Source organism: Coffea arabica, chromosome 10e (genome assembly GCF_036785885.1).
Source record: "Coffea arabica cultivar ET-39 chromosome 10e, Coffea Arabica ET-39 HiFi, whole genome shotgun sequence".
Lineage (NCBI taxonomy): Eukaryota > Viridiplantae > Streptophyta > Magnoliopsida > Gentianales > Rubiaceae > Coffea > Coffea arabica.
This window is the reverse complement of record NC_092328.1, coordinates 25,952,537-26,024,625: the sequence shown is the minus strand read 5'-3', so window position 1 is coordinate 26,024,625 and position 72,089 is coordinate 25,952,537. Positions and strand designations below refer to the sequence as shown.

Sequence of the window (72,089 nt, the reverse complement as noted above, 5' to 3'; positions counted from 1 at the left end):
AGGAATTGTTGTACCTGTTGTTTTGACAAATTTTCTTCTGGAAAATTTTTAACAGATTGTCCAACATGTTGTTCAGGTGTACAAGTTCTATTTGAAATTCTCATTCCTGGAAATGAAATTTCTTTTGTTGCCAAAATCATTTTCTTTTCAGAAATCATTATACCATATTGCTTTACAAGACTATGAAATTGATTAAGCAATCTGATACGTTCATCCAGAGAATGACTGAAAAGAAGAATGTCATCAATATAGATGAGTGCAGTGTGTAAGATAGGTTGGAAAATCTTTATCATGGCTTTTTGAAAAAGTGATGGTGCCGTTTTGAGACCAAAAGGCATCACCTTCCATTGGTAATGATGATTTGGAATACAAAAGCCAGTTTTATGCCTATCTTCAGGATAAATTCCTAGTTGCCAAAATCCAGATTTCAAATCAAAATTTGAAAACCATTTTGCTTTCACAATCTGAGAGAAAAGTGTAAATCTGTTTGGAATAGGAAATTTATCATCAAGTAGGAAAATGTTAAGGGGTTGATAATTGATTACCAACCTCATTTTCCCTCTTACCTGTTCCTTCTAAACTTCGAATTTTGGTCTGAAATTTTATACACAAGCCCTACACATATAGGCCCGTAACATATAAAAATTTCATAAAAAACCACAGCCTCTAAGGCCACGAACAAATTCCATATTTTTGCCACTACAATCTATCAAAACCTGTCGGCTATTCCTTTCTAGTTTAAACACTCAAACCCTTTCAATTTAACTCCTTACGACCACGTATTAAATCACAAGTCATGATAGCTAGAATGAGACTCATAGTCCACACATTTTCTTCCTCCAACAAAGTACTCCAATCACGTAACTATTTACTAAGTTCATGAGACAAGTGTTTTACCTCTTCAGCACTCGCGTAACCTCCGAGTATGTGCACCTCCTTTGTTCACAAGTTTTCTTGAGCTCCAGCCGTCTCTCTCACTCCCTTTTCCTCTCTATTGGTTGCTGAAAAATGCAAGAAGGATGGCTTCTCATTACCCTATGTGTACTTATATAGGCAAACCCTAATCACAATCCCCTTTGAACTAGGTTTCCTTCCCCCCCCTTTTTTTTCCTTTCCCTTACCCGAACTGATGTTATGGTACTAGTCCTGATTCATTCCTAGTATTGACCCATATCCTTGGTTATTATACCCATACGTATATCTCGGATGCCTACCCATATTTGGACTAGGAGTAAGGTAGGTATATTATTATTATTATTATTATTATTATTATTATTATATATACATACATATGTGCACATGGCTGCTATTGCAACATAGGTACCTATTTGGTTTTTGGACTATCTACCTCTTTTTTTTTTTGCACAGAATTATTTATATGAAATACTTCCTTCCTACCTATTCCAAATTATCCTGTTCATAAATAAATTTCCAAATAGTCACAAAATATCGTAACTAATAAGGTTCGGATTCCCTTCCTATGAATTTCAAAAGAAATCAGTTGAGTCCCAGACTTTACAGTTTGATGGACTTTAATTCAATTAAACAAAATTTTCCCTTAATTTCAAGATTTACTTTAAGAAAGGAAAAAATTACGGGATATTATACCTGTCCACCTTGAAAACAGATGTGATCGCGGAAGCAAAAACCTAGACCGTAGAGGAACACGTTGCGAATTGACGAAATCGAACCCAAACTTGGACCACTCAAAAACGGATTCAACGGTAGAGGACGCCACAATCAAGTGTGTGTGCTTGATTGATAAGTCAATAAACAACCTAGGAACCACTCTAGGATGTTCAACTTAACTTTCACAAGCTAAAGGAATTTTGTCTCAAGAAAGACGAAATTCTGAAAATTTTATTATAATTCACCAAAAACTAAATGTAACATCAGCTTTAGGGCTATTTATAGCCTTGACTAAACCTAATAAAGCTTGGAAAATATTAAGGGAAAATCGGCCAGCCCATTGGGTCTCTCTTGGCCGAAAGCTAACCTACTAATTAACTAACTTAATGACTAACTAAAGTACTATTGGACCTAAGGCCCACATGGCCGAAGCTAAACTCAACAAGAGCTACTTAATCGAGGCCCAATCCTCTCTTTGAGGCTTGATCACTTGCACCTTCAATTGTAAGCAATATCTTGGTAGTCTTGCAAGGATCTTCCATGTTGAATCCCTCAATGGGCGGTTTCTCTTGGGCTTGGATGGCACGAACTAAGGCTTGAAGCGACTCCTTGAATCTCTTAGCTCGTGCTCGTGTCACTGGGCCTTGGGGCACCTTCACAGGGTCTACCGCATCAAAAACCTTATTGAGCAACTCACTAATGTCTAGGTAGTGTTGGAGCTCAACCACCTCAGCTATTTCTGGTCGCCATGGTTGCTTCTAAATCCTCTTGCATATCAGCTCTTGTCATGACCATTTCCATCTCCTTGAAATAATCCTCCATGGACATATTGCCTTAGAGTTTGTAATTGATTGTGCAAGTCTCGATGATAATAATTAGGCACAAATCTCTTTCTCATCAATCCTCGCAACTCCTCCCAAGTCTCTACAGCCCTTTCACAATTCCTTCTACGACTGAAGCATAGTTGATCCCACCATACCGATGCATAGTCAATGAACTCCACGACTGCAAGTTTTACTTTTTGCTCATCCGTGTAGCTATTGCATTCAAAAACCATCTCAATCTTCCTCTCCCACTCCAAATAAGCTTTGGGATCAGATTTCCCTTGGAAGGTAGGAATTTTGAGTTTCACACCCCTAACAACATCATCTTCACGCTTAGGGGTACACCAGTCAGCTTTAGAACGCCTCTCAAACTCGTCTTCTTCCTCATTAGAATCACCCAACTCCGAGAGAGTAAGTCTACGACGGCTGGATTTTGTTGGAGTATGAGATTTTTCTATTCAGTCCATCTACTATTGAATAGGTACCAACTCCTCCCTCATCAACCTTGGCATTTGAGCGGTCATGGCCTCCATGAAGTGGTTATGTCAAATGGTGAACTTCCTTCTCCGTTAGACATTTTATTAGTGACCTGCAAAAAGGTTTGTAAAACACAAAAATAGATCCTCACAGCACTCCCTCATGTGTTTCACTCACCCTCATGTATCACTCAAGTGTCTATTCCCTCTAATAAGCTCACAAAAATAAATTCTCAACGCTGTTAATTGCCCCTATTGAATAATTTAGAGCTTTCTCACGAGTTACCAATCGACTGATTCAAACAACAATAAAATTGCAGTGGTGAAAGAATCAAAGAGACAATTACATCAAGCTGAATTTAAGGAACAAAATGGACGAAAAATCATACTTAAATGTACTATGAAAGGCATGAAACAAGCTGGAACTTTGAAGAGATATGTGAGACTAAAAATTACTAGAATTAAACTGGTAATTAATAGATCGAACAACTAGCAAAGTTGCGACTCAAGATTATTCAAAAATTTGGAAATTTTGGTTGAACATTAGGACCTAAACCACTGGAAATTTGGTCATGATTTCTAGACTTCTAAGGACAAATTTTATGGCTGGAACTACTGGAAAAGAAAGCTAATTAATGACACAAAGAAAGGCTAAAGATTCGATGCAAGACAATCAAAAACAAAGTGACTCGATCCTAACTCTTGACTGTTCGTGACTAGTGTGCAATCTGGAAATTTATTTGGACTGTGATATCTTGAAACAAGTCTGGTTCAATCCCCTTTGCCTAATGGTATAAGGTTTTCCAAGGCTAGTTTCACGGTTTAGATAAACAAGAATGGTTCGAACATGCTTTGGATTCAAGTAACTGGTAATCCAAATTGGATTTGGATTTTTTTTTAACTACTGCAGTTCTTGGTTGTTTCCTGTTCAGCTGTATGAACACCTATTAAAGCATGAATCTGGTGTGATTTCTAATGTTAAATGGACTAATTTTCGTGGCTGGAACAATTGGGTTGTGGTTCAAGTTCGAATAAAGAATTGTAGCCAAGAATGAGTTGGGTAAAGCTAGTTTTAGCGGCTAGAAAATTATAGATGTTGTTCGGACAGGTTTTAGCCCCCAAACTCCCAGAAAATTTTTGGAATTTTCACTCAAGAATGTATGAAAATGTTCCAGAATTCAAGAATGAAGAAAGGTTGAGGTGAATTCCCCAAATCAGTCCACAGTTTCTCAGGTTTGAGCAAGACAGATTTCAGGTTCTCACTCCAACTTTGACATCCAACTAAGACTCAAGAAAATCCAACATTCTGTCTTCAAACTATTAAGAATTTCAAGAATTCTAAAGTTTCAAGAAACTTTAGCACAATTAGTCCAATTTCTTCCCAACTCAACACAAAACAATCAAGAATTTCCTAGAACAAGTTCGGTTTCATCCAAAACAATCACGACCAGAAATTTTGTCCAAGAACTAATGACTGGTGTGTAGTTTTCTTGACTCAAACTTCGATGAAACCTGTGAGGACCCGAAAATTATTTTACATTTTATTTTATTTCTCTGAATACATTTTTTTTCACTTTACTTTATTGCCTTAATTTCCTAAATATTTTTATAAGTGAATCAAGATTTTTATCATTTTTCTTCTATATATTAGTGCATGCTAAGTTCGTAGTGCGTTTTGGAAGTGGGACCCACTAGTGAGGTGTGTGTGCTAAATTTGATGGATGTGACAGCCCCACCTCCCCCTAAGGCGAACCAAAGGGTTCAGTGGACCGCCTGCCCAACTCTCGCCGGGACTCACTCACTCACTACAGAGTTCAAATAACTTACAAGTTACATCTCAAATAATACATCAAATCATCCACGAATTTACATATCAAAAGCAAAGCGAAAACTAGTTCCCAAACGTGGAACGTACACCTACATTTGTTCAATTCCAAACGTTCATACAATCCTAACTATTACACAAAATGAATCTAAAACTCAATCTATACAGGAGCTAATCCATCCAGCCACACGAAGAACTTAATACAAGCGCTTCCTTTGCCTTAAGCCCTGTGGGGAGAAAAATATTTTTGGGGTGAGCTAGAAGCTCAGCAAGTGACCAGTAAAATCAGTAATCAAATAAGCTTCACAATAGTGCATTTAAATGATGTCATAACTCAGTGATCAAATGTATATATATTGCTCTTGTGAGCCAGTGAAGTCATTGTACTTAGAACTCCAACACTCAAACAGATCCAGTAAGTCAAACAGTATAAGGGAGCCATCGGTGCTCCAAATAAACAGCGGAGAGACGTTGGTTCTAAGCACAAGATTCCCAAAAACTCAATGGAGCCAAATCATGTCATGGCACACACACAAACACAAATGATATGCAATCGAGTAAAAAATGCAAGAAATAGTTCGAAAAGTAACTTTGTAAATAGTTATGGAATCACTCACCAACCACAGCTCAGGAACCATCCATCATAACTCATTGCCTTGCTCAAGTCCAAACCCTAAATTACAAATATCATGTCAAACAAAAGGAATTCTACAAGCATCAAGTTCCTATCACCTTTTGGCATTTTAATCACAATTGAAGTTATACTTATCCGATTGAAAAGAATCTTATGGCATTACGAAGCTAAGACATATACCAACATTTCTTATGAAGACCTCCAAAGCCAAATCATACATTTTTATGGTAAAAAACCGAGATCTTAGAGAAAAATGGAAACTGTCCGCGAAACAGGGTTTAAGGGCAGTCAAGGGTATTTCGGTCATTTCACATGCTACAGTACTCCAATCGATCTGAAATTTTGCAAGTAGATAGCTAACTCATATATCTACAACTTTCATGTTTTGGACAAGGGCTGATACAGCCTTTAACATGATCGAATATACTGTGCAAAAACAGGGCAGATTAGTAACCCTAAGCTGGAATTTCCGTAGGCAAGTGAAACTAGCACATAACCTCAATATTTCACATAACAAAACTATCAAATGTTCTCAAAGATTGGACAGCATTTCCCCTTAATTTCCTTATTTTCCATCCTATAAACAACACTAATACCATCTCAATTCAACCACATATTCACATAAAAATCATAAGCTATAAAACACACCAAATTAGGGTCACAACACCCTTAAATCTTAACCAATTAAGAGCTCAATAACCAACCATAAGAAAGTCCCAAATTTGAAACCCTAAAACTGAAATTTTCTGCACAAATCTGAAATTTTTTGCAAACAACCACAATTAACACACAAAGTGATGTGTGCACGGACCCATGCCCACGCAATGACCCAGTACGAGTACCATTGGGCCCAGTCATACGTGCACGGGCTAAGCAATTCAAGGAATCACTCCAAGGTCTTGTCCGAACTGTCCAAGACCAACATGGAGTGTATAGAGATATTGAAGGCCTAGAAGGGGACAACTGAGTTATCTACACCATGATCCAAGCCCATGAAGAGCCAAGTGGACTTCCAAGAGAGTTGGCCGAGTAGGGTATTAGGCCTTAGTAGCTAATAGAGTTGGATTAATTAGTTAGTTGAGCATGGGCCGGCCCATCTTGACCCCAAGATGGCCGACTGTCTTTTCCTTGTTTTCTTAGGGTTTTTAGTAACTCTTAGCCTATAAATAGGCTTGCTTTGTAAGGTTTTAGGTAGACGTTTTATCAATAAAGTTTGTTATTTTTCGATTCTTCTTCTTGAGAGAGAATTCGAGCCTTTCACTTGCTTTGGCAAGGGTGTTGAGCAATCTTGCGTCTTGTCCCTGATTGTTCTACCGACCTATTCCCCTGGAGTATTCACCTTCATCGGAGTGTCGTCTATCGCCTTTAATCAAATCGTGTCGTCCGTTTGATTCTAGGTTCCGCAACCCAAGTGTTGGATAACCTTGCTAGATCCTTGGGCAAACGTTCTACGTGTCTCGAAACAAGTTGATCGAGGAACGTATCAGTTGGCTTCAGAGCTTTGGTAGAGGTATCTTCCATTATATCCGTAGCTTTTGTCTTTGTTTTCTTTGTTCCGCTGCCTTTGTTTTACAAAAAAAAAAAAAAATTATGTCCGTGTCGTGTTTGTTCTTGTCGTTTGAGCCTTGCCCTAATCTGTCCGAAATTCATTTGTTGCGTCATTGCTAACCAGTTCGTGTGTCATTTGTATTCTTTTCCGTCAAAAAAAAAAAAAACCAAACAAGCAAATTTGTCCGCGCTTTTCTTTCCTTGTCGTGTGAATCACTTTGTGTCAAATCTGTCCATGCATGCTTGATTATTGCCTAGACAAATCTGACCATATCTTGTGGCATTTGTTGCACCAAAGTTTTGTCCAAGTAGTGCGTGTAGTATAAGCCCAACCGCCCGTGAACAAACAAAAAAGGAGCAAGTTCAAGGGGGCGGCGGCTAGGGTTTCTTTTGGTTGTCAAATCTGTCCAAGTGTTAATTGTTTTATCCAAGTTGTTTGCGTAGTTTTTCTAAACTGATCTTGGGTTAAGAACTTGTTGGGATTGTGAATCTTGAAGAGAAACTACAAGATTTTAAGGTTCTTGAAGTTCTTGGTTTCTACCTTGAAGTTCTTGAAACCTTGATACGTGTCTTGATAGTTCTTGGAAGATTGAAAGGGTGCATTGGAGAGCCGACCAAAATTTCTGGAATTTTACTCATTCGGCCAAATATTTGTGTTGTCTTTCAGTCAAAAAAAAAAAAAACAAACCAGAAACGCAAGTTGAAGTTCTTGAAACTTGCATGGGGAATTCTTGGAGGCTTGTGGTCGATACGTGTGCATTGAGGGCCGAATCAATTCTAGAATTTAACCCCAAGTTCGGTCAAGTTGTTGTGTTAGTCGTTTGATAAGCCAAAAAAAAATAATAAAAACAAGAGAAAAAAAAACAAAAAGGAGGAGTCGAGTAGAGCAATAATAGAAGGAAAGTCGAAGTTTTATTGCTAGACGGATTCTTTCTTGAATTGTTATCCCCAAAATAGAAAATTACAACTAGAAGAAGCACTCAAAAATTCTGACCAACCTCTTCTTGAAATTCTTGATCACCTTGAGCCTTGATCACTTGTACCACCCTTTGCGATTCTTGAGGTTCTTGATCATCTTGAGCCTTGAACACTTGCACCTCCCTTCGAATAAAGAGTTTCTTATACGCTCTCGCATCCATACGAGGCTTTCTTGGCTTGGGAATAAATTTCTTGGGAGCTTCTTGAGCAGCCCGTGGGGATCCTTAGTGACATTGCTCACGTTATCTTGGGAGGCCATTGTCTTGAAACAAGAACCAAAGCTGCCTTGCCTTGCGAAGAGAAGGGGAGAGCCGAATTGCTTTGTCCCTTGAAGTGTAAAAGGGCCGAATTTCTTGGAGAAAGGTGTGGCTGTGAAGAGAGGGATTTTATAGGGAATTAGCCGACTTTGGGAAGGATTTAAGGAGGAGAAAATCTGGAAATTTCAGAGGTTAACTTCGGTTGGAATAAGGAGCTATCGAATCTGATTTGCAAGTTGACGTAGAGAGGAATTTGGAAGTTGTCAAAGGTTGTTCAAAGGAGGTTTCCTAAGGAGTTCCAAGACTAACTTGTTTTCCAAATTAATTTAGAAAACTAAGTAAATACTTGGATAACTCTTGGTTTCACTTGGACACTTTCCTATTTTCTCTCCTTGCTTTAGGGAACCACTCCTACATTCACTCCTACGTCTTAGGAACCACTCCTACATCTTAGGAAACCTAGGGTTTTCTTTCTTAGCGTTATTTCCAAGTCTGCCCGCCGCAAATAACCTTTCAAATTTCGTCCATCCCACCGCAAAATCTCACCCAATTGTGTCCTACACTCTTGCTTACTCTTGTGGGAAAAAGTTGGTGACGATTATTGGACTCGAGCAGCATTTCTCATCCACCTCAACCGACAGGTAAAGGCATTGGGTAAGATTGCTTAAAGAGTGTCTTGAGTGATAAACACAAGCGAGAGTGATACACTAAGGGAGTGAAGTGAGGATATATTTGCACTATTTCTTGTTACTAACCTTTTGCAGGGCCTCAAGAGAGACATGGAGCAACAACAACCACCCACTGACTATTCCTTGATGTTCACCGCCATGAAGAACGAGCTCAGGCGAGTTAGTGAGCAACAAATGGAGGAATTTCACACTCGCTTTGATGAACTCTCCAAGAGTCTCACATGAGGCTCTCGTTCTCAATCTCACAACCGGAGTAACCGTGCCACCAAGGACGTAAATAGTGAAGGCTACTCAGGTAGTGAGGATGATGAACATGCCGAGAGGCCTAAGAGGGACACGTCTAAGAGCGAACTCAAGGGGCTTAAAATTCAAGTTCCCGCGTTCAAAGGCAAGAGTGACCCTGAGGCTTACTTGGAATGGGAAGGCCGCATCGAGATGGTCTTCGACTGCTACGACTATAGTGAGGAACAAAAGGTGAAAGTTGCCACCGTTGAGTTCACCAACTACGCCCTAGTCTAGTGGGACCAAGTAAGGACACATAGAAGGAGAATGGGAGAACCACAGGTCCGAACTTGGCGAGAACTCAAGGCATTGATGCGCAAGCGATTCGTTCCAAGCTACTACAATCAAGATCTCCACTCCAAACTGCAAACCCTCAATCAAGGCAACATGAGTGTAAAGGATTATTACAAGGAGATCGAAATGGCCATGATGAGGGCAAACATTCAAGAGGATAGCGAAGCGACCATTGCCAGGTTTCTTAGAGGTCTCAATCCGGACCTTCAGGAAGCCTTGGAGCTCCAACATTATGTGGACATCCATGACCTTCTTGAGTTAGCCATCAAGGCCAAGAGAGGAAAGAAATTGAGGCGTGGGGCCCGTACCTACCAAACTTCCAACTCGCCTTCCTGGAAGGGAAACCTCCCACGGCGAACAACCCACGAAGCTGAAAATTCGGTTGCACCAACTTCTTCTAGCCGAATTCAAGGTAATGTCTCTGGCCATAATACCAATTTTACCCCTAACAAAGCTCTTGATGCATCCAGGTCTACCTCTAAGGCATCACATGAGACTCCTAAGACTAGGAGTAGGGACATCAAGTGTTTTAAATGCCAAGGGTTTGGACATATTCAGTCTCAATGTCCAAACCAACGGGTCATGTTAATTACTCACAATGGCAAGATCGTGTCCGATGATGACGATTGTGAGGAGGTGCCCGAATTGGTCAACAACGACTGCCTGGAAGATGATTCAGCTGTGGATGCTTGCTCGCCTACACAAGGGGAAGTAGGTTGCTTGGTGGCACGGCGAGTGCTAACCGCCCGAGTCAAGGAGGACGAGCAACTACAAAGAGAGAACCTATTTTACACTCGTTGTAAAATAGGTGACAAAATGTGTAGCCTCATCATCGATGGTGGGAGTTGCACGAATGTGGCGAGTTTGCTCATGGTTGAGAGTTTAGGGCTCCCAACTACTCGACATCCACATCCTCACCGCCTCCAATGGCAAAGTGAGGATGGCGAGGTACGTGTCTTCAAATAGGTACGCGTTCCCTTCTCCATTGGTAGTTACACCGATGAAGTCGTATGTGACGTAGTGCCTATGCATGCTACACATGTCATTTTGGGGAGACCCTGGCAATTTGACAAACACGTCATAATCGATGGAAGGGCAAATAAGTACACACTTTTGCACGATGGAAAACGTAAGGTCCTCACACCACTCACACCTGCACAAGTTTATGAGGACCAGTTAAAATTGCAAAGGGAGTGTGACATAGACCGTCAAAAGCGAAAGCGAAAGACGGCTGACCCTGGCAAGAGCTCCACTTCTACAAGTGAGCAATCGACCAAGGGTCAAATGAGCACACCTGGTGTTCCGCATGACAAACCACCCACTAGGAAGCAAAACATGATCATTAAGGCTAAGGACGTTAGAAAAGTTGTGAATTCTGATCAGCCTGTACTTCTCATGATTTGCAAACATGTGCTCTTAGATGTTGCTGAGTCGATAAGGCATTGCCTTCGAGTATGGTTGCTCTTTTACAGGAATTGGAGGATGTTTTCCCTGATGAGGTCCCGATGACTTATACCACCCATTCGGGGAATCAAACACCAAATCGACCTCATTCTTGGAGCGCCACTACCCAACAAACCTGCTTACCGCAGGGTCCTGAGGAGACAAAGGAGCTTCAACGGCAAGTTGACGGCCTATTAGGTAAGGGTTGGGTAAAAGAAAGTCTAAGTCCTTGTGTTGTGCTTGTGGTACTTGTCCCCAAAAAGGATGGTACTTGGCGCATGTGCACTGACTGTAGGGCCGTTAATGCCATTACTGTGAAATATCGTCATCCCATTTCTAGATTAGATGATATGCTTGATGAACTCGATGGAGCTATAATCTTTACCAAAATTGATTTGAGGAGTGGCTATCATCAAATTAGGATGAAAGAAGGCGATGAATGGAAAACGGCCTTCAAAACCAAAAATGGTCTCTACAAGTGGCTAGTCATGCCTTTTGGGTTGACTAACGCCCCTAGTACATTCATGCGACTAATGAACCATGTTTTGAGGAATTTCATTGGAAAATTTGTTATTGTTTACTTTGACGATATTCTGATATATAGTCGCAGTGAACAAGAGCACATGGAGCATGTGATATTAGTTCTCGAGGTATTTCGACAGGCGCGTCTATACGCTAACCTTAAAAAGTGCAACTTTTGTACTAACGAGCTTGTGTTCTTAGGATATGTAGTGAGCTCACAGGGAATCAAAGTGGACGAGTCCAAGATTGAGGCCATCAAGCAATGGCCGACTCCAACATCCGTCCATGAGGTGCGCAATTTCCAAGGATTGGCGGGCTTCTACCGGCGATTTGTCAAAGATTTCAGCACCATTGCCGCCCCACTGACGGCCGAGACCAAGAAGAATGACAAGTTCCATTGGGGAAAGGCCCAAGAACAAGCATTTCTCACCCTCAAGGACTCACACATGCACCTGTTCTAGCATTACCTAACTTTAACAAGACTTTTGAAATTGAATGTGATGCTTCGGGCGCTGTTCTTATGCAAGACAGGAGGCCTTGTGCATTCTTCAGTGAGAAGCTGAGAGGTGCTGCCCTGAACTACCCCACGTATGACAAAGAGCTTTATGCACTTGTAGGAGCATTGGAGACCTGGCAACACTACCTCCGCCCAAGGGAGTTCGTGATACACACTGATCACGAATCCTTGAAATTTCTCAAGGGCCAACCAAAGTTAAGCAAGCGCCATGCCAAATGGGTAAGTTTTATCGACACCTTCTCCTATGTCATTAAGTACAAAACTGGCAAAACGAATGTGGTAGCTGATGCTTTATCTCGTAGACATTCTTTGCTTGCTGTTCTTGATGCCAAGTTGTTAGGGTTTGAGATGCTCAAGGAGATATATACCCATGACCATGACTTTGGGGAAATCTATGCATCTTGTGTAAAGAGTCCACATAGGAAGTATTTCGTGCACAATGGATTTTTATTTTTTGTGGATAAATTGTGTGTCCCTAACTCTTCCATTCGTGATCTTTTGGTTAGAGAGGCACACAGTTGTGGTCTCATGGGACACTTTGGCATTGTTAAGACTCTCGCCACGTTACAAGAGCACTTTTTCTGGCCGCACATGCGTAGGGATGTTGAACGCGTGGTTGGTAGATGTGTCACTTGTCATAAGGCAAAGTCTAAAAGAAATCCATATGGCCTGTATACCCCATTGCCTAATCCGCACTATCCTTGGATAGACTTGTCTATGGACTTTGTCTTAGGACTACCTCGGTCATCAAGAGGTAATGATTCCATCTTTGTCGTAGTTGATAGATTCTCTAAGATGGCACATTTCATTCCCTGTCACAAAACTGACGATGCATCTCATATTGCTAACTTGTTCTTCAAAGAAATTATCCCTTTGCATGGCATGCCTAAGACCATTGTTTGTGATAGAGATGTCAAGTTCTTGAGTTATTTTTGGAAGATTTTGTGGTCTAAACTTGGCACTAGATTGTTATTCTCCACCACCAGTCATCCACAAAGCGATGGACAAACTAAAGTTGTCAATCGCATACTCTACTTCGGGCTTTGATTAAGAAGAATCTTAAATCATGGGAAGAGTGTTTGCCTCACGTTGAATTTGCTTACAATCGCACTGTTCATAGTGCAACACACTACTCACCGTTTGAGGCTGTCTATGGTTTTAACCCCCTGACCCCCCTGGATTTGGTACCCTTACCTTTCTCTGAGCACACAAGCTTAGATGGAAAAAGGAAAGCTGATTTTGTGCTCAGGTTACATGAGGCCGTTCGAGCAAACATTGAGAGACGTACTCAGCAATACATCCAGCAAGCAAACAAGCACCGTCGTAAGATGGTTTTTGAGCCTGAAGACTGGGTTTGGCTACACCTGCGCAAAGAGAGATTTCCCAAGCAGCGTCAAAGCAAGTTGTCCCCAAGAGGTGATGGCCCCTTTCGAGTGCTCCAACGAATCAATGACAACGCTTACAAATTGGAGCTCCCTGGGGAATACAATGTTAGCGCGACCTTCAATGTCGCCGATTTGAGCCCGTTTCTTGACGAGGAGGATTCAGATTTGAGGGCAAATCCTTCTCAAGAGGAGGGGACTGATGTGTGCAAAGACCCAGGCCCACGCAATGACCCAGTACGAGTCCCATTGGGCCCAGTCACACGTGCACGGGCAAGCAATTCAAGGAATCACTCCAAGGTCTTGTCCGAACTGTCCAAGACCAACATGGAGTGCATAGAGATATTGAAGGCCTAGAAGGGGACAACCGAGTTATCTACACCATGAACCAAACCCATGAAGAGCCAAGTGGACTTCCAAGAGAGTTGGTCGAGTAGGGCATTAGGCCTTAGTAGCTAATAGAGTTGGATTAATTAGTTAGTTGAGCATGGGCCGGCCCATCTTGACCCCAAGATGGCCGATTGCCTTTTCCTTGTTTTCTTAAGGTTTTTAGTATCTCTTAGCCTATAAATAGGCTTGCTTTGTAAGGTTTTAGGTAGACGTTTTATCAATAAAGTTTGTTATTTTTTGATTCTTCTTCTTGAGAGAGAATTCGAGCCTTTCACTTGCTTTGGCAAGGGTGTTGAGCAATCTTGCGTCTTGTCCCTGATTGTTCTACCGACCTATTCCCCTGGAGTATTCACCTTCATCGGAGTGTCGTCTACCGCCTTTAATCAAATCATGCCGTCCGTTTGATTCTATGTTCCGCAACCCAAGCGTTGGACAACCTCGCTAGATCCTTGGGCAAACGTGCTACGTGTCTCGAAACAAGTTGATCGAGGAACGTATCACAAAGGCTCCATTTGACACCATATCAAGCTATCATGCTATGGCCAACCAACCATTATCATATAAAATCAGAAAATTCACTAATAAATCAGAAATTTATCAAACTCTACTTTAAATTATGAAATCTTCCACAAAACCACATATTTAGCTACTATAAGTCACTAATTTACCATTATTATAACAAAAAGGGAATTTTCCAAGTAAGGTACCTTATAAACTCAAGAAAGATAATAGTTTAGAGCTTCTTCTCCACAAATCACTCCACCACAGCCTTTATTCCTCCTTAGTGTACACTTGTATGGAGTAGTTTATGATTTCACCGGTTAAAACTCAAGATTTGAGCAAAGATTGAAGCTAGAAAATGAAGAACTTTCTCTCTTGTTTTCTCTCTCAATACAGCCGGTCAAGCAAGGAGAAAAATGAAGATATTTCAGCCAAGAAACAAGATAAGAATGAAGAAAAATAAGCCAATCAAAGCTGGCTGCCGAATTGCCACGTCACAATCCGGCCGGAATCTGGCCGGATTCAAGGCAGTGGCAAAATCCAATTTTTTTTTCCAAAACCCCTTCCTATCCGGCCGATAATCCGGCCAAGAACTGGCCGAGTTTCCGGCCGGATTCCCACTGTTCACCAGAAATTCTTTTTCTTCTTCTTTCGGGGCTTCACAATGGACAAGAAGGGGTGTTGTGCAAGGGAAATTGTGTGACTAGAAGTGCTAAGAGTTGATTGGAGAAACCCTAGATATCTTGGTGTTTGGAGACAAAAGAGAGACAAAAAGATAGACTTGAGTTACCTTCTTGACTAGTGTCAATCATCTATCCAACTTTGGACCAAGACTTTGACTAAGATTAGTCTTGTATTTATCTTGGATTAAACTTCCATTTCACCACAAAACCCAAGCTTCCTAAGTACGAAAAGAGAGAAAACTTCCATTTTTCTAGCCTTGATTTCTTGCTCAATCCATGAGAAATCCAAACACCAACCCTAATCCACACCAACCAATCTTGAGTTAAGCTTGGAGGGAAGTTTTTGGTGGAGTTATTTGAGGAAGAAAGCTCTTGTCTTGCCACTTATCTTGGGGGTTTGAGGTATTATACTAAGAATCTCTCTTTTTCTTTCTTATTTTGCCATTTAAGCAACATACGCCTTGATTATGATGGATTTTCAAGAAGAATTCATGGTTTTGTTGAGTAAGTTGCAATTTTCAGCTTTGGAATGTATTGGTCAGCCTTGATATGAATGGTTTAGCTTTGATATGAAGTTGGATATGAAATATGAGGTTATCTACCTTCTATATTCGAATTTTCCAGCTTTGATTTAGAAATTTCAGCTTTGAATTGTTAATTCCAATTGTGTTATGTCTTTTTAGTCTTGCTATGGGGATTTCCAGCTTTAGATGCATTTTGGCTTCATTAAATAAAGTTCCAGGCTGTGCTTGTAAATTCCAGCTTAAGATGCAATTTTCCAGTTTTGGTATGGTGGTATGTATATGATCAATTTGATTAGATTTGTGGCCTAGAACAAGTACCTTTTAACTTGGGGATTTGATTAAGGATGTTTTGCCATGAAGTTAAGCTTTAAATGTGGAGGAGAAACTTAAGGAAATTAGGGGAGGTTTGCTATTTTTCTACCTTGCTTGCTAGCCGAATGGAAACCAGCTTGGTTTCCTTTAATTGTGAGGTAATTTTGTGGTAAACTTGTCTAGGATACTTGGTAAACTGCTAAGATTTACTTGTGTGTTGAATTTTGGTTGAAATGAAGAGGTTTCATTGGTGTTTCCCTCTAATTTTGTTGGCTGCGAATTGTTTGTTGGTCGAACTGATGGTGATGCATTTCACTTTGTTTTCCAACCTTTTCATGTTGAGTTTTGGCCAAATCTTGTTCCAAACACCAGTAAGACTCTTATGGGTTGAACTTGAGCGAAAACCATGAGTTTTGGGAGGTGAAAACCTTATGTTTTGCTTGTTTCATTTCAAAAATTCTGGTAGGCTTGCAGCTTAGTTACCCTGCTATCTTTTAGCCTTAAATTCCTTTGGTTTGGTGGTCTTTTGGACTCAATCTTGCTCATTTTACTGACTAAAACCTTAAACTACAATGGGGGGGTCGAATTGGAGCAAATATCATAACTTAAAGAGGTGAACTACCTTGTTTTTCTTCACTGTTCAGTTGCTAGAATTTTCTAGCCATGACATAAAATGAGGAACTCTTTGGTTACTCTATTTCTTGGGTCCAAATGCTCTCTTTTCACTCCAAAACCATATTTCAATCATTGCCCTAGTATGTACTTGGATTTTTCCTTGATTTGTACTTTCAAATTTGTTTTTGAACCCTTGTGATTTAGGAGGTCAACTTGGATAGGTGTATGGCCCATAGTTGAGTCTAAAATGTGAACTTCGTTCACCTAAGTTTTGGATGGTTGGACCATAATCTCTTAGGGTTTGACGGTGAATACACAAATAACCTGGAGATGAACATTTAACATTGCTCTGTTTTGAACTGGTGAGTGTTCCAACTGCATATTCCATGCTACTTGTTCCTAAAATTGCTAGGCACTTGATTTGTCATTTCTTAGGCGAGTGTGTACTTTATCACACTTGACTTAACTTGACTAAACTTTTGATATCTTATTTATGCATGTACAAGTAACTTGATTTACGTGACCTGTATCTTGACTAGAAATACTTGAAATGCTTGAAAAACGTGACATGTTGAGCTTACTTGTGACTTGATTTTGACTAGGTGAGTGTGTCCTTATGTGTGCTCGACCTCCGTGAACTTGAAATACTTGATCTTGCATGTGGACTTGCATGTATATGTGCATGAATGTCGGCCAGCTGTATCTCTTCTTGCAACGACTGAACTAGGCCCTTGGACCCTTATCTGACACGTCGGGTAAGTGGGAACTTGGGTTACTCATGCGTATGCGTGAATGTAGGTTGGTAACGGTTGAATTGAACCCTCGTTGAACCTCTTGCTTGAGACCAGCCTTAGAGCTGCAACTATCAGAGTTGCCAGCATCCTCCAAGATATTCCCGATCAACATAGCCATCCTCTCGGCTTTTCAACGATCAAGGGACTTTTATGAAGCGATTTTGGATACCCATCTAGCCATGTATCATTGCCGTGTTCAAAGGAAATAAAAGAAAACTTAGGCTTTCATGATTATGGAAACACTCTAGGATTTATTGATATGAGCTTTTGATACAAAGTCTGATGATCCCTTAGGTAAGATTCATCTATTTATAATACATACAAACGACCTTTTGAAATTCTAAAAGACAAACGACTCTTGGACAAATGACCTTTGGAGCCCAAAGGACAAACGACTCTTAGGTAAACAAGACAAACATAGTGACCTAACTTTTTGTAAAAGCAAATAAAGTGACAAACCAAAAGAAAGAATCTTTTGGTCTTTTATAAACAAGTGGCAGACAACTGACCGACAACTAGTAGTGTCTTGGTCCTACTTATCCTTCCATCATGTTGTCTATGTTCATTGCCTCTTCTTCTGTCATGCTGGAAAAATAATGAGATGGATCATATAATTCTTCAGAGGATGTTTCATCTTTTTCTTTGTGATGTAAGCTTTCTGGTTCATTCGGGTACTGAGAATCTTGCATATCAGATGAATTCATTTTGTCCTTCCATTTTTTCTTGGCTTGTTGGATTTTTATCCATTGAGGATGTTTATTTTCAAAATTCCATGAGCCATAGGGTCCTGGCCAAATTTCAGGAGGAATACATCTGTTTTCTTGGAATATGTATCTCTAAGCCTCCCCATATTCAACATCTTGATCTAAAATGGTATGAAAACTTTCCTCATAAATAACCGCATTGGCACAAGCTTGGATCTGGTTATTTATCAAGTGACAAGGCCGATGGAAATGGAAAATAACATGATTGGGGTTTGATGAAAACAGTTGAGACCAATAGGACAAAGGTTTAAACCATTGAAGAAATATTTTCAAATTTTTTGTCAATGGTCTATTAAAGAAAGAACACTGAAATTCCATTAAAATATGATGATGGTGGCATAAACACCAGAAATACCATAACAATTCTTTTGAAAAATCAGTTGGATTGGCTATGAAGATTTGACAGTAAGGATACTGAGGATTTGTTCCAAAGGGACTTAATATTGAACCACCATATGAACTAAAAAGTTCTAGTTCATATCTGTTTCTGATTCTTTCAATGTTTTCTTTTTCCCATGGGTATGGTATATCAGGAATATCAGGAGGTACTGGTTGAACTGTTGTAAACATTAAACAGGATGAGACTTGTTGAGGTATGAGTTCTTTTCTGGAAAAGAAATCAGCAACAACATTTTTCTTACCCTTAATGTGTTTAACATCAAAGGAATATTGTGAGAACCATGCTGACCATCTGAGAAGTTGTGGGTGAGGAATGGTTTTTTGTTTGAAATGCAGCATCTTAGGAAATGATCCCATATCCATTTCTACCAAAAAATGATGAGATATAAGAAAGAAAGAGAATTTTTTAATTCCATTTCTTACTGCAAGAATCTCCTTGAAAGTGGAATGATAATGTTGTTTAGAAACTTTGAATTTTCCACTTGCGAATGCACAACAATGTCTGGTTCCTTGTTTGTCTTCTTCAAGGAGTACAGCTCCCCAATACTTGTCGCTAGCATTTGTTTGTAATATCTTCTTTCCCTCAGCTGGGATGTGTAGGGTAGGAAGATTTACCAGTTCTTGTTTGAGCTTTTGGATTGCTTGGGTCTGAGAAGATCCCCATAGGGGTGGAGTCTGTCTGAGCATTTTAGTCAAAGGACTAATATGCTTTGCTGTCTTGGGAATAAATTCCCGGACATAGTTAACAACTCCAAGAAATTGTTGCACCTGGGTTTTTGTCAAATTTTCTTCTGAAAATCTTTAACAGATTGTCCAACATGTTGCTCAGGTGTACAAGTACCATTGGAAATTTTCATTCCAAGGAATGAAATTTCTTGTTTTGCCAAAATCATTTTCTTTTCAAAAATCATAATTCCATATTGCTTAACAATGTTGTGAAAGGTATTAAGCAATTGAAAATGTTCTTCCCAAGAATTACTGAAAAGAAGAATGTCATCAATGTATATCAGGGCTGAATGTAGAATAGCCTGAAAAATCTTTGTCATGGTTTTTTGGAAAAGTGAAGGTGCCGTTTTGAGACCAAAAGGCATGACCTTCCATTGAAAATGATGATTTGGAATACAAAAGCCAGTTTTATGCCTATCATCAGGATGAATTCCCAACTGCCAGAAACCTGATTTTAAATCAAACTTTGAAAACCATTTTGCTTTGGAAATCTGGGCAAAAAGCGTAAATCTGTTGGGAATAGGAAATTTGTCATCAAGAATAAAAATATTGAGAGGCTGGTAATTAATTACCAATCTCATCTTACCTCTTACCTGTTCAGATCTCTTGTTGACATAGAATGCTTGACATGCCCATTGAGAATCAGAAAGTTTAATTAATCCGAACTTTAGGAGTTCCTTGCATTCTTGCTCTGCAAGCTTAGTATCTTCAGGATTCATCCCTGAATGACTAGCTTTTGTGGGATTTATATCCTCATTCTTTTTTAAAGGAAGTTGGATATAAAAATCAGTGTTTTCCCAGAGAGGGTGATCACACTTGCCCAAAAACTCTTGATGATTGGAAGCACATGATTCCTTAATTATTTTCTCTTGAAAATCTTTGAGTTGGGCTTCTATCAACGGAAGTTGTTCTTCTTGGATTAAATACAACTTTGGGATATCAATATAGAGTTTAAAATTTTTTTTTGATCTTATCCCTTTCCTGTAGCAAGATATTTATCCTCCTGATAAACATCAAATCCAAGCAAAAGATCTTTAGAAACAAAAGTTGCTCCAAGGAATTTGGAACTCACACAACAGTCTGGTAGAAGTTTAAGAGTAATGGGAGTTTTAGTGATGCGGATACGGGTGCGCAACAACTTCAACCTTGGGTCAAGGATCCTTTGGTCAACATTGGTGGTCCGATGATAAGATCAAGATCCAAGAGGGTGAAGGAAGCTTTACAAGCCTTGATCATTCACCATACAAGTAAGGAGCAAGCTAAGTTTGAAGATTTGGTGGACCATGAAGTTACCTTGTTCACTTGTACGTTTGAAGTGAAAGAATGATCTCATACTTGTTAGCTTAGTTAGTAGTTGTTTTAAAGCTGCCTAGTTTAGTAATCGCACAAAGGACATGTTGTCCTCTAGTTTTAATCCTTAAAGTAGCTTAACTAGTTGGTCATAAGCTTGCTTTAGTCAAGGACCAACGTTATTTGTTCGTATTAAGTTGATTAGGGTTTTCCTAGTTGCACTTGGGCTTGGGCCGAGTTTAGCAAGAGAAATTCCAAGTCGGATTAGGTTTTTGTTGGCAGCTTAGTTTAGGTCTTTTACACGCCTATATAAGACTTCTTGTCTTTCAAAATAAGGGACGGAATATTACAACCAGAAATCGTGAGGAATTTTCCTTCAAGGTCTTAATCGAACTTACTCTTGAATTCTTGAGTTCATAGCTTAGGATTCAAATCAGACTTTATCGATTAGTTTGTTCCCTAATCGTGGTGTCTCTTCATCCATCTTTATTTGCTTAAGGTTGCTGATTACCTTCGTGTGTCAGAGGCCTTGAGTTCATGAGAACAATCGAGTTCAATTTCCATTGGGAGAAAAGGTCCAACTCTGATATTACAAAGTTGGGAGGTTCTAGGAGGGTCTTCCCCTAGGATTGCTTATCAGTTGGTATCAGGAGCATCAAGTTGATTCTCTTTCAATTGAAGTTGCTCATATCTTGTTAGTTTGTGTCTTTTGTCCAAAAAAAAAAAACTGTAGCGAATACTGTTCATCATACTGTAGCGAATCACTGTTCATCGTACTGTAGCATACTGTTTACGTTACTGTTCATCCGAGTCAAAAAAAAATCTGATTTGTCTCTGTTTTCTTGGTGTCGAACTTAGGGTTTATTAACAAAACAAAAAAAAAAAGTCACATACCTTATTTGTTTTAGTGTCCATGTTGCTGGAATTTTTTTTGAGTATTGCTGAAATTCTGTTTTGCCTATTTCTTGAGTATTGGTTGTTGTTCTTGCAAACCTTGGACACCACAACATAATTTGGGGAAGTTCTTGAGCTTCTTGAACAAAATTCTTGAAGTTCTTGGACCACCAAGTCTTGTTTTGAAAGTTCTTGGACAATAAATCAAGAACTAGGGTTTTCTTGGAATTTGCATAACCTTTTATCCGTTTCTTGAAATTGTTGGTGTGACCTGAATTTGTGTTCCTTGAAGAGCCAAAGCAAAAAAAAAAAAAAAAACAAAAGAAAAAAAATGAAAAAAAAAGAAGAAGAGAAGGAATCAGCTCTCACACAAAGGAAATTAGGTTTCCAAATCTTGAGTTTCCAATTCTTGATTGGTTTCCCAAAACCTTGAGTTTCTAAATCTTGTTTAGTTTCCCAAAACCTTGAGTTTCCAATTCTTGATTGGTTTCCAATCTTGAGTGAATTCCAACAACCCCAAACGACCTAACCAGCCCCAAAACACACCCAAATCAGTTTCCAAAACCAAACCTAAACTACCACAAACACCTTAGCCAAACCGCCTTTGAATTCTTGAGTTTCTAAAATCGGTTGAGCTAGTTTTTGTGAACCGATTTGATTGAAATTTGAGGACTGGTTCTTGCATTATTTCAGCACCCCAAAAGCACCACTTACCCTCCAAAATACTGACCAGAAACTCAGCAAAAATAGCAGCTCAAAAAAAAGTTCTAGCTTCGGGTAGAGTTTTCTAAGATTTGCAAAAATTCTGCTTTGTGTCATAAGGTAATTAATTCTAGAATTTTTGAGAGTTTGAGTTGTTTTAAGAACTTCGAGAAGGAAAGTTGAGAGTGAGTGTGTTTTTCCTTGAGTGATACACAAGTGTTTTGCAAGGTAGACTAGGACACATTTGTTTTGCAGGTTTGACAATATGTCTCAAGAAGGGAACATATCCGAGTAGTCTGAGGCCGACGTGTCACTCAAACTGGTGCTCCAAGCTCTTCGAAAACAAGCGGCGAGACATGAATTTGTGATGACACAATTATTCGACAGGTTGGCTGCCATTGAGATGTAAGGTACCGGAGATACACACAATAGGGTTTCGAGTGTTCAGAATGCTGATCATGATGCAGATGATGAGGGATATCATTCTAACACCTCACTTTGATCAAGGAAAAACCAAAGGGGGGCAAGAGAAGGTCTAGATAGACCTAGGAGAACCGATGACAATCTTGGTTCCATCAAGACCAAGATGCAGGGGCGAAGCCAGAAAAAAATCTTAGTGGGGGCAAAAATAACACTAAAATTTTTTATCTACTTTTTATCTAATTTTTTAAGCAAAAAAAAAAAGTCTCATGCATAAAATCACCATTTCACAAGTTAAAATATTAATCAAATAACCCATTTATTAGTTATTACATTAACTAATCAATTTTCAAATTTCTTTAAAATAGTAATAGTCTCATGCTCTAGAAATATATTTGCAAACAAATTTAAAATAATAATAATAAGAAGTAATTGTTTAGAACCTGATTTTGATGGTCTCCTAAAGTTGGTGAAAAGAGCTGCAAAATGTGGCGGACCCAAGTCCTAGAAGATCAATTGATTCTGGTGCAATATCTAAATAGGATGAAGTCATCAAAAGAAAGAGTAACAAGCTTTGGTTGTGGAAAAAAATGGCTCTCGTATGTATGTTGGGGAGTGGGGACAACCGAGAGTCAGATGAGGAAAGGGAAATTGGGGAGTGGGGACAAAGGAAGTAAATGATAATTAGATGAAGTGATAAAAAGAAAAAGTAGTTGGCTTGGGTGTGGAAGAAGAGGAGCCGGTTGTGAAGGGAAATGGGGGACCACAGGAGTAAAGGGAACTTGGGGAGTGGGGACCAAAAGAAATGACTGATATAATTGGTACTTGGCCCTGTTGGTGGGAAAATGGGAACTAGAGGAGGAAAGTGAATGATATAAATTTTGTGACCCATTCTTTCACATTTTTTCTAAAACAAATTCTGGGGCACCTTTAAAATTATGTCAAAATTGTAGATGTATTATAGGAATTTAAAGGGGACAGTGGGGGCCCGTGCCCCCACTTTAAATCCGCCCCTGTCAAGATGCCTACCTTTCATGGAAAAACTTGGATTGGGTTAGGCGAGTTGAGCAAGTGTTTGAAGTTCACAATTACTCTGAAGAGAAAAGGGTGAAACTTGCTGCTATTGAATTTCAAGATTATGCATCTATTTGGTGGGAGCAAGTATGTGCCACAAGGAGAAGAAATAGGGAACAACCGATTGACACTTGGATTGAAATGAAGCAAGTGATGAGGAAACGATTTGTACCCTTCCATTATACCACGGACTTGTACAATCGACTCCAACGACTTACTCAAGGATCTAATTCGGTTGATGAGTACCACAAACAAATGGAGGTAGCGATGATAAGGGCCAATGTACAAGAGGATCCGGAAGCAACCATGGCGAGGTTCCTTAATGGATTAAATCCTGACATTAGGAAGAAGGTTGAGCTTCAAGACCACTTTGAGCTTCAACAAATGGTGTCTTATGCAGAGAAGGTGGAAAAGCAAGCCTTACCTATGAAAACACCTAGTGGCCGATCCACTACATCCTCTTCCACTCCTTGGAGAAGAAATCAATTGCCAACAACCAATGCGTGGCCAAGGCAAGGTAATAGAGAGAGGGAAAACAAGCGGATGGAACAACCTTCCCATCCGAGTGCAAATTCTTCTAAACCAGGCCCGCGGCCGACTCTTCCAGGGGCAAATACACTACCAACCAGCCAAAGGCATGCTTCAAATGCAAGGGAATTGGCCACCTCATGGCTCAATGCCCTAACCGAAGCATCATGTACATGAATGAAGAGGGAGTGTGGCAAAGTGAAGGAGAGGAGGAATATGCAGACATGCCACCGCTTGAAGAAGAAGGGAAGGATGATGACATGGTTGAGATAGAGGAGGACCCCGTAGCTCGAACTATGGTGACCATGAGAGTGCTCAATGCACAAACTCAAGAAGATGATCTCCAACGAACCAACATCTTTCATACGAGATGCAAAATTGGAGATGAGGTATGTCTTATGATCATTGATAGTGGCTCTCGTACTAATTGTGTAGCTGCTAATTTTGTTGAACAAAAACACATTCCATGGACTTACCACCCTAAACCATATAGATTGTCTTGGTTAAATGATGGGGGGGAATTCAAGGTGACCAAACAGGCTTTAATTGCTTTTTCTATTGGTTAATACAAGGATCAAGTTTTATGTGATGTAATTCCTATGCATGCTAGTCATGTTTTGTTGGGGCGTCCTTGGGAGTATGATAGACAGGCTGATCATATTGGACTTACTAATAAGTATAAGTTCATTATGGACAATCTCAAAATCACTCTTTCACCCTTGACGCCTATACAAGTGTATGAAGAACAATTGCATCTAAGAAAAGAGAGAGAGAAAAGGCAGCCGAGAGAGGCAAAGAAAAAGTCGAATGTGAGAGAGAATGAGGGATAAAAGAAAATAGAGGTCGAGTTGAGTGAAAAAGAAAATTCGAGTGGAAAAACCTTCAGTGAGGCTAAGAGCTTAAAGGTGAAAAAAAAGAGCTTCTATGCAAGTGTGCGTGAGGTAGATAGGGCTTTGAATGCACAAAGTCTTCTCATAGTACTTATGTACAGGGAAGCTGATTATTCTTTTTTTTTTACACACTAGGCATAACCGATTCTCTTCCTAGTGCAATCTACTCTCTTTTGCAGGAATTCAAGGGTGTGTTCCCAGAGGAACTACCGAAAGGATTACCTCCAATTCGAGGCATTGAACATCAAATCGACTTTGTTCCTGGAGCAATTCTACCAAATCGACCAGCCTATAGAGCAAATCCGGAGGAAACAAAGGAAATTCAAAGGCAAGTCGATTCCCTCCTTGAAAAAGAACAGGTTCGTGAATCTCTTAGTCCTTGTGCAGTTCCAGTTATTTTAGTGCCTAAGAAAGAAGGGACTTGGAGAATGTGTACAGATTGTCGTGCAATTAATAATATTACTGTTAAGTATCGTCATCCTATTCCTAGGTTAGATGATATGTTAGAAGACTTGCATGGGGCAATTATTTTCACTAAAATTGATTTAAGATCTGGTTATCATCAAATAAGGATAAAGGAAGGAGATGAATGGAAAACTGCCTTCAAAACAAAGTATGGCCTTTATGAGTGGCTTGTGATGCCTTTTGGCTTAACAAACGCTCCAAGTACTTTCATGCGATTAATGAACCATGTTTTACGGCATTTTCTTGGAAAATTTGTTGTTATTTATTTTGATGATATATTGATCTTTAGCAAGTCTTTAGATGAGCATGTTGAGCATTTGAAACTTGCTTTAAGTGCCTTGCGTGAAAATAAACTATTTGCTAACATGGAAAAATGTGTCTTTTGCACTCCTGAAGTTAACTTTCTTGGATATATTGTTGGTGCAAATGGCATAAGTGTTGATCCAGCCAAGGTAAAGGCCATCTTGGAGTGGCCGACTCCAACCAATGTGTCTCAGGTAAGGTCTTTTCATGGTCTTGCAAGTTTCTATAGGAGATTTGTTAAAGACTTTAGTACTATTGCAGCACCTTTGAATGAGATTATTAAAAAGAATGTGGGGTTTCAATGGGGAAAAGAGCAAGAAGAGTCATTTAATAAGCTTAAGAATTTGTTAACTTCAGCACCTATTCTTGCTTTGCCTAATTTTGATTTGACTTTTGAAGTTGAATGTGATGCTAGTGGAATAGGCATAAGGGCTATCCTACATCAAAACAATAGACCCTTGGCATATTTCAGTGAGAAGTTGAGTGGGGGAGCTCTTAATTACCCTACTTATGATAAAGAATTGTATGCTGTTGTGCGTGCTCTTGAAGTGTGGCAGCATTATCTTATGCCTAAGGAATTTGTGATACATACTAATCATGAATCAATTAAATTCCTTAAGGGTCAAGGTAAGTTGCATAAAAGACATGCTAAATGGATTGCATTTATTGATTCCTTTCCATATATCATTAAGTATAAGAAGGGGAAAGATAATGTCGTTGCAGATGCATTGGCTAGGAGGTATACCTTGATCACTACCATGAGCACTAAGTTACTTGGTTTTGAGCACATTAAAGACTTGTATACACATGATGACGATTTTTCTAATGTGTTTCAAGCTTGTGCACATGCTGCATTTCAAAAGTTTGATAGGCATGAAGGTTTCTTGTTCAAAGAAAATTGCCTATGTACTGTTACTTGTTAGAGAAGCCCATGGCGAAGGGTTGATGGGACATTTTGGCATTGATAAAACTCTTAACATTTTGCATGAACACTTCTATTGGCCTAAAATGAGGCGTGATGTTGCTAACATCTGTGATAAGTGTTTGAAGTGTAAGTAAGCAAAGTCAAGGAGTAATCCTCATGGATTGTACACTCCTTTACCCGTACCTCATGCTCCTTGGACAGACTTATCCATGGATTTTGTGCTTGGTTTACCAAGATCTTCTAGAGGTATGGATAGTATCTTTGTTGTAGTTGATAGATTTTCTAAAATGGCTCACTTTATCCCTTGTAGGAAAACAAATGATGCGCGACATGTTGCTGATTTATTCTTCAAGGACGTGGTTGGATTACATGGGGTACCGCGTATTATTGTAAGTGATAGGGATGTGAAATTCTTAAGCTATCTCTGGAAATCTCTTTGGGGAAAGTTGGGAACTAAGTTGTTATTTTTTACTTCTAGTCATCCTCAAACGGATGGTCAAACTGAGGTAACCAATCAAACCCTTGGTGCTTTATTTCGAGCCATTGTTGAAAAGAATTTGAAGAAGTGGGAAGAATGTTTGCCTATTGTCGAGTTTATATATAACCGAACCACTCATTCTACTACTAATCATTCTCCTTTTGAAATTGTTTATGGGTTTCAGCCGCTAACTCCTCTAGATTTATCACCTATTCCTGTTGATGAGTGTTTAAGCGCAGATAGTGTCAAAAAGGCAGAGGCTGTTCGGACCTTGCATGAGAGAGTTCGAGCTCAAATTAAGAAGAAAAATGCGCAATATGCAAAACATGCGAATAAGGGTAGGAAGCATGTTGTATTTGAACCTAGTGATTGGGTTTGGGTGCACATGAGGAAAGAAAGGTTTCCAGCATCTCGACGGACCAAATTACATCCAAGAGGAGATGGACCGTTTCGTGTCCTGGAGAGGATAAATGACAATACCTACAAATTGGAACTTCCAAGTGATGGCATAAGTGCATCTTTTAATGTGTCTGACCTATCTCCTTTTGACTTTGATACAGACTTTGAAGATTCGAGGACGAATCCTTTCGAGGAGAGAGGGAATGATGCGGATACAAGTGCGCAACAACTTCAACCTTGGGTCAAGGATCCTTTGGTCAACATTGGTGGTCCGATGACAAGATTAAGATCCAAGAGGGTGAAGGAAGCTTTACAAGCCTTGATCATTCACCATACAAGCAAGGAGCAAGCTAAGTTTGAAGATTTGGTGGACCATGAAGTTACCTTGTTCACTTGTACGTTTGAAGTGAAAGAATGATCTCATACTTGTTAGCTTAGTTAGTAGTTGTTTTAAAGCTACCTAGTTTAGTAATCGCACAAAGGACATGTTGTCCTCTAGTTTTAATCCTTAAAGTAGCTTAGCTAGTTGGTCATAAGCTTGCTTTAGTCAAGCACCAACGTTATTTGTTTGTATTAAGTTGATTAGGGTTTTCCTAGTTGCACTTGGGCTTGGGCCGAGTTTAGCAAGGGAAATTCCAAGTTGAATTAGGTTTTTGTTGGCAGCTTAGTTTAGGTCTTTTACACGCCTATATAAGGCTTCTTGTCTTTCAAAATAAGGGACGGAATATTACAACCTGAGGAATTTTCCTTCAAGTTCTTAATCGAACTTACTCTTGAATTCTTGAGTTTATAGCTTAGGATTCAAATCAGACTTTATCGATTAGTTTGTTCCCTAATCGTGGTGTCTCTTCATCCATCTTTATTTGCTTAAGCTTGCTGATTACCTTCGTGTGTCAGAGGTCTTGAGTTCATGAGAATAATCGAGTTCAATTTCCATTGGGAGAAAAGGTCCAACTCTGATATTACAAAGTTGGGAGGTTCTAGGAGACTCTTCCCCTAGGATTGCTCATCATTTAGTTATGAATTCAGTATAAAAAAGATTCCCATCTGCTCTTCTAAACTCATGAACATATGGAGTCCAATAATGGTCTGGTAAAACATCTTTTTTCATTATTGAGAGTGAAGCACCAGAATCAAAAAATGCAATGAGTGGAATTGGTTTAGAATACTTATCCAATAATATATGAACTAGAGCTTGAGGATAAGTCTTCTTGTCGATTTTTACTGGAGTGATAGTAAAAATTTCATTAGGGACCTGTAATGCCAAAAGAGTTGAGTCAGTAGCTTCTTCTTGTTCAGAAAATTCAGATTCTAAATCGGAAATATGAAAATAGAGTTCATTATGAATTTCTGAAATAAGATGTACTCCCTTTGGTTTTGAGGACAATTTTTTGCAAAATGCCCTGGCTTTCCACATACGAAACATTTGTCTCTTTTTTCCCCCAGAATTGCTTGCCTTTCCTTTTGAAATATCTCCATTTCTTTCTGAAAGGTCTTTTTGGAAATCCTTTGTATCTCTTGCTGAAACTTTTAAATCTTTTGTATTTCTTTCTTCTCTTGAAAGGGACACATGCTTGGCATTTTCCCTTAGTTATTAGTTCAGGTTTTTTGCAGGTTTGATCTAGACAAACATCTCCTTTAAGATATTCACGGATAATCTTCCTCTTGTTTCAAGGGATAGGAGAACTGCTTACTTAATTTGTCCTGTAGACAGATTAAGAATAAATCCATATTTGTTATGAATATATATTTCAGCACCATCTGCAAGAGATTTTGGAAGTGAACTGATAAAAGCCTGTTTGAGATTTATATCTGCACCAAGAGCAAAGAATAATTTAGTCATCCTTTTGAAATGTTTATTAAGATCTTTTTGTTCATAAGACAAACATTTCATCTGAAAGAATTCTCTTCTCTTTGTCTCCTTGCTTTCTTTGATATCTCCGATAAACATTAAATGAAGAATATTAATATTTTCAGAGAAGTCTTGTAGGGTCAAGAAAGTCATCTTGTCCCAATCTCCTAGGCTTGTCCACCAATCTTTAAGAATCCCTGCAAAATGAGTAGTAAAAACTGATAAGATTTCAAAATGAGATTCTTCAGTTAAATTTTGGACAATCATCCAAGCATGAAATTCTTGGAATTTTGCTTCCCATTGCTCAGCAGGAATATTATCAATTGTAAAAATTTGGACTCCCTTAGATTTTGGAAAATCGGTCTTCTGGGGTCTGAATGTTGTAGCTTCTCCTTCATCATCAGGGTGTTCTACTTCAGGTTCAGGTTCATCTGCCATATGAATCTCAGGAATTTGTTCTTCTTCAAAAGAATTATCAATTTCTATGATAGACTTTTCAGAAGAAAATTCCTCAGATATTTCAGAATCAGAAGTGGAGCTTGTTTCAGTTTCTTCTGATTCTTGGTTGGTATCATTCTCTTCAGAGACTTGTGAATATGTTGAAATGAATGGAATTGATTCATCATGAAGATCTTTCATCATAGAGGAAAGAGGATTATCATAGATCTTGGTAGCTTCATTAGCTTTCCTTTCCTGTTCAAGGGAAAAGATAGGATTAGTATGTACAGAATACATTAATGAAGTATCTGCTTCCTGTGCTACTTGTTTTGCTTTTCTTTTCCTCTCTTCTTCAGCTTTTTCTTCTGCCTCTTGAGCTTTTCTCTTGGCTGTTTCTTCTTCCTTCTGCTTTTGTTTATTTTTGCGATATTCTCGCAAAACCTGTGCAATATCAAAAGGTTTAGAAGCTTGGGGTGTTTGGTCAGGAAAAAATACTGAAGGATTAGGAGTGGTAACTCCTCCAAAATAAAAAGGTGTTGGCCAGTTTCTGATGGGTGTAGCACCAAAACCTAGACTTACCTTTGAGGCTGGTTCAGTTGGCCCAATATCAAATTTAGGAACTTCTCCTGTTGTTCTTAGTGTAGCAAGTTGGTTCTGAATAAATTGAGTTTCCTTTTCTTTATTCAAAACAAAACTAGCTAAAGAAGATGAATCAGTTGGTAATTCATATTTGAGTCCTTCAAGTCTTCTCTCAAAAACATCAATCATATGTGATACCTGGGAATTCTGAGTCTTAATAGCTGTATCCACATGATCAATTTTCCCTCTTACTTCTGTGACATTTTTGTGAATAGAAGTGAGTGTGGAATTTTGAACAAGAGAATTTTCTGTATGCCAATTAAGAACTTCCTCAGCAGGATTTGGACTGACTGTTTCTCCTGTAGGTAAAACTATAGGAGAACTATTTTGGATTTTTGGGGTATGTTTGAACTATTTTTAACAAATGATTCTAAAGGAGGAAAATCTGTCTCTTGAAACATGAAACATTCAGGAATGGCTTGAACTTGTGTTTCAATTTTTTGATAAAAGCATTGGTTTGGTGAAACAGACTTAGGTTTCCATTCTTGGGTTAATTCCTTTGTTTGCTCCCTTGCTTCCTTTTCTAAAATATCAAGACATTTTTGGTAATAAGAATGAAGGGATTTGTTTTCCTTTTTTGGCTGCTGATAAACCCAAGAGGATGGAATTTTATAGTCATCAAAGCTACTACGGGCTGACTGGAAATTATCAGTATCTGGTTCTCTAGGTGGAGAATCTGGCTTACAAGGTCGAGGCTCAAAGGGTTCAGGATCTACTGGTTTGGATTTCTTTTTTCTAGAAGTGACAGGGTCTAAAGTACCATATGTGTGTTCCCACCAGCAATCATCACACTTGGTACATATATCAAAATAGATGTCACCAGAGATTGGGTCCTGAAAATGATAAATAGCTTCACCTCTTTGATCAAAATGGTTTATAATATCTTGGAGGAAGCACTTTTGATTATCATAAAAATCATATTGACCCATCAGTCTTCCATTTTTTGTTGGCATCTTCATTGGAACCTCTGCAAGCATAACAGAAGGAATATGTGATTTAGAAGAAGATTTTAAATGGGAATGATCAAATGAAATAGAAATTCTTCCTTCTGTTGTTCGAGCAATTCTTGAGTTTGAGGATTCAAGGGGTTCGTTGGCTTGTGTATGAAGAGATTCATAGTCAGTTATCCAACTGTTTGGTAACAGAGAGATTAAATCTGACTTAGAAATCTGTCTTGGGACATGAGTACAGGATGCTGAATTTTTTTCATCAACCTGGATAAGAAGAGCATTTTCACCACCAGGGATTGTTAGATCAAGAGCATGATTTTGAACCCTATACACCATTTGATAGTGTAAAGTTGCTGCTACAGCATCTTGAACTTGATCTACACCAACAATCTGTACCTGTACTTTTAAAGCATCAAGAAGATATGGATCTGCCAAAAACATATTAAAATTAGGGAAAAGAGTTACAAAAACTGTTCCAGCATTTAAAGTTGTTTCAACAGTTGCTATACAAGCATGCTGATATGTAGTGAATCTTGTGTCAAGTAGTGCTACACGAGCAACTACTGGTTGCCCTTTTCTCCCATGGAATGATAAGGAAATCCTGATTGCTCCAAAATGTATATGGGTATATCCCTGTTGTTTCCACTGCAAAGGAAAATCGTTTGGAATGTGGAGAGTGATAAATTGTTCCTTTTTTGTGGCAGGAAATGGGTGCTGATCAATCTTGGAAGCCTGAATATATTCTTTAACTCCTTTGGGATGATACTGAATTAAAGATTTAATTACCCTTGCTGGAGAAAAAAGATTTCTTTCCAAAAGCTGTATATGGATTAATAACAGGAAGAGAGGTAGGATTAACCACCTCTGGTTCAATAGAAACTTCGAACAAATAATCTAATTTATTACTATTAACTTTATTTAATACAAGCCCATCAGGAGTAGTTACAGACGAAGAACTAGATGTAGACAGTAAATAAATATTTAAGATCTATAAACCTTAAGATTCTGATCAATGATCACACGACTCTTTTTTATATATATCAATAAACATTAAACAATTTTCTTGACTATAATTATCATAAGCACACCAATGATTACCTTGAAAAATACGATCTCTAATATGATTATACCAAGCAGTATAATTATTGTGTAAATCTAACCATTGCATAGTATTGTGATATTCATTGACAATATTCATTAGAACGGAATATAGGAAAAATGAGTAGGGGAGAAACTTATTTCCTTTGAACATATGGCTCTGATACCAACTATCAGAGTTGCCAGCATCCAGAGGACAAAGTTCTTAACCTGTTTACTTGTAACTTGAATTCATGACTTGAACTCGTGACATGCTTGAATATGAAGCATTAGGTGACAGCTAGCGTCTCTAATCTTTACTTGCGTGAGCGTTGGGTCACAGCTAATGACTCCAGATCATGAATACTTGAATACTTGGGGCTGTTAGCCCAACCCATGGCTAGTTGGTCAAATCAAGCCAGCAAGGATTTGGTCGAGAAGATTGATGAACCCTGGGTACTTGATTGGCGTTCGGGTCCGGTAGGGGGATGATTCGTGGATGGAGATTAACGTTTAGTGGTGATCTAATGATATTATAATTCCATGGTTGATGGAGAGTCAACGGACCCTGGACAAGCTGCCGTGGTACCTACTCCTGAGAGCAGACCATATCCTTTGATAGGAATATGATTTTTACTGTACATTATTGCATGATCTATCCGGTTACCTACTTTGCTATGCATTATATCATGCCTGCTAGTTTACTTGCATGTTTTCTTGGAATTTCACTGGGTTTCTAACTCATTCCATAAATTTGTTTTCCTTACAGGGGTAAAAACGTGAGAATGGGAATTGGAGAAGACATAGACTTTGTCTAAATTTTGTTAGTTGCTCGCGTAGGTATTCCTTAGTTCTCTAGCGGGTTTGTTTGGTTTTATTTTGTAAGTTTTACTTGTCGGCTGTATTTAGAGATTGTACGGGCATTTGATGTCCCCGATTGTATATGTCTAGAGTTGTAATCGTTATTGCTCTTATTGTTGAGGTTGTTATTTTGTAAATTTCGTGGTGCGTGAGTAAGTCCTGGCGAGAGTTGGGCAGGTAGTCCTCCAAACCCTTGAGTACGCAATAGGGTGAGGTGGGATCGTCACAAAACCACAACACAACAATGATATTATGCTGGAAACAAAAGACGCATGCAACCAACCACAACTGATGTGGACAGAATCAAGAACACGAACTCTACTTTGGTTGCGACTAGATGAACATTTAGCGGGTAGAAATTTCCATTTCGCTAGGATATTTTACTAACGAAAGGACATGAATGGTTTAACAACAATGATGTACAATCTACACAACCATCAGAATATACTAGCTATTGGAAGATGCATATAGATTGCAACAAAAACCAAACAATGCAACAAACGAACAAAAATCTGGACAGATTATAATAGGAAACAAATAAAAAAATAAACAACTCAAGGAACCAAAGGAACCCTAGCGGCTAGAACTTTTCTTCTTTTTGTTGATTTTCAGCAACGACCAAGAAACAATATATATTAATATAAACACAGAGAAACAAGCAATGACAAGAGTACGACAGATTGCTACTAAGAACGATATTATAAACAACTAGAACCGTGATGATCACTAAACCCTAGCAGCCGTAATTTTTTTTTGTGTCGTAATTTTCTGGACAAAGGCACGAACAACCAACACCAATTGACACCAAAACTAGACACAAATCATGATGAAACAATAGAAAAATTTACACAAACAAGAAACGAAACAAAACACGAAATAAATGGGATATAACTTGATACCTTGAACCTATGCTCTAATTACCAACTAATACGATGTCTAGACTCTTGACGAGACTAGAATCACCCCACAAGCCCACGACCCTCGAAAAGGTATCAAAGTTTGGATTTGGTGGATTTGACTCCGAACTTGGACAGTACAAGAACGATTCGAATAGGGTAGAATGATGCCACAATCGAGTGTGTTTCTTGATTGATAAGTTGGTGATCACCTAGAGTCAATTCTATGATGCTCAATAATGGCTTTCACAAGCCCTGGAGAATGTTTCACATAAAGAAATAAAAATCTGGAAATTTTCTCAAAGATATTATTCACCACCCAAAAATATGAAAATAAGATTTATTTATAGCCTTTTATATGACCCACTCCTAATCAAACTAGAACTCAAAAAAAATTAACTCTTAATTCAGCCAACATGGCTTACTAATTCTAACCATGGTTCACTATGGTCAACACGACCTTAGCAAATTTAGTTAACTAAACCAATGACTCAAGTGTAAAACTAAATGCTGGAAAAAACTTATGAGACACAAAAGAATGGGAACACACTACATCACTGACATAAACTAAAGCAAACGACTTGACTTGATCCAAATGAATGCCAAGTGCTCCAATGCTAGCTCAATACCGTATCAAAATGTCAGACACAATATCGTATGGCAACCACTATTGTAGCAAATTAATATTCCACCTATCTTGATCAACAAAATTTGCCACTGAGTGCATTCCAAAACTCTCCACTCTATTACATAATGGGCTAGACCCCATCCAGTTTTCATGCCAAAAATCCATCTTGCCATTCCCCAATACCCACCTAATATGCTTCTCAGCCAAAGGTTTGGACATAACCATCCTCCGCCAAAGAAAAGATAACCTCGAGCTAGTTCTGCTTCACATTGATGATCATCACGTAGGTATTTTGCCTGCATGAAATTCGCCCATAAAGAAGCATTTTGGTGAAAGGACCACCATAATTTCATTGTAAATGCATTAAAGATAGACTGTAAAAATCGCAACCCAGCACCCCCTTCTCAATAAGCCTACAAATGGAGCTCCATTTAAACCAATGAAACCGAAGACCATACTCCGAGCTATCCCATAAGAAGTCACCAAATTTTTTTTCAAGAATCCGAAACACCCTTTTTGGTGGTGTAGAAACTGCCAATATATGAATCAGAATTGAGGCAAGCACACTCTTAATTAGAGTCAGCTTACCACCATAAGACAACAACTTGCTTTTCCATGAAAACACCCGTCTAGACACCGAATTAGAAATTTCTGAGAAATAGTGTAGCTTTCCTGTTCCAACGTAAAGCGGACATCCAAGGTACTTAATGGGGAACGACTTCTCTTGGAAACCCGTAACTTGAAAAAAATGATACGCTTCCTCACAACATGAAGCTTCTAATGTACTAAAAAGCAACTCTTATGAAAATTCACCTGCTGACCAGACACATTGCAATAAGACTCCAAGGAGTACATTACCATCTGAAATGAGCTCTTCAACCCACTACTAAAAATCGTTACATCATCTGCATAAGTTAGATGAGAAATAATAGGACAACCTCTAGAAACTTTAAAATGAGCAAAACCCCAAACTTCTAGTAGTGCATTAAGCGAGCCAGACAATACCTCTGCCCCCACAATGAACAATGCTGGCGAGATAGGGTCCCCTTGACACAACCCCCTTGAGGATTTGAAGAACCCCTGAGACGACCCATTAATAATCACTGAAAATCACACATTAGACACTAACCTCCATATCATATCAATCCACCTCTATCAAAAACCAAATCGACGCAAAACCTGCATCAAAAAAGTCCATGAGACCCTATCATAGGCGTTAGACATATCTAATTTGAGAATAACATTACCACCCCTATTCGCCCTTCAAATACCTGATATTAATTCTTGGGCCAATAAGAAATTATTAGATATTTGTCGACCTTGAACAAAACCACTCTGGTTATTAGAAATAATTATTGGCAGAACCTTCGCCAATCTCTTAGCCAACAATTTAGAAATAATTTTATTAACAAAGGTACAAAGACTGATAGGTCGAAACTGTGAAAATCCTGGGGAGAACAAACTTTGGGAATCAAGACAATAGACGTCGCCGTTATGCTCTTCAGCAGCTCTGCTCCACAAAAGAAACTACACACATCATCATAAACATCATTGGCAACAGCCTCCTAAGTAAAAGTAAAAAACCTCCCTGAGTACCCATCTGAGTCAACAGCACAATCAGCATCCATCAAAAAAACAAGATCTTTAACCTCCTCCAGAGAAGGGTGATGCTCCAACTCAACATTATCCTTGTGACGACTGGAAAATTCGCTCATATTTTCTTAAAATTCCCACTTATTTTGATTAAATTACTTTATAATATCTTTACTACTCATTTACTCCCTCAATAGTTGTAATCAATAATAGAATTAAGAGTTTTGCCCTTAGTTTTATAGTTAGGGTAAATTAGGCTTTTCGCGTATTTTGATAGTGTGATTAATTGTGGAGGTGTGTGTACTAAATTTGGTGGTTAAAAGTGAGTTTTACATAAAAGGAAGTGTGTGATTAGAGGTGATAATAATAAGTTAGTGAATCACAAGTTAAAACGCAAGTACGAGAGAGTTAAGGAAAATAGGATTGAACCGACGTGCACCGTTTGCTACCGATTGAGTACACCACTTAACCAATACTTTCTTACCCTAATCTTCTTGTTTTTATTTCATTTAATTTTTGTGACAGCCCCACCTCCCCCTAAGGCAAACCAAAGGGTTCGGCGGACCGCCTGCCCAACTCTCGCTAGGACTACCAAGCCAAAACACACGTAACCCTACCGGACGCGCAACAGAACTTCGATTCTTTCCACGGATACAGGAAAAGTACACATAGCCGGAGAATCATGCATTTCAATTAATATACGTAACCATACACTTGCATAAATATATACATTGGAATTTTCAACAAGTTAACTTGAGGTACAAGCCAAAATAGTCATAAGGTATCAAAGTACACCTCGGGTTTACTATTACAGAGGAGCGTAAACAAAAGAATGTCTACAACTAGCTCAACTCTTTCTTCCAAAAATCATGATTTTCAAAACATTGAACCCTGTAAGGAAAACAAAGATAACAGAATGGGATGAGCTTATGCTCAATGAGGTACCAAACATACAAGCAGTCAAGAATCATGGCATTTCACGTTTGATCGGTCAGATACTGATACGTTCTTCGATCCACGGTCGAGACACGTAGCACGTTTGCCCAAGGATCTAGCGGGGATGTCCAACGCTTGGATTGCGGAACCTAGAACCAAACGGACGACACGATTTGATTCAAGACGGTAGACGACACTCCGATGAAGGTGAATACTCCAGGGGAATAGGTCGGTAGAACAATCTAGGACAGGACGCAAGACTGCTCAAAACCCTTGCCAAAGCAAGTAAAGGGGTCGAATCTCTCTCTCAAGAAGAATCGAAAATATGCAAAACTCTATTGATAAAACGTCCCTTAAAACCTTACAAAGCAAGCCTATTTATAGGCTAAAGTGACTGAAACCCTAAAGGGACTAGGAAAGGGAAAAGTCGGCCCATGGTCTTGGGACAAGATGGGCCGGCCCATGCTCTTACTTAAACACTAATCAATTACTAAATAACTGCTAAGGCCTAAGGCCCTATTCGGCCAACTCATTTGGAGGCCCACTTGACTCTTCATGGGCTTGGGTCATGGTGTAGATAACCCGATTAAAATCCTTCAAGCCTTCGAGGTCTCTATGAGAGTCTTGAGTTAAAGCCGCTATCCATCTTGCCATCCGTGCACACATCAGTCCCCTCCTCTTAAGAAGGATTTGTCCTCAAATCTGGATGGAGATGAATGATACTAACAAGAGTTGCCAGTATGACGCCTCAAATCTCCACATATTGGCCCTCTTGGATTGAATAACACTTGTACATGTTATGATTAATATAATTCGGTGCACATGTCTCTTGGTCAGCTTCAAGGGGTCCTCAAACAAGGACATTCTCCAAGGTAGGAAGGAACGTGTATAAGGCTTGTGAACGTTCCAGGTTGCAACCCAAAGCTCGCTAATTAGCCTTCGCACCCGGACATTCACATGCACTTCATAACGATATTCATTGAAACTAGAAAAGCCTCGAACCTGGTTGTGCAAGGTGGTGTCATTTAGCCCTAGGCACTGAATCGGCACAACTTGCCACTCTGGAGGTGGGACACTGAGCCACCCGTGTTGCACATCCATAGAAACACGAACTAGTGAGGTAAGAACAACACTCGGATCTTGATTGACACCCTTGCGGGCATCACCCAACATAAGCGGCAAGAATGAAGTGAAGTCTACCCCATACGAATCACATGCATTCGCGCAACACGTAGCTGGAACAAGCATGAAATCAGGTTGCAACTCTTTAGTCATTGTGGGAAAATTTTGGACAGCTTTACAATACTTCTCATCAAAATAATGGGCTCGAATGACTCCTCCAATGGCGCGGACAGGTTTGAATGCAGATTGTTCCATGAATTGATACCAAAGAGATTTAACTCCTAGGAGACAAACTCCATGGAAACTCGCAAAGTGTCCAAGTGACTTCGGAATGGAACATGCCATGACCAGCTCTACTTGACTTTGTGTAACCTGCACAAAAGAAGAGATGCTAAACAAAGCAAAGGTAAGTTCGTTAGGAAAATAATAGACCTTCATATTCTTGCTCAAAATCAGCCCACTTTCTCTCTTCTCTTCCTTTTTGCCACCCATCTCATCAGATTTTTCCATTCCTTTTTGTAGTTCGATAGCTGACCCTTTCATCTCATTGCTTTCAACTCCCTCGGATTTTACCGCTTCAGGCACAATTCCCTCATCTATCCTTTTCTCCATACTATAACGCTCAAGCTCACGTTTCATGCATGCTAGATCAACACAAAGCTGGTCATAAGTAAGTGACACAAGTGCAAAACGATGACTATTAAATAAGAAGGAATACTTATTAGTATGTCCGTCATATTTAACTTCTTGCCTCGACATCCATGCTTTGCCCAACAACACATGTGTCACTTGAATTGGGACTACATCACACAACACCTCATCCACATATTTGCCGATTTGAATAGGTACAAGTGTGTGCTTAGTAACCCAAACATCACCATGAGTGCTTGTCAACTTGTACGGTTGAAGATGATCAATGGTTGGAAGATTTAATTTCTCAACCATGATAGTGCTTGCAAGGTTGACTTCACAACTCCCATCAATGGCCAAGCTACAGATTTTATCTTTGACACCACAACGAGTATAAAACCAACCAAGCAACTGAGATTTGACGATGTCTAATTGCTCATCTACGCCACGTAGTGCCACTTCTTTGACTCCCTTAGGATCAAGAAGACAATGTTGTGAGCTAGCTTTTATGCGTTATGTACTCGCCATGAATGTATGAGGGAACCTGCAAAAAGTTAGCAACGAAACCGAAGATATTGCCTTTCACGCTCCCTTACATGTATCCACTCACACTCGTGTATATGGATGTCACTCTAAAACACTTTAATGATCTTACCAAGTACCTTTACTTGTTGGGTTAGGTAGTTGAGAAAGGCCGCTCAAGTCCAATAATTGTCACCAACTTTTTCCACAAGAGTAACCAAGAAGGTAAGACACAAATGTGGGTGCAAAATGAAGTGGAAATGGACGAATTTGGAAGGCCAATAGTGGCGGACAGAAATGGAAGTGCACCAATGAGAACACAAAAGAAAGAAACCCTAACTTCCTAAAATATAGGAGTTGGTTCCTAGAATGTAGAAGAGTACTCCTAAAATGTAGGAGAGAATGTAGGAGAGAGTGTTCCTAAAATATAGGAGAGAATGCCTAAAATGTAGGAGAGAATGTAGGAGAGTATTCCTAAAATGTAGGAGAGGATGTAGGAGAGAGTTCCTAAAATGTTGGAGAGTGTTCCTAAAATGTAGGAGAGAATGTAGGAGAGTGCCCTAAAATATAGGAGAGAATATAGGAGAGTGTCCAAGTGAAAACAAAGAAACCCTAGCGTAAATGGAACCCTAGTGCAAACGAAACCCTAGCTGCACAAATGAAATCCTAGCCGCACAAAGGGAACCCTAACCGCCACAAGGAAACCCTAGCCGTCAAGAAACCCTAGCCGCCAAACAAACCCTAGCTGCCAAGAAACCCTAGCCGCCAAGCAAAACCCTAGCCGCACTTAGCAAACCCTAGCCGCCAAGAGCCCTAGCCGTCGCTTCCTTGTCCTCTTGTAGCTTCGGCTTAGGCTATCTACTTTGGACAGAATTTGGGTGCAACAAGGATACCATATGCTGTCAGATTGTCAACAACTCACGCATGGCAGATTGGACGCAAAATAGGGAACTCTAGCATTGGTGAAAAACCCTAGCCGCCAAGGAAACCCTAGCCGCACAAAGGTGGGTTTTCGTACTGCCCAAGCGTCGACCAACTTAACAAAAACAGTTTTGGGGTTCCAACCAGAAATTTGTACGTTCCAAGGGCGCACAAACCACAGCCAGCTTGACACAAACAACGCACAAGATTATGGACAGATTTGTAAGTAACGATGTGATGCGAACGGTCAGAATTTTCTTTGACGCAACAAGAGGTGACTAACGGACCAAATGTATTAGACAACAGGACACAACACCCACGGACAGATTGGGCACAACTTTGACCAGAAATTGGACGCAACAACGAAGTACTAAACAGCGGACAGATTTGCCACGCAAGGAAACACACGAACAGAATTTTTTTTTTTTTTGATGCAACAAATGACTCAGACGCAAGAGACAAGTTGTGGACAGAAATTATCAACAAACTAGACACAACACAAAGGAGATAACACACGAATAGATTTTGTGTTCGGATGAACAGTAACGTGAACAGTGTCGGTGAACAGTACGGTGAACAGCATTGTGAACAGTGCCAGTGAACAGTACGATGAACAGTGACGGTTTTTTTTTTTTTTTTTTTGTAAAACAAGGCAGCGGAGAAATAAGGAAAACTAGGACAAGACCACGGATATAACGGAAGATACCTCCACCAAAGCTCTGAAGCCAACTGATGTGAACCAGGGCCAGGGCCCAGTCCAAGTTCCATTGGGCCCAGTCACACGTGCACGGGCCAAGCTCTTCAAGGAATCACTCCAAGCCCTTGTTCGAGCTGTCCACGATCAACATGGAGCCTATAGAGATATTGAAGGCTTGGAGAGGGTCAATCAAGCAACTTACACTTTGGTCCAAGCCCAAGAAGACCCCAGTGGGCCTCCTTACGAAGCGGCCGAGTAGGGCCTTAGTCATTGTTTTCAATTTAGTTGGATTCGTTGTTCGTAGAAGGCATGGGCCGGCCCACCTTGATGACAAGGTAGCCGACCTCCCCTTTAGGTTTCTTTAGGGTTTTGTTATTTCATTAAGCCTATAAATAGGCTAGTCTTGTAAGGTTTAAGAGTTAGTTTTTGATGAGTAAAATTCTTAGTGCATTCGTTTTCTTTCAAAGAGAATTCGAGCCTTTTAACTTGCTTGGCAAGGGTTATTGAGCAATCTCGCGTCCTGTCCCTGATTGTTCATCCGACCTATTCCCCTGGAGTATTCACCTTCATTGGAGTGTCGTCTACCACCTTCAAATCAAATCGTGTTGTCCGTTTGGTTAGAGGTTCCGCACACCAAGCGTAGGACATCCCCGCTAGATCCTTGGGCAAACGTGCTACGTGTCTCGACCGTGGATCGAGGAGCGTATCAGTTGGCTTCAGAGCTTTGGTGGAGGTATCTTCCGTTATATCCGTAGTTGTGTCTTAGTTTTCATTAATTCCGCTGCCTTGTTTAAAAAAAAAAAATTTCTGTTCGCTAGCTTTGGTATTTTGTTGTGCCGTTTCCTTTCGTTTGATGTCTAGAAATTCTGGTCATTGCTTTTATTAATTGAGTCCGTCCGTTTGTGTCTTCAAGTCTGTCCGTTGCTGCTTTGTTAGTCAAAAAAAAAAACAAAAAAAAAACAAAACAAACAAAATCTGTTTGCATCGCTTGTCAAAGAAAAAAAAAAAAAAAAAATTCTGTCCGCTAGTTCTCGTTGTTTGTCGCGTCAATTTCTGGACAGTTGTGTGTTATTGTCGATAGTCCCAATCTGCCCAGATTTTATACTCTAGTGACATCCATTCTGCCCGGCAATTAGCCTTGCCGAATCTGCAAAAAAAAAAAAAAAAAAAAAAAGAAGAAGCAAGTTGCGGCTAGGGCTTTGCCTTGTGGCCAAATCTGTCCAAATCTTAGTAGCTTATTCAAGTTGTTTACTTATCTTGTCTAAACTGATTTGGGGTTAAAACTTGTTGGAGTTGAGAATCTTGAAGGAAACTACAACCATCTAGGGTTTCTTGAGTTCTTGGAATTAAATCTTGAAGTTCTTGGGAGTTCTTGGGAAATCTTGGAGTTTGGCTGATTAGTTGTGTTACGTAGAGCTACCCAGAAATCTGGTTTGTGAACCTTTCTTCCGTCCAGGTTTAGTTGCAGTTGTTAAGTTAAAAAAAAAAAAAAAACAGAAACGCAAAAGGCAAGAGGGAAACAAGAAGAACATTCGGCCAACAAGAAACCAAGAAGGAAGCCGTAACTCTTTATTGTCAAATCTGTCTTGTTATTTCTTGTTTCAAACCAGAAAATTACATCAAGAAAAGAAAAGAATTCAAAAGTTTTTGGCCAACCAGAAAATTACATCAAGAAAAGAAAAGGAATTCAAAAGTTTTGGCCAACCTCTTCTTGAAATTCTTGGTTACCTTGAGCCTTGATCACTTGAGCAACCTTTGTTTGAGGTTCTTGATTATCTTGAACTTTAAACACTTGCACTTCCCTTCGTACAAAGAGTTTCTTGTAAGACCTTGCATCCATACGTGGCTTTCTTGGTTGAGGGGTGAATTTCTTGGGAGATTCTTGAGTAGCATCACTCGCATGCCCTTGGGAGTCCATTAGAGCCGAATTTCTGGAATCACAAGAGTTAATTTCTGGAGTCACAAGAACCGAATCTGCCTTGAAGGAGAGAGGGCCGAACTTCTTGTTCTTGGAGTAGAAGGAGAGCCGAATTGTGTGGGTAAATTGCGGCTGTGAAGAGGAAGTCTTATAGGGAGTATAGCCGACTTTGGGAAGGCCTTCTAAGAGGAGGGAATCTGGAAAATTTCAGAGTTCCAAATCTGGTTGGTGTTGTGAGCAAAGTGTGCGGCTGCTCAAGGGGGGTTATAAGGGTTCTTTTAGCCGACTTTGGGAAGGGAATAAAGGGAAGATTTCTGGAAAATTGCGGTAAAAGGAGAGAGAGGGAACCGAGTCTGTTTGGGGGGGGATTAGAAGTTGCTTAAAGAAGGACTTCAAGGGGATTACCAACTCTAACTTGTTTTCTAACTTAGTTTAGGAGACTAAGTACCACACTTGGATAACACTTGGACACCTTCCTACACTTTCTCCTCCATTTTAGGATATCCTCCTATATTTTATCATCCTTTTTAGGAAACCACTCCTACATCTTAGGAATTCTTAGAGTTTCCTTTCTTGGCAATATTTCCAAATCTGTCCACCACCTTTTAAGCCTTCCAAAACCGTCCTTTCCTTCACCAAAATATCATCCACTTGCATCCTTCACTCTTGTTTACTCTTGTGGGAAAAGTTGGAGACAATTATTGGACTCGAGCAACATTACTCAACTACCTAAACCAACAGGTAAGGTACTTGGTAAGTTTTATAGAGTGACTTGAGCACTATACACGAGCGCGAGAGATACACTCAGGGAGTGAAGTGAGGATTATATTTGCACTTTCTTGCTTGTTACTAACCTTTGCAGGGGCACAAAAGAGACATGGAGCAAGATCAACAACCACCATCAAAAGACTACTCTCTATTGTTCACCGCCATGAGGCATGAGCTCAAACGAATCAGTGAGCAACAAATGGAGACGTTACACACTCGTTTTGAGGAGTTGTCTAGGAGCCTTACGCGAGGCTCTCGTTCTAGGTCCCATAACCGGAGTAACCATGGCACCAAAGAAACAAATGGCGAAGACTACTCCGCTAGTGAGGATGGGGAACGACCCGAGAGGCCTACAAGGGACATGCCCAAAAACGAAATCAAGGGGCTTAAAATTCAAGTTCCCGCATTCAAGGGCAAAAGTGACCCTGAGGCTTACTTGGAGTGGGAAGGCCGTATCGAGATGGTCTTCGACTGCTATGACTATAGCGAGGAGCAAAAAGTGAAGGTTGCCACCGTCGAGTTCACCGACTACGCACTAGTCTGGTGGGACCAAGTGAGGACCACGAGGAGGAGGATGGGAGAACCACGTGTCCGAACTTGGCGAGAACTCAAGGCACTAATGCGCAAGCGATTTGTTCCTAGCTACTACAATCGTGATCTCCACTCTAAGCTTCAAACACTCACGCAAGGCAACATGAGTGTGGAGGATTACCACAAGGAGATCGAGATGGCCATGATGAGGGCCAACATTCAAGAAGACAACGAAGCCACAATGGCTAGGTTTCTTAGGGGTCTCAATCCTGACCTTCAGGATGCCTTGGAGCTTCAACATTATTTGGACATGCACGACCTTCTAGAACTCGCCATTAAGGCCGAACGGGGGAAGAAATTAAGACGGGGAGCCCGTACTTTCCAATCTCCTACCACCACCTCGTGGAAAGGCAACCAACCACGAAGAGTGACCCACGAAGTTGGAAATGCGACAACACCAACCTATTCTAACCGCTTCCAAGGTAATGCTTCTACCCGTAATGCCTATTCTACACCTAACAAGGTTTCTGATGTGTCCAGGTCTACCTCAAAGGCACCGCAAGAGACTCCTAAAGCTAGGAGTAGGGACATCAAGTGTTTTAAGTGCCAAGGGTTTGGGCATATTCAATCTCAATGTCCAAACCAACGGGTAATGCTGATCACTCACACTGGCGAAATCGTGTCGGATGATGACGAATGTGAGGACATGCCCGAACTGGTCGAAGACGACTGCCTAGAAGTAGAGCCAGCTGGGGAGGCATGCTCGCCTACACGTGGCGAAGTAGGTTGCTTGGTAGCACGACGAGTGTTAACCGCCCGCGTCAAAGAGGACGAGCAGCTACAACGCGAAAACCTATTCTACACCCGCTGTAAGGTAGGCGACAAAGTGTGTAGTCTCATCGTCGACGGTGGGAGTTGCACGAACGTGGCCAGCTTGCTCATGGTTGAAAGTCTAGGACTCACCACTACCAGGCATCCACACCCTTACCGCCTCCAATGGCTAAGTGAGGATGGTGAAGTACGAGTCTTCAAGCAAGCACGCATTCCCTTTTCCATTGGTACTTACACTGATGAAATCGTGTGCGACGTGGTGCCAATGCATGCTACACATATCATTTTGGGAAGGCCCTGGCAATTCGACAAACACGTCACATTCGATGGAAGAGCAAATAAGTACACACTTGTGCACGATGGCAAACGTAAGGTCCTTACACCTCTCACACCTGCACAAGTTTATGAGGACCAACTACTTTTGCAAAGGGAGTGTGAACAAGACCGTCAAAAGAGGAAACTCAAGGCGGTCGACCCTGGTAACAGCTCCACGTCTACGACTGAGCCATCAACCAAGGGTCAAGGGAGCACACCTAGGGGCATACGCGACAAAACACCGGCCGCTCCGCCCACTAGGAAGCACAACATGATTATTAAGGCTAAAGATGTTCGAAAAGCGGTGCACTCTAATCAGCCTATACTTCTCATGATTTGCAAGCATGTGCTCTTAGATGTTGCTGAGCTCGACAAGGCTTTGCCCTCGAGCATAGTTGCTCTTTTGCAGGAATTTGAAGATGTTTTTCCTGACGAGGTCCCTGACGGTTTACCACCCATTCGGGGAATTGAACACCAAATCGACCTCATCCCTGGAGCACCATTGCCCAACAAACCTGCTTACCGCATGGGCCCTGAGGAGACCAAGGAGCTTCAAAGGCAAGTTGATGGCCTCTTAGGTAAGGGTTGGGTTAAGGAAAGTCTAAGCCCTTGCGCGGTACCTGTGATACTTGTTCCCAAGAAGGACGGTACTTGGCGCATGTGCACTGACTGTCGGGCTGTGAACGCTATCACTGTCAAATATCGTCATCCCATTCCCAGACTTGATGATATGCTTGATGAGCTCGATGGAGCTATTATTTTCACCAAAATTGACTTGCGGAGTGGTTATCATCAAATTAGGATGAAGGAAGGCGATGAGTGGAAGACAGCCTTCAAAACCAAGCATGGTCTCTATGAGTGGTTGGTCATGCCTTTTGGCTTGACAAATGCCCCTAGCACCTTCATGCGACTCATGAACCATGTGTTGAGACACTTTATTGGTAAATTTGTCATTGTTTACTTTGATGACATCCTGATCTATAGTCGAAGTGAGCATGAGCACTTGGAGCATGTACGATTAGTTCTTGAGACACTTCGACAGGCGCGTCTATACGCTAACCTCAAGAAGTGCACCTTTTTTACTAACGAGCTTGTGTTTTTAGGCTATGTGGTAAGTTCGCAGGGCATCAAGGTAGACAAATCCAAGATTGAGGCCATCGAACAATGGCCAACTCCCACATCCGTTCCTGACGTGCGCAGCTTTCTTGGACTGGCGGGTTTTTATCGGCGATTTGTTAAAAACTTTAGCACTCTTGCCGCCCCATTGACCGCCGTGACAAAGAAGGATGACAAGTTCCATTGGGGGGAATCACAAGAACAAGCGTTTCTCGCCCTTAAGGACACACTCACACATGCACCTGTGTTAGCATTACCAAACTTTAATAAGACATTTGAAATTGACTGTGATGCTTCTGGTGTAGGTATTGGAGCAGTCCTCATGCAAGACAAGAGGCCGTGTGCCTTCTTTAGCGAGAAATTGGGAGGAGCTGCACTGAACTACCCCACGTACGACAAGGAGTTGTACGCCTTAGTGAGGGCCTTGGAGACCTGGCAACACTACCTTCGGCCTCGGGAGTTCGTGATCCACACTGATCACGAGTCATTGAAGTACCTCAAAGGCCAACCCAAGCTAAGCAAGCGCCATGCCAAATGGGTAAGCTTCATTGACACCTTCTCCTATGTGATTAAGTACAAGACTGGCAAGACGAATGTGGTCGCTGATGCTTTGTCACGTAGACACTCCTTACTTGTCTGTCTTGATGCCAAGTTACTTGGGTTCGAAATGGTGAAAGACCTCTACACTAATGATCATGACTTTGGTGCTATCTATGCTGTGTGTGTTAAGAATCCACAGGGAAAGTACTTTTTGCATGATGGATTCCTATTCCATGTAGATAAACTATGTGTGCCTAACTCTTCCATTCGTGATCTTTTGATTCGCGAGGCACATAGTGGTGGTCTCATGGGCCACTTTGGCATTGCCAAGACTCTGGCTATGTTACAAGAGCACTTTTACTGGCCCCATATGCGTAGGGATGTTGAACGCATGGTTGGTAGGTGTGCTACTTGTCACAAAGCTAAGTCCAAGACAAACCCACATGGCTTATATACCCCGTTACCTATCCCTCACCATCCCTGGGTTGACTTGTCTATGGACTTCGTACTAGGTTTGCCTCGATCACCAAGGGGTAATGATTCTATATTTGTGGTGGTTGATAGGTTTTCTAAGATGGCTCATTTTATCCCCTGTCACAAAACTGATGATGCATCTCATATTGCTACTCTATTCTTCAAGGAAATTGTCCGTCTGCATGGTATGCCTAGGACCATTGTTAGTGATAGGGATGTGAAATTCCTAAGTTACTTTTGGAAGACTCTGTGGTCTAAACTTGGCACTCGGTTACTATTCTCCACCACCAATCATCCACAAAGCGATGGACAAACTGAAGTTGTCAATCGCACACTCGGCACACTACTTCGGGCATTGATTAAAAAGAATCTTAAGACTTGGGAAGAGTGTTTGCCTCATGTTGAATTCGCCTACAATCGAGTTGTTCACAGTGCTACACACTACTCACCTTTTGAGATTGTTTATGGCTTTAACCCGCTGACCCCTCTTGATTTAGTACCCTTACCTTCCTCTGAGCACACAAGCTTAGATGGGAAAAAGAAGGCCGATTTTGTACGCAGGTTACATGAAGCCGCTCGAGCAAACATTGAAAGGCGTACTCAGCAATACATCCAGCAGGCTAACAAGCACCGCCGCAAAATAATTTTCGAGCCTGGTGATTGGGTTTGGTTACACTTACGCAAAGAGAGGTTCCCCAAGCAGCGACAAAGCAAATTATCCCCCAGAGGGGATGGACCTTTTCGTGTACTCCAACGGGTTAATGACAACGCATACAAATTGGAGCTACCTGGGGAGTACAATGTTAGCGCGACCTTCAATGTCGCGGACTTGAGCCCGTTTCTTGGTGAGGAGGATCCAGATTTGAGGGCAAATTCTTCTCAAGAGGAGGGGACTGATGTGAACCAGGGCCAGGGCCCAGTCCAAGTTCCATTGGGCCCAGTCACACGTGCACGGGCCAAGCTCTTCAAGGAATCACTCCAAGCCCTTGTTCGAGCTGTCCACGATCAACATGGAGCCTATAGAGATATTGAAGGCTTGGAGAGGGTCAATCAAGCAACTTACACTTTGGTCCAAGCCCAAGAAGACCCCAGTGGGCCTCCTTACGAAGCGGCCGAGTAGGGCCTTAGTCATTGTTTTCAATTTAGTTGGATTCGTTGTTCGTAGAAGGCATGGGCTGGCCCACCTTGATGACAAGGTAGCCGACCTCCCCTTTAGGTTTCTTTAGGGTTTTGTTATTTCATTAAGCCTATAAATAGGCTAGTCTTGTAAGGTTTAAGAGTTAGTTTTTGATGAGTAAAATTCTTAGTGCATTCGTTTTCTTTCAAAGAGAATTCGAGCCTTTTAACTTGCTTGGCAAGAGTTATTGAGCAATCTCGCGTCCTGTCCCTGATTGTTCATCCGACCTATTCCCCTGGAGTATTCACCTTCATTGGAGTGTCGTCTACCACCTTCAAATCAAATCGTGTTGTCCGTTTGGTTAGAGGTTCCGCACACCAAGCGTAGGACATCCCCGCTAGATCCTTGGGCAAACGTGCTACGTGTCTCGACCGTGGATCGAGGAGCGTATCACCAACTGATACGTTCTTCGATCCACGGTCGAGACACGTAGCACGTTTGCCCAAGGATCTAGCGGGGATGTCCAACGCTTGGATTGCGGAACCTAGAACCAAACGGACGACACGATTTGATTCAAGACGGTAGACGACACTCCGATGAAGGTGAATACTCCAGGGGAATAGGTCGGTAGAACAATCTAGGACAGGACGCAAGACTGCTCAAAACCCTTGCCAAAGCAAGTAAAGGGGTCGAATCTCTCTCTCAAGAAGAATCGAAAATATGCAAAACTCTATTGATAAAACGTCCCTTAAAACCTTACAAAGCAAGCCTATTTATAGGCTAAAGTGACTGAAACCCTAAAGGGACTAGGAAAGGGAAAAGTCGGCCCATGGTCTTGGGACAAGATGGGCCGGCCCATGCTCTTACTTAAACACTAATCAATTACTAAATAACTGCTAAGGCCTAAGGCCCTATTCGGCCAACTCATTTGGAGGCCCACTTGACTCTTCATGGGCTTGGGTCATGGTGTAGATAACCCGATTAAAATCCTTCAAGCCTTCGAGGTCTCTATGAGAGTCTTGAGTTAAAGCCGCTATCCATCTCGCCATCCGTGCACACATCAGATACACACACCAGATATAAATGAAACAGTTAAACACAATGATTCAAATAGCAAGGATAAAGGTGGCTCTCCGGAGTCAAATTCCCATTTGCTTCACCAGAGCTTGATCAAGTAGTAGTTGACATTCCGTCAACTTTCAAGTAACGTATTCTGATGTGAACCAGGGCCAGGGCCCAGTCCAAGTTCCATTGGGCCCAGTCACACGTGCACGGGCCAAGCTCTTCACGGAATCACTCCAAGCCCTTGTTCGAGCTGTCCACGATCAACATGGAGCCTATAGAGATATTGAAGGCTTGGAGAGGGTCAATCAAGCAACTTACACTTTGGTCCAAGCCCAAGAAGACCCCAGTGGGCCTCCTTACGAAGCGGCCGAGTAGGGCCTTAGTCATTGTTTTCAATTTAGTTGGATTCGTTGTTCGTAGAAGGCATGGGCCGGCCCACCTTGATGACAAGGTAGCCGACCTCCCCTTTAGGTTTCTTTAGGGTTTTGTTATTTCATTAAGCCTATAAATAGGCTAGTCTTGTAAGGTTTAAGAGTTAGTTTTTGATGAGTAAAATTCTTAGTGCATTCGTTTTCTTTCAAAGAGAATTCGAGCCTTTTAACTTGCTTGGCAAGGGTTATTGAGCAATCTCGCGTCCTGTCCTTGATTGTTCATCCGACCTATTCCCCTGGAGTATTCACCTTCATTGGAGTGTCGTCTACCACCTTCAAATCAAATCGTGTTGTCCGTTTGGTTAGAGGTTCCGCACACCAAGCGTAGGACATCCCCGCTAGATCCTTGGGCAAACGTGCTACGTGTCTCGACCGTGGATCGAGGAGCGTATCAGTTGGCTTCAGAGCTTTGGTGGAGGTATCTTCCGTTATATCCGTAGTTGTGTCTTAGTTTTCATTAATTCCGCTGCCTTGTTTAAAAAAAAAAAATTTCTGTTCGCTAGCTTTGGTATTTTGTTGTGCCGTTTCCTTTCGTTTGATGTCTAGAAATTCTGGTCATTGCTTTTATTAATTGAGTCCGTCCGTTTGTGTCTTCAAGTCTGTCCGTTGCTGCTTTGTTAGTCAAAAAAAAAAACAAAAAAAAACAAAACAAACAAAATCTGTTTGCATCGCTTGTCAAAGAAAAAAAAAAAAAAAATTCTGTCCGCTAGTTCTCGTTGTTTGTCGCGTCAATTTCTGGACAGTTGTGTGTTATTGTCGATAGTCCCAATCTGCCCAGATTTTATACTCTAGTGACATCCATTCTGCCCGGCAATTAGCCTTGCCGAATCTGCAAAAAAAAAAAAAAAAAAAAAAAAGAAGAATCAAGTTGCGGCTAGGGCTTTGCCTTGTGGCCAAATCTGTCCAAATCTTAGTAGCTTATTCAAGTTGTTTACTTATCTTGTCTAAACTGATTTGGGGTTAAAACTTGTTGGAGTTGAGAATCTTGAAGGAAACTACAACCATCTAGGGTTTCTTGAGTTCTTGGAATTAAATCTTGAAGTTCTTGGGAGTTCTTGGGAAATCTTGGAGTTTGGCTGATTAGTTGTGTTACGTAGAGCTACCCAGAAATCTGGTTTGTGAACCTTTCTTCCGTCCAGGTTTAGTTGCAGTTGTTAAGTTAAAAAAAAAAAAAAAAACAGAAACGCAAAAGGCAAGAGGGAAACAAGAAGAACATTCGGCCAACAAGAAACCAAGAAGGAAGCCGTAACTCTTTATTGTCAAATCTGTCTTGTTATTTCTTGTTTCAAACCAGAAAATTACATCAAGAAAAGAAAAGAATTCAAAAGTTTTTGGCCAACCAGAAAATTACATCAAGAAAAGAAAAGGAATTCAAAAGTTTTGGCCAACCTCTTCTTGAAATTCTTGGTTACCTTGAGCCTTGATCACTTAAGCAACCTTTGTTTGAGGTTCTTGATTATCTTGAACTTTAAACACTTGCACTTCCCTTCGTACAAAGAGTTTCTTGTAAGACCTTGCATCCATACGTGGCTTTCTTGGTTGAGGGGTGAATTTCTTGGGAGATTCTTGAGTAGCATCACTCGCATGCCCTTGGGAGTCCATTAGAGCCGAATTTCTGGAATCACAAGAGTTAATTTCTGGAGTCACAAGAACCGAATCTGCCTTGAAGGAGAGAGGGCCGAACTTCTTGTTCTTGGAGTAGAAGGAGAGCCGAATTGTGTGGGTAAATTGCGGCTGTGAAGAGGAAGTCTTATAGGGAGTATAGCCGACTTTGGGAAGGCCTTCTAAGAGGAGGGAATCTGGAAAATTTCTTTAGCCGACTTTGGGAAGGGAATAAAGGGAAGATTTCTGGAAAATTGCGGTAAAAGGAGAGAGAGGGAACCGAGTCTGTTTGGGGGGGGATTAGAAGTTGCTTAAAGAAGGACTTCAAGGGGATTACCAACTCTAACTTGTTTTCTAACTTAGTTTAGGAGACTAAGTACCACACTTGGATAACACTTGGACACCTTCCTACACTTTCTCCTCCATTTTAGGATATCCTCCTATATTTTATCATCCTTTTTAGGAAACCACTCCTACATCTTAGGAATTCTTAGAGTTTCCTTTCTTGGCAATATTTCCAAATCTGTCCACCACCTTTTAAGCCTTCCAAAACCGTCCTTTCCTTCACCAAAATATCATCCACTTGCATCCTTCACTCTTGTTTACTCTTGTGGGAAAAGTTGGAGACAATTATTGGACTCGAGCAACATTACTCAACTACCTAAACCAACAGGTAAGGTACTTGGTAAGTTTTATAGAGTGACTTGAGCACTATACACGAGCGCGAGAGATACACTCAGGGAGTGAAGTGAGGATTATATTTGCACTTTCTTGCTTGTTACTAACCTTTGCAGGGGCACAAAAGAGACATGGAGCAAGATCAACAACCACCATCAAAAGACTACTCTCTATTGTTCACCGCCATGAGGCATGAGCTCAAACGAATCAGTGAGCAACAAATGGAGACGTTACACACTCGTTTTGAGGAGTTGTCTAGGAGCCTTACGCGAGGCTCTCGTTCTAGGTCCCATAACCGGAGTAACCATGGCACCAAAGAAACAAATGGCGAAGACTACTCCGCTAGTGAGGATGGGGAACGACCCGAGAGGCCTACAAGGGACATGCCCAAAAACGAAATCAAGGGGCTTAAAATTCAAGTTCCCGCATTCAAGGGCAAAAGTGACCCTGAGGCTTACTTGGAGTGGGAAGGCCGTATCGAGATGGTCTTCGACTGCTATGACTATAGCGAGGAGCAAAAAGTGAAGGTTGCCACCGTCGAGTTCACCGACTACGCACTAGTCTGGTGGGACCAAGTGAGGACCACGAGGAGGAGGATGGGAGAACCACGTGTCCGAACTTGGCGAGAACTCAAGGCACTAATGCGCAAGCGATTTGTTCCTAGCTACTACAATCGTGATCTCCACTCTAAGCTTCAAACACTCACGCAAGGCAACATGAGTGTGGAGGATTACCACAAGGAGATCGAGATGGCCATGATGAGGGCCAACATTCAAGAAGACAACGAAGCCACAATGGCTAGGTTTCTTAGGGGTCTCAATCCTGACCTTCAGGATGCCTTGGAGCTTCAACATTATTTGGACATGCACGACCTTCTAGAACTCGCCATTAAGGCCGAACGGGGGAAGAAATTAAGACGGGGAGCCCGTACTTTCCAATCTCCTACCACCACCTCGTGGAAAGGCAACCAACCACGAAGAGTGACCCACGAAGTTGGAAATGCGACAACACCAACCTATTCTAACCGCTTCCAAGGTAATGCTTCTACCCGTAATGCCTATTCTACACCTAACAAGGTTTCTGATGTGTCCAGGTCTACCTCAAAGGCACCGCAAGAGACTCCTAAAGCTAGGAGTAGGGACATCAAGTGTTTTAAGTGCCAAGGGTTTGGGCATATTCAATCTCAATGTCCAAACCAACGGGTAATGCTGATCACTCACACTGGCGAAATCGTGTCGGATGATGACGAATGTGAGGACATGCCCGAACTGGTCGAAGACGACTGCCTAGAAGTAGAGCCAGCTGGGGAGGCATGCTCGCCTACACGTGGCGAAGTAGGTTGCTTGGTAGCACGACGAGTGTTAACCGCCCGCGTCAAAGAGGACGAGCAGCTACAACGCGAAAACCTATTCTACACCCGCTGTAAGGTAGGCGACAAAGTGTGTAGTCTCATCGTCGACGGTGGGAGTTGCACGAACGTGGCCAGCTTGCTCATGGTTGAAAGTCTAGGACTCACCACTACCAGGCATCCACACCCTTACCGCCTCCAATGGCTAAGTGAGGATGGTGAAGTACGAGTCTTCAAGCAAGCACGCATTCCCTTTTCCATTGGTACTTACACTGATGAAATCGTGTGCGACGTGGTGCCAATGCATGCTACACATATCATTTTGGGAAGGCCCTGGCAATTCGACAAACACGTCACATTCGATGGAAGAGCAAATAAGTACACACTTGTGCACGATGGCAAACGTAAGGTCCTTACACCTCTCACACCTGCACAAGTTTATGAGGACCAACTACTTTTGCAAAGGGAGTGTGAACAAGACCGTCAAAAGAGGAAACTCAAGGCGGTCGACCCTGGTAACAGCTCCACGTCTACGACTGAGCCATCAACCAAGGGTCAAGGGAGCACACCTAGGGGCATACGCGACAAAACACCGGCCGCTCCGCCCACTAGGAAGCACAACATGATTATTAAGGCTAAAGATGTTCGAAAAGCGGTGCACTCTAATCAGCCTATACTTCTCATGATTTGCAAGCATGTGCTCTTAGATGTTGCTGAGCTCGACAAGGCTTTGCCCTCGAGCATAGTTGCTCTTTTGCAGGAATTTGAAGATGTTTTTCCTGACGAGGTCCCTGACGGTTTACCACCCATTCGGGGAATTGAACACCAAATCGACCTCATCCCTGGAGCACCATTGCCCAACAAACCTGCTTACCGCATGGGCCCTGAGGAGACCAAGGAGCTTCAAAGGCAAGTTGATGGCCTCTTAGGTAAGGGTTGGGTTAAGGAAAGTCTAAGCCCTTGCGCGGTACCTGTGATACTTGTTCCCAAGAAGGACGGTACTTGGCGCATGTGCACTGACTGTCGGGCTGTGAACGCTATCACTGTCAAATATCGTCATCCCATTCCCAGACTTGATGATATGCTTGATGAGCTCGATGGAGCTATTATTTTCACCAAAATTGACTTGCGGAGTGGTTATCATCAAATTAGGATGAAGGAAGGCGATGAGTGGAAGACAGCCTTCAAAACCAAGCATGGTCTCTATGAGTGGTTGGTCATGCCTTTTGGCTTGACAAATGCCCCTAGCACCTTCATGCGACTCATGAACCATGTGTTGAGACACTTTATTGGTAAATTTGTCATTGTTTACTTTGATGACATCCTGATCTATAGTCGAAGTGAGCATGAGCACTTGGAGCATGTACGATTAGTTCTTGAGACACTTCGACAGGCGCGTCTATACGCTAACCTCAAGAAGTGCACCTTTTTTACTAACGAGCTTGTGTTTTTAGGCTATGTGGTAAGTTCGCAGGGCATCAAGGTAGACAAATCCAAGATTGAGGCCATCGAACAATGGCCAACTCCCACATCCGTTCCTGACGTGCGCAGCTTTCTTGGACTGGCGGGTTTTTATCGGCGATTTGTTAAAAACTTTAGCACTCTTGCCGCCCCATTGACCGCCGTGACAAAGAAGGATGACAAGTTCCATTGGGGGGAATCACAAGAACAAGCGTTTCTCGCCCTTAAGGACACACTCACACATGCACCTGTGTTAGCATTACCAAACTTTAATAAGACATTTGAAATTGACTGTGATGCTTCTGGTGTAGGTATTGGAGCAGTCCTCATGCAAGACAAGAGGCCGTGTGCCTTCTTTAGCGAGAAATTGGGAGGAGCTGCACTGAACTACCCCACGTACGACAAGGAGTTGTACGCCTTAGTGAGGGCCTTGGAGACCTGGCAACACTACCTTCGGCCTCGGGAGTTCGTGATCCACACTGATCACGAGTCATTGAAGTACCTCAAAGGCCAACCCAAGCTAAGCAAGCGCCATGCCAAATGGGTAAGCTTCATTGACACCTTCTCCTATGTGATTAAGTACAAGACTGGCAAGACGAATGTGGTCGCTGATGCTTTGTCACGTAGACACTCCTTACTTGTCTGTCTTGATGCCAAGTTACTTGGGTTCGAAATGGTGAAAGACCTCTACACTAATGATCATGACTTTGGTGCTATCTATGCTGTGTGTGTTAAGAATCCACAGGGAAAGTACTTTTTGCATGATGGATTCCTATTCCATGTAGATAAACTATGTGTGCCTAACTCTTCCATTCGTGATCTTTTGATTCGCGAGGCACATAGTGGTGGTCTCATGGGCCACTTTGGCATTGCCAAGACTCTGGCTATGTTACAAGAGCACTTTTACTGGCCCCATATGCGTAGGGATGTTGAACGCATGGTTGGTAGGTGTGCTACTTGTCACAAAGCTAAGTCCAAGACAAACCCACATGGCTTATATACCCCGTTACCTATCCCTCACCATCCCTGGGTTGACTTGTCTATGGACTTCGTACTAGGTTTGCCTCGATCACCAAGGGGTAATGATTCTATATTTGTGGTGGTTGATAGGTTTTCTAAGATGGCTCATTTTATCCCCTGTCACAAAACTGATGATGCATCTCATATTGCTACTCTATTCTTCAAGGAAATTGTCCGTCTGCATGGTATGCCTAGGACCATTGTTAGTGATAGGGATGTGAAATTCCTAAGTTACTTTTGGAAGACTCTGTGGTCTAAACTTGGCACTCGGTTACTATTCTCCACCACCAGTCATCCACAAAGCGATGGACAAACTGAAGTTGTCAATCGCACACTCGGCACACTACTTCGGGCATTGATTAAAAAGAATCTTAAGACTTGGGAAGAGTGTTTGCCTCATGTTGAATTCGCCTACAATCGAGTTGTTCACAGTGCTACACACTACTCACCTTTTGAGATTGTTTATGGCTTTAACCCGCTGACCCCTCTTGATTTAGTACCCTTACCTTCCTCTGAGCACACAAGCTTAGATGGGAAAAAGAAGGCCGATTTTGTACGCAGGTTACATGAAGCCGCTCGAGCAAACATTGAAAGGCGTACTCAGCAATACATCCAGCAGGCTAACAAGCACCGCCGCAAAATAATTTTCGAGCCTGGTGATTGGGTTTGGTTACACTTACGCAAAGAGAGGTTCCCCAAGCAGCGACAAAGCAAATTATCCCCCAGAGGGGATGGACCTTTTCGTGTACTCCAACGGGTTAATGACAACGCATACAAATTGGAGCTACCTGGGGAGTACAATGTTAGCGCGACCTTCAATGTCGCGGACTTGAGCCCGTTTCTTGGTGAGGAGGATCCAGATTTGAGGGCAAATCCTTCTCAAGAGGAGGGGACTGATGTGAACCAGGGCCAGGGCCCAGTCCAAGTTCCATTGGGCCCAGTCACACGTGCACGGGCCAAGCTCTTCAAGGAATCACTCCAAGCCCTTGTTCGAGCTGTCCACGATCAACATGGAGCCTATAGAGATATTGAAGGCTTGGAGAGGGTCAATCAAGCAACTTACACTTTGGTCCAAGCCCAAGAAGACCCCAGTGGGCCTCCTTACGAAGCGGCCGAGTAGGGCCTTAGTCATTGTTTTCAATTTAGTTGGATTCGTTGTTCGTAGAAGGCATGGGCCGGCCCACCTTGATGACAAGGTAGCCGACCTCCCCTTTAGGTTTCTTTAGGGTTTTGTTATTTCATTAAGCCTATAAATAGGCTAGTCTTGTAAGGTTTAAGAGTTAGTTTTTGATGAGTAAAATTCTTAGTGCATTCGTTTTCTTTCAAAGAGAATTCGAGCCTTTTAACTTGCTTGGCAAGGGTTATTGAGCAATCTCGCGTCCTGTCCTTGATTGTTCATCCGACCTATTCCCCTGGAGTATTCACCTTCATTGGAGTGTCGTCTACCACCTTCAAATCAAATCGTGTTGTCCGTTTGGTTAGAGGTTCCGCACACCAAGCGTAGGACATCCCCGCTAGATCCTTGGGCAAACGTGCTACGTGTCTCGACCGTGGATCGAGGAGCGTATCACCACAAAACAAACAGAAGCAGAGGTGATAATACTCGAGTATACCGGAAATCCAGAGTCTCCAATACCCAAAGATTTCCCAGAAACAGACTGGTTTGTTATCTAATAGACCAGGCCCTTGCCGGCTCGACTCGAGTAGCGAGCCACAGGATTTGAGATCAGAGGTCACAGAATGGTCGTTGGATACAAGCCTCCAAACGACGTCAGAACAGACACAGATAACAGATTCAAATTCACATAGTAAACGATCACACAGGCAAGAGAACGAGTGTGATAAAGTACACCCTCGTCTCATTCAGAATAAACAGAGTTCATAGTCATTCAAGTCACAGATTTCAAGTACAAATAAACCAGTTAAGCAACAAATCAGGGGAGTGGTACACTCACCAGTTCAAACAAGGATAACTTCAAAAGTTTCCTTCCAAAGAATGCCTTTGATCACCGGCACGTCCTAGAACAACCAAGGAAAACCATTGAGACTCGAGTACGAGTCGTATGTCTATAGTACGTAACAGGGTGCTAAAGGTAACAAGATAACAAGGTAAGCAGGCAACAAGTGAAATCATGACACGTGTGATTTTAAGGCTTTAAGACTTAGATGTAACAAGATACAAGTTTGTCTTTCAAACCAGAATTTTCGCAACCATGACAAGCACAAATGTTTAACCAATGTTTGGAACAAGTTTTGGCCAAAACCAAATCATGAAAGGTTGGAAAACACAAGGTAATAGACTTCGCTATCACTTGACCAACAAACGAAAATTTCAGCCAACAACTTGGAGGAAAATACCAATGCAAATCCTTCCATTTCAACCAAAATTCAACATCGAAATAAAACTTATAGATATACCAAGCTTCTTAAGCAAGTTTATCACCAAATCGACCCAAACTTGAAGGAATCAAGTAGCCCTAAAATTTTGGACAGCATGCCCTTTGTATTTCGCTATTTTCCAGCCATTTATGGCTTCATTATTTTCCTCAAATCAGCCCCAAGGTCACACATAAGTAAGGTTAGCACAATAACCCTTCAACTAGGCTCAAAATAATCCAATTACAACATAAGTCTTAACAATGCAACCGGCAACCAAGTTTTAAGGACAAAAGCTAAATAACAGATTTGATGTCTCTTGGCGTTTCGGTCACAACTGAAGCTACTTTTATCAGATTGGTGTACACTTTATACCCAGTTCATAGTTGATCCAGGTCGAATTTGCAGAGTATAGAACCAGAATTTCATTGTCAGTTTGGTTGTCAGCACTGGATTTAAATGGCAATAACTCAAACTACAAAATTCTGATTGAGGCGTTTTCAGATGCGTTGGAAAGCTGAAACATAGGGCTAGAAGTTTATGTTTTGACCAAAGGCTAATTTGATACGGATCAAAGTAAAAAATGAAGCCAAAAATGTGAAATCTCAAAACTGTCCACGAAATGGGGCACTTGGCAGTCAAGGTATTTTTGTTATTTCACATGCTACAGTGCTCTGATTGAGATGAAATTTTGTAGGCAGCTAGCTAAAACCAATTCCTACAACTTTCATGTTTTGATCTAAATCTGATTTAGCCTCTAACATGGACAAATTAAACAGGTCAGAAGCAGGGTAGCTTCATCACTAACACAAGATTACATATAAGTTCATCAACCAAAACCCTAATCCAAACCCTTCATGCTGGCCGAATGTTAAATGCTACAAAACTAACAAGGTTTAACCATGAATTTACTTCCATAAACTAAGCATATGCATTACTACACATGAACAACCAAAGCTGAAACTTACACTACAAAGTTGGAATTTACTATAACCACTACTAAAATTATGAAATCTACCTAAACATGTGATACCCCAACTTTTAGGATAATATTTTTTTTAGTCTCAATGAGGATATTACGGTTTCTTTATTTTATTTTTGTTTTAAGACATTATTTTGTTTTAAAGACTAGAAACCCTACTTGTACTCAAAACCCTAGTTTTACTTGTGACTAACAAGTTTTTCTTAAATCCCTCATATTTTACTTAAAACCCTAATTTTAATCTATGGAGTTGTAAAATCCCTCATATTTTTCTTAAAATCTCCTTTTATTTGGAATCCATTACCTTATAATAGCTATACTACTCATTTACATCCCCAATGGTTGAAATAAAGACTCGGAATTAAGAGTTTTCCTTTTTCATTTATCATTAGGGTAAACTAAGGTTTTTACGTCTTTTCATAGTGTGAGTAATCGGTACAGAGTGTGTACTAAATTTGGTGATTAAGAGTGAGTTTTAGATAAGAAATGTGTGTGATTAGAAGTAATAATAATAAGTTAATGAATTATAAGTTAAAACCCTAGTACGTGCAAAATAAGAAAAAATCGGGTTGAACCGATGTGTACCGTTCGTTACCGATTGAGTGCACCACTTGACCACTACTTTATTACCTTAATCTCCTTATTATTAATTGAACAAAATCAGCTCTAAATATCTTCTCAATGCAGCCGAAATTGTGGACAAAAAAACAAGCAAGAAAAGAAAATTTTGACTTCCAATCAAGGTGTGACACTTGTCCAACTTTGACCCAAATCAATTCCTACCTTCTTATCTTTCTTGGAGCTCATTTCAGCCTTCATTTCTGTACCTTTCAACCGTGAGTTGAAGAGAAAAAAGAGAGGAAGGAAAACTAGCAACTTCACCTTGAATCCATCTTAGTTTGAGTGAAAATCTAAAATCCAAACTGATTAAACTTTCATTTTAGTGCTTAGATAGTTGTGTGTGGTAAAAGTTTGGGAAGAAAGTGTTTGGTTTCACACCTACAAGGAGTTTCTAGAAGGTACCATGGCTGTCTTTCTTATTTCTCTTCCTTAATCATGTTTAAGTTTGGATAGAAACTCCTATTCTTGGCTAATGATGGTTATTTAAGTAGTTTTGATTGATATGGTGGATGTTTAGCTAGGGTTTACATTTTCAGCCTTGATTATGGTTATTTATCTAGTAATGGATGTTATAGAGTTAGTAATTGTTGATTTTGATGATTGAATGCTTATTAGATATGAAATTCTAGCGGAAAAGTTCAAATTCCAGAAATTGAAACTAACCTGTTTAGCTTCTGACCTGTTTAATTCGTCCATGTTAGAGGCCGAATCAGGCTTAGGTCAAAACATGAAAGTTGTCGGAAATGGTGTTACCTAGCTTCCTAAAAAATTTCAGCTCAATCGGAGCACTGTATCATATAAATAACAAAAATACCCTTGACTGCCAAATGTACAGTGTTGCGGACAGTTTCTGTTTTCCTCTGAGATGTTACATTTTGACCTTGAAAATGGATGAATTGGCTGTTGATGTCTTCATATGATTTGTAGTTCTCTGTCTTAACTTCGAAACGGTATAAATTGTACACCAATCCGAGAAACGTAGCTTCAGTGGTGACCGAAACACCAAGAGACGTCAAATCTGCCATTTAGCTATTTGCCTTTAAACTTGATTTCTGGTTGCCTTGTTAAGACTTGTGTTGTAATTGGATTATTTTGAGCCTAGTTGAAAGGCTATTGTGGTACCATTACCTATGTGTGACATTGGAGCTGATTTGAGGAAATAATGAAGCCATAAATGGCTGAAAAATAGGTAAACACAAGGGGCATGCCGCCCAAATTTTCACTAGAGGTATAAACCAGCCTTTGGAGTTCTGGTTCTGTAATCTGCAAATTCGACCTAGATCCACTGAAAACCGGGTTGAGTTGTCTTCATAAAAGTTGTAACCCTTTGTCTTAGCTTCGAGACGCTACCTAGTACACCTTGATCTGATAACCACATCTCTGGTTATGGTCAAAACCGTGTAACCCGTTTTCATACCGCTTTTTATTTTCGCGCACGCGCACATGCATTTCTTTGCCCTTTTTGCCTTTTTGGCCGTTTTAGTCCTTATTTCCAATTGTGATGGTCGAGTGACTGATAGTTGAGTATAATCTTCTATCATAGGCAGTGACGAACCGGACGGAGTCGGTGGATCCGTATAAAGTGCTTTGATTTACGTGCTAACTATTTTGAGTGAGTAACTGGGTTGGTTTATATGATAAATTGTCAAAGTGCCTTATATATGTTAAATGGGTACTTAGGCGAGGGTGTACTTTATCTCACTCGACCTAAACCCATCATTTGTTCTTGATTTAATATGTGAGAATACATGTCTTGTGTTGAGTATCACCCTTTTGCTGTGTGCTGTTGGGGTGATTACATGACTTGAGTTGAACCCCTTATACTGTGTGCTGTTGGGGTGAGTACTTTGTTGAGAGATATCATCCAGTGAGAAATTGAATATCTCAGGGCTTGGTTCCAGCCCGGTTCCAAGGGTAGACAGACTATTCGAGCCAGTCGGGGCTTGGTCGAAGTTAGTTCCATGCTAACCTTGGGATTTCATTCTTTGTTAAAGTTTTGATTAAAGTTAAGTGATTTTGTTTTGCTCGAGTTGCTGTGTGCTGTTGACTGGCCAACGAGGGTTGATAAGGTGAATGGGGAAAGTTAAGTGGAGTCTACGGACTATGAGTATTTTGGTTGACAGAGTGTCAACAAGTGGTCAAGCTCGGAGAATTGAACTGGCTTTGAAACCACCCGTATCCTACCATTGTGATATTACATTTCTGTCTATTGATGTGAAATATCTTGGTTTACATGTTTAGTTGGATGTGATTTTACGTTTTTACCCCCGATTATTCACTAAGCATATAACTTACCCCATTCCATTTGTTTTCCTTAGCAGGGGCCGACCAGGGAAAGCTCGGGAAGGTGTATAGACTTTTGGTTTCTAGAATAATTGATTTTGCCCTAGTACTTATTATAAGTTGACTAGTAAGATGTATATATTTGTTGTGGTGGTTATAGTTAGTAGCTTCTCTAGGGTTTACTTTCTGGTACTAGTGGTATGTATGGCTTGATGTAATAGTTTATATAACTTTTGAAGATGTAATAGTGTATATAGAACTTTTTTTTCCCGTGAAATTTATTTTATTGTTTTTGGAATCGAGTCCTGGCGCGAGTTAGGCAGGCGATCCGCTAAGCCCTTTGGTACGCCTCTGGGTACGGTGGGGTCGTCACAAAACAAGCCATAACTTTTATTTGTAAACCAATAAATAGCACAACCATGAACTAATACCAACCTTACCTAGAATTGGAGAAGCACAACAACCCCTAGGAAGCTTGAACCACCAAAACACTCCACTCCAAGATGGCAATCCACCTTCCTAAGCAACTTCTATGGATTAGTTTGCAACTTAATCGGTTGGAACTCAAGATTTGGACAAGAAATTGAAGAACAAGATGAAGGTTTTCTCTCTTTTCTCCTCTCCTTATTTTCAGCCAAGAAGGGTAAGAAAGTGAGGAAATTTTGGGTCAAAATCCGATTTTAGTAAAGGTGAGAAAACTTAGTCAAGTCCAACATCCAATCGGGTCGTGACACTTGGCACCTTTAGGGTTTAATCTTATCTTCTTTCTCCCAATGGTTAAGCTATCTAGCTAACCTTTAATTATCTCCTAACACCTTGTAAAATAATATTCCTTAATACAAAACTTCAACTAGTTGTCAAAAATATATCGCATTTACCACACTAGCGGGTCCCACGTCCATAATACGGTTCAAACTTAATATGAACTAACTTAAACTAGGAAAATGATTTAAAAACTCTACTCACTTATAAAATCTCTGAAAAATCAATATAATAGGGTATAGTGAAGAAAATGCATGCAATGAAATAAAATAAAGTAATATAAAATAAGAAAATTTTACGGGTCCTCACAATTTCCCCTAAATTACCCTTAAGTCAGCAACCATTTTTGACCAAAGGAAAGGAAAGAAAAGAAAAAAAAAAGAAGGGAAATCTTGGCTTGACAAGTGTCAAGGATCCAAGCAACCTTTGACCTAAAACATTTCCTTCCTTCTTATCTTGCATTTGAGCTAAATTTCCTTCATTCTTTCTTGCTTGGTGGCCGAAATTAAGAGAGGAAAAAAAAAGAGAGAAAAACAACTTCAACTCATTTTCTCAATTTTTCATACCAAGTGTGACTTCCAAGGTATAAATCACTTCTTTATCGAAACTAAAAGAGCGAACATGAATTTGCGAGAGTTTGAGAAGCCATATGACTACTACTTAAACAAGTTTCATTTACTTGATTTTCCTGAAGCGAAACTCCTATGTTTCGAACCCTAGTGGATTTTAAACTCTTAAATGATATTTTATCGCAGATTTAGACTCCAACGAAGGAGTTGTATCTGAACATGATTTTGACAAGCACTAAGTCTTTGGTGTGTGCTTCCAAATACATGATTGAACATGATATTTGATTTAAATTCTTTACCAACGTGATCGGATAAGATTTGCTTGGTTTGGTCTGGCAAGAGTGTACTTTATCGCACTTGCCCTAATGTGATATATATTTGTTTGTTTGTTACGATTGACTTGATATAATTGTGTATGCTGTGCGCACTCTCTGGAATTTCAGAAACCCTATGGCTAGTTACTCGAGTTGAGCCAACAAGGGCTTGGTCGATTAGGCAACGAACCCTAGGTCTCTTGTTTTGTCGAGTGGAGTGTTATCTTCTCAATTAATTGGTATGCTCGAGTATTACCACACGTGTTTATCTTGTCGTTCGAGCCCGGTAAGGGGGTTGATTGGTGGACGGAGATTGAAGTTAAAGTGGTGTACTACTGGACTGGTTACTTTACTTAAAAGTTGACGGAGTGTCAACTACTACTTGATCAAGATATGATGAAGCAACGGGAATTTGGCTCTTGAGAGCCACTGTATCCTTATACTTTGAAATAATGATTACTTGTCGTGTTATTGTTTCTTTTTACGAACTTTTACACTCGCTCATTTTAAGAGTTCATGTTTTACATATGGCATATGGCCAATTTGCTACTTGGGTCTCCATGAAGTTTTGGAACCTCACTGAGCTTTAACTCACTCTCCGATAAATTTGTATTCCCCTCCACAGGGGCTCAAGCGAAGGAAGGACTGGTAGTACTTGTGCACAGTGACTGGATGGCCTATATTTTGTACAATTTGGATTTGGAAGAGTCGGTTAGGTTGAATGTATATTGAGAATTCATTTCCTCTTTGTCTTTTGACATGTAGATTTGATTGGAGAATTTGATGTAATATTTGGAAGTTCTTTATCTTGGGTGAATCTGTTTCAGGAATGTAGTGAACGTCTGAGTCCCGACGAGAGCTTGGGCAGGCGGCCCGCCGAACCCTTTGGTTCGCCTTAGGGCCAAAGGGTTCGGCGGGCCGCCTGCCCAGCTCTCGTCGGGACTCAGTCGTTCACTACATTCCTGAAACAGATTACAAGATAAAACTCAAATATTACATCAAATTCTCCAATAATTACATGTCAAAAGCAAAGCGGAAATAATTCTCAACTATACATAAAATGATTTCCAAATCCAAATTGTACAAAATATAGGCCATCCAGTCACGTGCACAAGTACTACAAGTCCTTCCTTCGCCTTGAGCCCTGTGGAGGGGAATAAAATATTTTTGGGGTGAGTGCAATCGAGTACATAATGCAAGAAACATTTCACAAGTACTTTGGAAATAGTTTAGGGTCACTCACCTCCATGGCTCATAAATCATCCATCAAATATCATTGCCTTGCTCAAATCCAAGTCTTAAATCACAAACTCAATGCAAACAAGTTCCTTCAAAGTTCGGACAGCACTTCCCCTGAATTTGTTAACTTTTCCAGCCATCATGGCTTCATTATTTCCTCAACCAGTCCCAAAGGTACACACACAACAACAAGTTCATCAATAGCCATTCAGCAAGCTCCAAGTAGTACTAGTACAAGTCAAGCTAGGGAAAAGTCCGGAAATGAAAGTTAAGCTCAAATCCAGAAAAACAGTTTTGACGTCATTTTACGGTAATGGTACCAAAGGCATTACGATTGTCGGATGAAGGTGCAAGATACACTGTTTCGAAGCTAAGAGATAGGACTACAACATTGCAGAAGGTCACTCAACCCAGTTTCGAGTGTAACCAGGTCAAAAATGCAAGATACTATACCAGAATCACAAAAATAGATTCACAGAACGCATTCTAGCGGAAACATCATAAAGCAGGCTATCCAAGTCCAAATCCAGAAATTCCAAAACCAGCTGAAAGATAAGAAACATGGATAAATTTCATCAGAAGACCTCGACAACCAATTCGGAAGCAAGTCCAGCCAAAACAACCAATTACAGGCGCAATTCTTACATTCGGGTAAAACCAGAACAGCAATAGTAATTTCGACTTTTCTCATTCTACACTCCTCCGATTGACCTGAAATTTTGCAGTCACTTCTAAAATATCATTCCCTACAACTTTCATGTTTTAAACCAAGGCCAATTCGGCATCTAACTAGGATCTATAAATTCGGGCAGAATGTAATTGCCAAGAACCCTAATTTTCCAGATTTCTTCCAAAACAGAAATTGCTTGCAATTGTCCACTTTTTCCACCTTCTAGAATCATTATATACCATTTCCGATCATCATAGATAGCCACACAACCATGCTTATATTAAAACAGAAAAATCCCCAAAAATAATAAAACTTCATCACTTCAACCACAAATCAAGAAATAATCCATCAAACCATCTCTTTAGCCATCACAAGTCACTAATTTAGCATAATCAAGAACAAAGAAAGGATTGCTAGACATGATGTGAGAACCCGTAAAACCCTAATTATTTTCCTAGGGTTTATTTCCCCTTAATTGCATGTTTTCTGCATTTTCGGGCCTAGGAATATTTTTCTGGTAGATTTTATGAGTAATTATAGTTTTTAGATGATTTTTCTAGTATTGGTGAGTTTTTAGAAAATTAAGAATATATTTTGGACGTGGGACCCACTAGTGCGAAAAGTACGGCAAAATTCGGCCAATAAGGTTAAGTTTCGGATACTGGTGGAAATTTATCGGGTGTTAAGAGATAAGTAGAGGGTGACATGGCATTGATGTGAGAGGAACCAAGTGATAGGAAGGCATTAAATGAAGTGCCAAGTGGCACTATGTGATTGGTCCACTTGTTGGACATTTTTGACTTTTCTTATCATGGATTAAATATCTCAAAAATTGACTAAAAATTCATTCTTTCTTACCTCTTGTTGGCCGATTCTCTCTCTTGGACAAGGAAGAAAAACTTCTTCAATTTACAAGCTTCAAACTATCTCAATCTTCCATTCCAACCAATTAAACTTAGATTTGCTCCATAAAATCACTCCATTAGGTGCTAGTAAGTGACTTGGTGAAGTTGTTTTGAAGCTCTAAGGTGGCCAACCTCTCTATCTCTCTTAATTTCTTGGTAAGTGATGCTTGAACACCCTACTACACCTAATGATGGTTATAGTATGCTTAGAAGTGGCTTGAGTGTTGGAATATATGATTTATTTCTTGGTTTGGCTTGATTTGGTGAAGTTTTCCATTTTATGATGAATTTTCTGGTTTCATATGATTTTGATGTTTTGGACTAGTATGATGGTTGGTAATAAGGGGCTTTGGCTCTAGTAGGTGTGAATTGTTGTTAAATGCAATCAATTTTGGATTTGGAATGAAATGTGAAAAGTTAGGGTTCTTGAACCCCTATTCTGTCCGAAATTTTAGGTCATAGCTAGAGGCCGAATTGGACTTTGCTCAAAACATGAAAGTTGTAGGTATTGATGATTTTAGTGTGCCTGCAAAATTTCAGGGCAATTAGACAAGTGTAGAGTGATTTATGCCGTTTTTACTGTTGCTGTTTTTGGTGCACAGAATGTCCGAACTGCGATAGTAATTGCCTGTTTTGACTGGAATTGGTTTGGATTTTGGAGTTGGTGTCTTCTGATGAAATGTAGCTGGATGTCTTAAATAACTTATGCCTTTGGAATTTCGGCATTTGGACTTGTATGGACTGAGATATACCGATTACAGTTTTCTGTGTTTTGCAAACCTGTTTTGGTGATTCTGGTTTAATGTTTGGCATTTTTGACCTAGTTGGGTCAGGAACTGGATTGAGTGACCTTCTACATTGTTGTAGCCCTGTTTCATAGCTTCGAAACGGTGTGTCTTACACCCCTAACCGATAATTGTAGTGAGAGTTGTGCCATTACCGCATTATGACGTCAAAACCGGTTTTCTTATCAAGGCCAACATTAAAGCCTTTCTTAATTTCTGGTTTGCTTTCATGCTTGTATATGTTTATAAAACCCTATTGGGGTTGTGAATTGGTGTTGTTTATGGCTCGGTATGGTTTATTGTTTTATGATATTGTGAGCTATGGAACGGCTCTTGACATGAAATGCTTATATGTGTATTGTTGGGTTGTGATTGAAGAAAAATAATGAAGCCTTATGGCTGGAAAATTTGGTAAACACAAAGGGCATGCTGCCCGAATTTTTACTCGAGATTTAGAAAACTATATTCTCGACTTGAGTAAAGGTTAAGTATTTAACCCTTGAATTTCCATGCATGAAACCCTATTGGGCGATAATTGGTTTGACTTTATGACTCGTTATCGAGTCTTATGGTATTTGTTTACATGTTCTAGGGCGTGACGATAGCTCACGACATTCTCCTAACGGAAGTGCATGAAATAGCACTTAATTGATTGGTGAGTGTACTACTCACTTGTGTGCTATTATATGGCTTTGATATTTGAACTTGAGATGTTGTATGTTAATGGATTGATGTGAGAGTGTACTTTATCACTCTCACTTATTGTTTCACATGTTATTGGAAAGTTATTGGAAAGTTATATGAACTGATATATGAAATGAAATACATGACTTGATATCGATTGGACAAGTATCCAACGACTACAAATGTTATTATTGAGCTCAACCCCATTGGTAGTTGATTGAATCGAGCCGACAAGGGTTTGGTCGTGACAATTAATGAGCCTTGGGTAAAGTTATAAGGAATCTTGTAGTATGAGAGACTCTTGATTCCGGTATACTCGAGTAATACCACAGTGCAAGTGTTTGGAGTGCGGGCCCGGTAGGGGGATGTTTGGTGGAAGGAATGGGAGAGAAGAGGAGTCTACAGTTGGTTACTTTTCAAACATTGACGGAGAGTCAATGAGACCGATCAAGAATTCAAACGAGGAAAAGGGCTCTTGAGAGCCACCCGTATCCTTTTATCCTCATTATTAATGTGTGGCTTTATTTATTTTGGTAAATTGGACTGTTAAGCTTGAGGTATCCATGAACTTGGTTGTTTGAGTTGTATTCTCACTGGGCAATTAGCTCACCCCTTTCCTTTTGTTTTCCTTACAGGAATATGACTCTTTTGGAATGAATTTTGATAAATGGTTGCCGAATGAACTAGATGAATGACTCTTTTGTATTGTATATAAAATGGGACCCTAAATGTATCATTAGGGCCGTTTTCACTTTTGTTTTGGCAAACCATATATGTAGCGACTTTTGTATCACTTTTAAATGTCATTTTGGTTTGTAAAGGCTAAATGTTATGTGGTTTATGTAATTCGATGTTTGGTTGGGTTCGGACGAGTCGGTTACTATTCATGGCCGACTCCGGGTTTCATTTTCTTTTATTTTGGGTTATTTTGCCCTTTTGCCTTATTTGCGCGCGTTATAAGTTCCGGAACGTGAAAGATCGCTCTATACTGCACCGTTAGTCCTGGCGAGAGCTGGGCAGGCAGTCCGCTAACCTCTTTGGTTCGCCTTAGGGGAAAGTGGGGCTGTCACAGGTGGTATCAGAGCCACGTCGCGTGGTCTCTGCGCGAAGTGAGACTGGGCCAAGTGGTGTTGTGGTCCTAATTTCATGAATATGTTTAAGTGCTCGTTTGAGCATAAGTTATGAACCTTGAAGTGTTATAGGTCTTTAATCTTTCACATGGTATTTAAGGACCCTAGATAAGTATGTCGGACAGGAATTTTGATTTGTAGATGGTTTACTCTTGGGACTGGCCAGCTCGAGATGTGAACTATCTTATTTCGGATTCTCGTGCCCGAGTACCCCAGAATTGAGGTGATGCAAGCTACTAGGTATTTGAACCCTGTGTTTTGGAAACAAGCCTTGTATTTTGGAAACGTGAACAGGCTTTGTCTGACTAAAATGAGCACAAGAGATCAATGGACATCTAGTTTGGGTAGTGAGTGACGTGAGAGACCAGACGGGCTGGTACTGGGATGACTTTTCGACTGTATATGACTAAGTCTATATTTGCTTACCTGCTTATCCGTCTTTTAATATAACGTGTTATATGCGATATGTTATTGGTATGATAGATTTTGTTATGTTAGTCAATTTATTGCATTCATGCATGGAAGTACCCTTTTGGAAAAAAAAAAAAAAAACCCGCGGACATGGTCATAGCAGTGACACAAAACGAGACCAAGAGTCAAAGAGAAGAAAGGGAGGAAACAACACCTGAACCGAACATGGACCAAGAGTGCTACTTGTAATCAAGACTTTCTTATGACCCATTGTTTTGCCGACAGGCTACCATCTGAGGTCCAGCAACTCTGTAAAATGGCACGTAGGGTTGAGATGTATAATGAAATCGGGGGTCTTCGAGACGAAATAGAAGTCCAAAAGAACCTAGTCGCATACTGGGAAGGGCGCTGGAAGCACGAGTATACAGAGAAAATTGAGCTCCTGCACAAAAACTTAGAGCTAAAAAGGAAATATGAAGGGATTTCCGAGGAGGCCCTGGAAAAGGCTCAATGCATCAAGAATGCAAAGGTGCAAGTGAAAGCTTCCCAAATACGGAAAAGGGGTGCAGTGGGTAGCGTGAGTGAGGAACCTTCTAAAGTACAGAAAGTGAACCAGTTATTCGGGCCGCCATGGACAATGGGGGCGGTAGATAAAAGATTTGTCAATGAAAGCCAAACCAGACAGGGGGAGATTTCTCCGAAAAGCAAAAAGATGACTTTCCACTTGACTTGTGACTATTGCGGAAAGGCCAATCACACTGAGAATGATTGCGGGAGAAAGGGGAGTAGATGTCTGCGCTGTGGGAGCATCGAGCATCGAATTGCATATTGCCCGATTAAAGTGCGGAAAAAGAAAAGAACTCAACAACCAACCTAGACCGACCCTGCACCGTCAAGTGGAGAAGGGACTGGAATGAAGAACCTCGTTTCTTCTGACTCTGAAGACGGAGAAGGTACAGGCCATTGGATACTTTAAATTTGAAGGAAAATTTCGAGGACGAAATTCTTTTAAGGCGGGGAGAGTGTGAGAACCCGTAAAACCCTAATTATTTTCCTAGGGTTTATTTCCCCTTAATTGCATGTTTTCTGCATTTTCGGGCCTAGGAATATTTTTCTGGTAGATTTTATGAGTAATTATAGTTTTTAGATGATTTTTCTAGTATTGGTGAGTTTTTAGAAAATTAAGAATATATTTTGGACGTGGGACCCACTAGTGCGAAAAGTACGGCAAAATTCGGCCAATAAGGTTAAGTTTCGGATACTGGTGGAAATTTATCGGGTGTTAAGAGATAAGTAGAGGGTGACATGGCATTGATGTGAGAGGAACCAAGTGATAGGAAGGCATTAAATGAAGTGCCAAGTGGCACTATGTGATTGGTCCACTTGTTGGACATTTTTGACTTTTCTTATCATGGATTAAATATCTCAAAAATTGACTAAAAATTCATTCTTTCTTACCTCTTGTTGGCCGATTCTCTCTCTTGGACAAGGAAGAAAAACTTCTTCAATTTACAAGCTTCAAACTATCTCAATCTTCCATTCCAACCAATTAAACTTAGATTTGCTCCATAAAATCACTCCATTAGGTGCTAGTAAGTGACTTGGTGAAGTTGTTTTGAAGCTCTAAGGTGGCCAACCTCTCTATCTCTCTTAATTTCTTGGTAAGTGATGCTTGAACACCCTACTACACCTAATGATGGTTATAGTATGCTTAGAAGTGGCTTGAGTGTTGGAATATATGATTTATTTCTTGGTTTGGCTTGATTTGGTGAAGTTTTCCATTTTATGATGAATTTTCTGGTTTCATATGATTTTGATGTTTTGGACTCGTATGATGGTTGGTAATAAGGGGCTTTGGCTCTAGTAGGTGTGAATTGTTGTTAAATGCAATCAATTTTGGATTTGGAATGAAATGTGAAAAGTTAGGGTTCTTGAACCCCTATTCTGTCCGAAATTTTAGGTCATAGCTAGAGGCCGAATTGGACTTTGCTCAAAACATGAAAGT

General features: G+C 40.6%; 2 protein-coding genes across 2 annotated transcripts; both read left to right on the top strand.

Moving 5' to 3' along the window:
- The first annotated feature begins 43,933 nt into the window (after positions 1-43,933).
- Positions 43,934-52,720, top strand: LOC140015181 (uncharacterized). The gene is made up of 7 exons (XM_072067086.1): positions 43,934-44,729; positions 44,784-45,502; positions 45,911-46,157; positions 46,605-47,251; positions 47,363-48,138; positions 48,292-48,476; positions 52,641-52,720. Exons 1-7 carry the CDS (start codon positions 43,934-43,936, stop codon positions 52,718-52,720), a joined length of 3,450 nt encoding a protein of 1,149 aa, XP_071923187.1.
- A 187-nt stretch (positions 52,721-52,907) lies between these two features.
- On the top strand, positions 52,908-57,473 carry LOC140015180 (uncharacterized). Its single transcript, XM_072067085.1, has 6 exons — positions 52,908-53,451; positions 53,506-54,224; positions 54,633-54,879; positions 55,327-55,973; positions 56,085-56,860; positions 57,014-57,473. Exons 1-6 carry the CDS (start codon positions 52,908-52,910, stop codon positions 57,471-57,473), a joined length of 3,393 nt encoding a protein of 1,130 aa, XP_071923186.1.
- Positions 57,474-72,089: the final 14,616 nt, after the last annotated feature.

Excerpts from the sequence above, each read along its gene's own strand:
- LOC140015181 (XM_072067086.1), top strand. The coding sequence starts at position 43,934 with ATGGAGCAAGATCAACAACCACCATCAAAAGACTACTCTCTATTGTTC. Across the intron at positions 45,503-45,910 it reads CCTGGCAATTCGACAAACAC|GAATTTGAAGATGTTTTTCC; the intron begins GTCACATTCGAT and ends GCTCTTTTGCAG. Across the intron at positions 48,477-52,640 it reads GGACTTGAGCCCGTTTCTTG|GGGCACAAAAGAGACATGGA; the intron begins GTGAGGAGGATC and ends TAACCTTTGCAG.
- LOC140015180 (XM_072067085.1), top strand. The coding sequence starts at position 52,908 with ATGCCCAAAAACGAAATCAAGGGGCTTAAAATTCAAGTTCCCGCATTC. Across the intron at positions 54,225-54,632 it reads CCTGGCAATTCGACAAACAC|GAATTTGAAGATGTTTTTCC; the intron begins GTCACATTCGAT and ends GCTCTTTTGCAG. Across the intron at positions 56,861-57,013 it reads CTTGATTTAGTACCCTTACC|TTGGGTTTGGTTACACTTAC; the intron begins TTCCTCTGAGCA and ends CGAGCCTGGTGA.